This window comes from Apteryx rowi, unplaced genomic scaffold (assembly GCF_003343035.1).
Source record: "Apteryx rowi isolate R43461 unplaced genomic scaffold, aptRow1 scaffold_65, whole genome shotgun sequence".
Lineage (NCBI taxonomy): Eukaryota > Metazoa > Chordata > Aves > Apterygiformes > Apterygidae > Apteryx > Apteryx rowi.
The window spans coordinates 817006-873747 of record NW_020450927.1 but is presented as its reverse complement, the minus strand read 5'-3'; the positions used below and the strand labels follow the sequence as shown (position 1 = coordinate 873747).

At 55.0% G+C, this 56742-nt stretch overlaps 1 protein-coding gene across 1 annotated transcript; it reads right to left on the bottom strand.

Annotated features, from left to right (window-relative positions):
- Nucleotides 1-38944: 38944 nt before the first annotated feature.
- BRINP2 (BMP/retinoic acid inducible neural specific 2) lies at nt 38945-47162 on the bottom strand. Its single transcript, XM_026084748.1, has 7 exons — nt 46876-47162; nt 43532-43722; nt 43151-43350; nt 42493-42598; nt 41466-41702; nt 40453-40675; nt 38945-40061 (listed from the first exon to the last, which is right to left on the bottom strand). Exons 1-7 carry the CDS (start codon nt 47160-47162, stop codon nt 38945-38947), a joined length of 2361 nt encoding a protein of 786 aa, XP_025940533.1.
- Nucleotides 47163-56742: the final 9580 nt, after the last annotated feature.

Below are 56742 nucleotides of genomic sequence, written 5' to 3'. Positions count from 1 at the left end.
ATCCCAAGGAGGTATGAGAATTGCCTTTGGGAGCAATGCTTCCTTCTGCTCCTGTTCCGCCTTGCTGAGGTTCGGTTCTCTGCCATCCATCATCAGCTGTGTCCTCTCCTCACTCCCACATCTTAGCTGCTGACAGGAATGCCAGGGAAAGGGGTAACTATTTTGCCCCGTTTTTTCCTACCGATCTTTCCTCTCTACCTTTTGCATCTCACCTCCCCAGACCATTACAAGGCAATAGGCAGGCTGGGGTTTGAGGACGCTTGACTTCACTTGCTGCTGCCAGGTGCTTTTGGAGAGAGGTGGGAGATTGTCCAACTTTAAATACAGGGCTTAAAATACATTTCTGAATGGAAGTTTTCAGCAGTGCTGTACAGGGCTCTGGCCTGCTTGTGTGAATTTGACCATACTGGCAGGACTGGGACACCCTGGGCCTTTAATAGACATAGGCAGAGGAATGCTCACTTTTAGAAATCCAAACAGGTGTAACCTCCTGTGTGCCAAGACGTCTGTGCATATGTTCCCTCAGGACCCRCTCTGGGGCATGCCATGAGCTCCTGCGGTGAGGACTGAGCAACTCCACGCAAGATGTGCTGTGAGCACCTGAGCCCTCTTTCATGTCTAGCTCTTGGTCTTGCTGGGTCCCCTTTTGCCGCTATAGGTGGCCAGCACTGAGGACTTCTCTGAGGAGAAATGCACCCGGCTGTGAGATGCTCCAGTGGGGTAACTATGCAGGGTCACCCAAGTATCCACAGGGAGATGATAACCTACCTCGACACCACTGGTTTTGGCCACCTTCATCCTGACTGTTGATTTCCTCCAGTCTAGTACCTCAGCCACTTCCCTGGCCTCGACATACTAAAAAGCTTTAAGCCAGGTATGCTGAGAGGAGCAGGCAGGCAGAAAGTTAAATGAATCTCTTCATGCTGTTGCCACAGCTATCTGGTCAAGGAGGGGAAGTTTCTGGGAGGGTGGGCCCCTGGTTTGGCTAGAGGAGATAGCAGGCAGCTTGAGCTGAGCTGGTTTTTTGACAAGCAGATGGATGTTCAGCAGGGGCCCAAGAAAACCCTCTCGCTTCAGGCTAGTTGCGAGGCCTCCAAACCATAGCTTTGTGCTGACATGAAAAAAGCATCGCTCCATTGATGCTAAGTCTGAATTACCTCTGTTGAGCGCCTCACTCGGGTGGCAGCAACCATCGCCTCCTGCCACCRGCTCCAAGGAGGAGGCAGTTGTGTGCTTCTGACTGGGCAAAGATGCAGCAAGAGTGTGCTGAGAGGCGARCGACCGTCAGAGAAGGGAGGAAGGTGAGCGACGGCAGATTCCTCTGGCGTCTCCACACTGCAGGGCTCTTGGCGCATGAGCACTAGTCTGCTTTGAAAGCTCTTAGTGCTCCTGCAGGTGGGAGCCAATTTGTCTGCTTTCCTGCCCAGGTGCCATCTGTTGTAGGATTGCCTGTGTGTGCCTGAGCGCGACAGGGATTGCAGAGGGAAGGGGCTGCTGGGGTGGAAGAGATGAGTCTAAAACTTTCCAAGCACCCTGAGTAACCTCAGCACTTCTAACTGCTGTTGCTCCCTCTCCCCTGCATCGCAGTAGGGAAATCACAGCCTGTCATTTGCTGTTCCTAGAGCGTGATAGGGAGCTGAAGCACCGTTAATAGCAAGCTATCATTTTAATGCTAATTTCCAACCATTAGCTGAGGCCGGGGGAGGCACAGCCTCAGCGGAGGGAAGTTGTTAGCAGATGGAGAGGAGGGATGTGTGGGGATTGTTCTGCACCCCAAGAAGGGACTTTTAGAGGACAGATAGTTAACCAGAGAACTGGGAAAACTGGTAGTAGGTGCTGGGATCAGTCTCTGGTGCACATAGGAGGGATGGAGAGGGGCACTTTGTTACAAGTCTTGTTCCCCCRGTGATTTCATTTAGTGCTTTGGGCTTTGGGTTCAATGTGGTGTTTACTGTTTGTTGCCATCCTTTGGTGCCTGGTGATCCAGGGGATGCTCAGAGCCCTGACAGGCCTGCATCTGGTGGTACAGTTGTTCTTTTAATGCAGGAACCAAGTTTTACGCAGGGCTAGGTTTAGCTACTGTCTTTTAGTGAGGAAGGGCCCCAAGGTAAAACCTGTTAGCCTCTGCCAACCAGAAGGCTAGGCTCCCCCCTGAGGGTGCCTAATAATGCTCCCTAATTCAGGGGCCAGGATGTCCATGTTGGGTGGTGACCTTCAAAGCAGGGAAGTTTTGAACCCAGTGGGCTAGCTGGTAAAAAGTGGAAGTACTGCCCCGAGCCTGGTGCTATTGTCCCAGGCTACTGGTGGCCTCGTATCTGGCCCTGGGCTACAGTGAGTCACCTGGGGCTTGTTGGCTCCCAATCCCATCTCTGTTTAGTGTGACAAGAGGAAAATTTAAGCCCATGACCATTACTGCCAGCTCTCAACAGTCACCCAGTAACTCTTTACACCAAGTTGGGGAGGTCTGCTTCACTGTTCAGCGTTTGGGGGATGCTGGTGGGAAGTTCTCCTTGTGCTTCTAGGTGTCTCGGTGGGTGAGTCTGCACAAGTGAGTCTGGCTGGCTCTGCCTGAGCACAGTTGAAGGGATGGGTTGTCACTCCTTAGCTGGTGGCTGAAGAGTGACAGATAACCTCATCTCCTGGTGGATCTGCTCCACTTCCTGTCACCAGGCCATCTGCAGATTCAGTGTTGACAGCTGTGTAGCCCAATGGCTGGAGCATCTTACTGGAAGTCCCTGGCTTTGGGGATGAGCCCAGAGCTGAGTGTAAGAGGAATCACTAGCTGGACACAGATGAGGGAAACCTTGTCACTCCCCATCAAAAACAAAGGCTAAACATTCGCCTGATCATTTCAGATGCTACTTAGCGGCATAGGCATCATTGCCATAGGGCTGTTAGGGAGCCAGACAGAGGTCTTGAGGCAGTAGATCAGGTTGAATAGATCTGAGGTTTGTCTCCTGTCCCAGGCAGAATTGGCATGAAAGGGAAATGAGATCAGATGTCTTTCCTAGCTGAGAAGAAACTGGTTGCCTACTACTGACAGCATTGTTTTAAAGCAAGGGCCCAGTAGTCTCCTGGTTGTCAGCATGATAAAGCTCCCAAAGACCCACCAACCTATGCTGATATGGACCATGGGATTTATCATCTCCTGTAGCTAAGTCCTGCATTTCATGTGGAAGCATGTGTGGGTTTCTAAAGACCATATGAAGACCATTTTAAAAATATTGTGGCAGCTGGCAGAGAGGCAATGGAGGGACAGAAGCAGCCACAATAAAGGGAAAGAAAAACAGCAACTGGTTAAATGGCAAAGGGGATAGGAAGCCAGGAGGGGACTATCCTGCCAGGAGGACGTTAGCACAAGGTTACACTAGCATGGCAGCATTGCTTACTGTGGTTCCCAACTATCAGATCTACCCCAGGGTGGAGCATGACTCTYTTTTTTTAAGGGAGCTATTTGCAGCCAAAACATGGCTCCTATCTTTTCTAGAACTTCTTACCCCTTTGGGCTAGGAGAGAAAGAAAAAGAAGGGTTAATCTTCCCTAGCTGAGGGGAAATAAATAAACTTTCTCTCAAGTAGCTAAGTAATGAAATCAGTGCCTTACACCCTTCCAAGAAAAATAAGATCAAGTAGTTTAAAAAAAAAAAAAAAAAAGTAGCAGTAGTGTTGCTTTTCCCAGCTCAACACTCTGAATAATGAGTCTACAAGCTGGAGGGAGAGCTCCCGGGAGACATGCCTGTGTACAGGAGATGGACACAACTAGTGTCTCAGATGGGCCAATATCTGAAGCGATCTCTCTCTAATTTTCTACATCAGTGAGAACATAGCACAGCACCATCAATCATAGTCAGAACCACCTCGGAAAGCCACCTCCTGCCTCTTTGTAGTGCAATCCCCACCTCCACTTCTACCCCCAGCTTGGGAAAACAGGTGTCCTGGCTAACAGCTCCTGCAGACATGTTCTGTCCCGAGGGTTTCTGTTTCTTCGTGTTTAAGCCTGCTTGCACGTCTTCCTTTCTTCTTCCTCCACCCCCAGCACCAGTTTCTTGCTGCTTTATTTCCAGCCTGTGTTCAGCTGGCAGAGCAGAGTGGGCATAGGGGCTGGTGATGAAGAGGTGTAGGGAAAACTGAGTTGGATCTGAAGCACCCCAGAGCTGACTGTCTTCAGCATTTAACTCTCTCCCCTGTCTTGGAGTAAAAAGAGCTAAACATATTTTGTCCTAGTGAGGAGAGGGTGTGGAGCCGTGTGTCCTGGGATAGCAGCCCTTACCTGCTTCCTGATGGAGGGGACAGGTGGTTTTGGTGCCTGTGCTGCTGTTCTGGGGATGGGGAAGGTTGGGGTTTACAGCTCTCCTGAGGCTGGTTCTACAGTAATGGTCATCAGGGCATGCTCAGGGGATTGCTGGGGCTTAGACCTGCTCCTTTGCCACAGCTCCAGCTCTGGGAGTGAGTCTGCTCCAGCGTGACTAAGGGAAGCAATTCTTTGGTCTGGACTGGTCTTGTGATGTAGCAGCCCTTGGTGGCTTGGCTTCTTTTGTGAAGTCCCTGCTTCCTCCAGGCCTGGCTGTGCTTTCACCAGAGTCAGGGCACCTCTTACGCGTGTACCTGCACAACTCCTGCCCAGGAGTGGGTCCAGGCCAGACACATTCCTAATCTAGCAGCAAAGCTGGAGGGAAATGGAGCTGTGCTCATGGCTGTTGCTTCTGCTGCAGTGTGGACACAGCTGGTGGGTTTGATGGCTCTTGGTTCTCYGTCTCTCCTGTGCTGGGCTGAGTGCCCTTGCTTGTCTGCTGCAGGCTAACTGATGCCTGGTGTCGTAATGCAGAGTATTCCTTGCTGGGTGGTTTGCAATCCCATCTCTGGCTGCATGGGCTCAAGCACCAGCTAGAACCAAGGACCATTCTGCTTGCTTGAACATGACTCTAGACAGAAGTATCTTCTGAATAAACCACTGCAATTGCCACCTGCCTCTCAGCATCTTATAGGGCTTCTTGTGGCTCAGGCAGAGCCAAAGATCTTTGACCTCTCTTTCAGGCGTGGTTTCCTGCTTGCATCAGCCCTGCTCCAGTGTTGTGGAGCTACTGCTGGCTTCCGTAATAGCTGCTTTGTTTACTTCTCAAATGCCTGCCCTTTCAGTAATGAGCTGTAATTCATCCTGTTTTATACAGTGCTCAGAGATACCTGGAGCAAGAAAAGTGTGCCATTAAAACCACCTTCTAGTCTGCTCTCTAGATCAGGGGTTGCTGCTCTCCTGGAGATGTAAAACGGGGGGGATGAGGGGGAGGAGATAATTCAGGGGAGAGCACTGAGATGGGGAATCACTGCCTAGCGGGGTAAAAGGGGCTGACTGGGTTGGAGTCTGCTGGGAGCTGCCACGCAGGTGCAGAGGAAAGGCTGCGACAGGCAGACAGGGTGGAGTGACAAGGTATTTCTGTTTTTTAAGCATTTGCTTTCCTCTCTTCTCCTGCTTTATAACCAGTTTTTATAGAGACTGCACAAGGAACACATTTTTTTATTATCAGCTTGGGAATGGAGAGTAATAAAGATTAATTTTTTAAATAATTCCTTGCATTATCTTTTAATTTCCTGTGGCAGGGTTTGACTTTTAAATCTGCAAGCGGAGTTAACCACTAATGTGCTTGTGAGTTTGGAAGCGGCAGCCAAAGGGACTGCAGGTCTGAATGAAGTTAGGAGAGGCATCAAAGGCCATAGGAATCAGTTCAGGTTTGCAGCTCTGGGCTGTGTCACTGCCCCAGGAAAACTCCAAGGGACTCTAATATGTGCTGTGGCTCACAGTGTCCATTTTGCTTTCTTCCATTAGCAGTAATGACAAAGCTTCCCTTGGTGATGAGGACGGAGTGAAACCCAGTGACCCTGCTCTGCTGCTGTGCATGTTGCATGCTTGCTGGCCCCCATCCAAGACAGCACACACCTCTGGGACCTGTGCTGACTGGCATGGGATGGTAGGTACTTGTGTTGTCCAGACCAGCTGGGCTGCCTTTACTAGCCCAGATGAGCTCACGTGCCATGTAAGTGTGCCCACAGCAAGGGGACACTAAACCTGGGCAGAAGTGACGCCCAGCATGCAGTCACCCTGGCCCCAACCTGCCTTGGTCACTGGATCCTCTTTTTGTAGCCTTGTCCTTCATCATATGGCCATGCCGACTGCTTGACTTTGCTCTGGACTTCTGATCTCTCTGTAGAGCTAGCAGTGGAGGCAGAGAGCAGTCATTACAGGGAACCAGTCAGTGGGGACGGGAGCATTTTGGCTCACGCTGGTATGAAAGCAGCTGTAGCACAAGTGCCTGGTGTGGGCTTTGGGAAGGCAGAAGGGAAGCTGAGCAAAGCAGGGAGCACAGCACGTGACTGTCACGAAAGGGCATTTTAATGGATTGCATCACTGTGGTGGAACATGGACCAGGATAAGGGTTTTGGAGATGCTTGGTAGTGGGGAAGAGCTGAATCATGCATCAGTAGTGCTCTGACCCAGACAGCTCCCAGCTACCTCTGACAGATACCGTCTGGAGCAGGCTTTGTGTGCACTGGGGCTTCTCTGCACTTTGGCAGCACTCTGGCGGCCTGCTTTGCTGACTGAGTGTGAAAGGACTGTGCTCTCCCTTGTCAGAGCACGACTGCCCAGGGCATTCATGCTCCCATTAGTAGAAGTCTCCTGTTGCTTAACTTGCACTGGGGAAGGGGACAGGGGAACGGAACAATCCTCAGCCCTTCTCTGACCACAGCATTGCCCCACAAGCTGCTCCTGATCGAGCTGAACAAAGACTAGAGTTTTGGTGGGAGTATTTTTGTTTTGTTGCAGTTCCCTGGCTGAGAGCTGGCCGGCTGCAAGGTGTTATGCTAGTGCTGGGAGAGGCATGGAGAGTGAGGGCTTTGGGAGGCCCTGGGAGAGGGCTGGGCTCACTCTTTCTGATTCCCCTTCTCTGGGTGGTTTGAAGATTGGCTCTGCAGCATGGCAGAATGGCTCCTGCATCTTCCCTCACTCCTGGAAAAAGAGAAGTGTAACCCAGCCCATTCCCAGGTGCCAAGTTGGCCCATGCCAGGACGCTTCTGTTTGTTGGCATTTTGCAGGGCAAAGCTGTCTGTGATGCAGGTCTGGGTTTGCAGGCACAGTGCAGGGGAATGTGAATTGCTCTGCTTTTGAGGCTGTGACTGCCTGTCACCAGCCATCCACTCACAGCAATAAATGCGGTTTGGGTTTTGGTTTTGTACTCTGGCAACGAGCTGAGGTCTCTTCCTGCTGATCAGGCTTCATCTGACGGGGTCCTGTGAGCTCCAAGGGAGCAACAGAAAGCTTTGGTACGTGTGATGCCTGCATGTGTTTGGTGGGAAAACACATTCCTCATCCCTATTCTTGGATTCTCTGTTTATTCAAATCTTTCTTGCACAAAACAGGACCCTGTGCTCTGCCAGCAAGAAGACAGCATTCACATGCCTTATGAATGCTGCTGATGCCAGTCCCCTTCCCAAGTGCACTGACCAAGCCCCGTGCAGCTGCAGGGAGGAGTTGAGGGCCTGCCCCTTGGGAAGAGGTGGCCTTAAAAATTCTTGTGACGCTTTTCCAGACCTGATGTTTATTGTCAAAGTCACCTGCCTTGGAGCTCTGTGTTGCCAGGCCTCCAGTTTGTCACTGGGAGCTCTTGAGTGCTTGTGGGGCACCACCGATGGCATTGCCTTAGTGAAAACTGGGGATTTGGTTATGAGCGAGAGCTCTCAAGGGCAAAAGTGTTTCTGAGCCCCTGAATGACTGGTGTCCTCACTGTCCAATGAGGCATGTGCCCACACAAAAAGCTCTTGTCAGGGCCCTGAGGGGCTAACAGACCTTAATTGCCCTGACTGGCCTCCTGTGGGACCATGGGCATGCTGCCCTGCTCTGATGTGGGGTGTCACCACCAGTGCTGATCCCAGCACAGGCTCAAGGTTGCTTTCCTGGGAGGGCTGTTTTGTTCTTGCTAGTTTATGCCCTGAGCATAGGCTGTAAAGGAATCATTTCTGATTTAAGCTAGCATAAGTGGGAGGAGGGTTGAATACAAACCTGCGTCTAACTCCTTTGTGAAATATATTAGACTCAAGTGGCTGTTGCCATGAGTGGTTTACTGCTTGGAGGCTGTAAGAATGGTGCTTACAGTCTCCTAGTGAATACCTTCTCTCTCTAACGCCCTCAGCTGCCTTACCCTCTTCTATTGCATTTGGGGTTGCTGCATGCTTATGCAGGGCACTAGCATCTCAGTCAGGCGGGCATCCTTCCCTCTATGTAAGGCTGCTAGTCCCTATGTCCTGACATCCTATGAGAGCTCCCATGTTGGAGAGGTATAACCATCCCAAATAGCCGCAGCTTTGTGTTGGACTTACCGTGTGGAAGAGGAATGAATCATTTGATAAAGTTGTCGGGTGTCAGGAAAACTGAAGGGCAGTCCCCAGTTGTCAACATCTGTCCGAAAGCAGAAAGCTCTTCTGTTGTTGTTTTTTYCTTTTCTTTTCTTTGAAATCACATAGAGAAAAATGGAAATAAAGAGCAGCAGGGAGAGAGCTGTTAAAAAGCTTAAAGCTGTCACAAGGCATTGGTTAGTTTATGTGCAGTGAAGTATACGAACAAGTTTTCAGCTTGTTGGTTGGGGCTGAGGAGTTTTTTCGTGATAAATATGTTTTATAGGTCTTTTATGGGATTTTTTTAAATGGCTGTCCCCATAAATTATTTACCAGGATAATAAAAGATCAATGAAATTGTTCCAACCATATCACAGAGCAGCTAAATCCCAAAGTTTTACTGGGGTATAAGGAACCCCTGAATTCCCATGGCCTTATAAAACATGGTTCGGGCATGCTGTTTTTCTATTGCATTCTTCTGGAGGCCAGATCCCCAGCTGACCCTGTCACTAAGCATATCTCCAGGAGGTCCTGGGGGCCTGACACCAATTTTCAGCCCCTTGGCATCTACTCCTGGAGATTGATAGCATTTCCCTCCGCCATTGGCTCTCACGGCTGCAAATCTCTTGACACTCTCTGACTCCTTATTTAAGTTTCCAAAAGGATGTAGAAACACAGTGGTCCTTTCTGGTAGAAAAGTGGGAGGTAGAAATCACTTGCAGCTGGTAAGGATTTTGACAAACAGCTTTAGCCCCACCGGTACAGGCTGGAAGGACTGGCACATAGGTCCTGCTGTATAGATAATGGGGACCTCCTTCTAGCCTGGATAGCTGGGTGAACTTGTTTCTCCTTCCTTGGTGTCAACCGCTATATAAGGGAAGGGCCAGGTTCTGCTCTCAGCTGACCTGAACTCCATGGCAGGCAAGCCCAAAATACCCTTTGCGTAGGCGATATAAACATTTTATGGCATTCCAGCCATGGAGCTTATATACATCTTTTTGACTTGTGTGGGCTTTGGGTCAGGCCTTAAGAAGCTCAGTCACTCTCCCTCCCTGTTTCACCCGGGGGTGTGCAGGAAGGAGAAGTTCTGCTGAGGGTCCCTGTGCAAAGACAAGGCATACGCTTTGGCTGCATCCCAGGTTTTTATATTAAATGGAATCAGTGTTAACCAGCTGGTAGGGTTTAAAAGACAACCAGTTGTCAATGCTGCGAGCTTTGTAAGGATTCTGTTAGAGAAAGATCCCTTTGTTGTAAGCTGGTCATAAATAAATTTAGTCTGGATTTTAGGAGCAATCCCTGAGGCTTGAAGGATGCAATTCTGGAATGGCCTTCAGAGGGGGTTGTGAGTGGGAAGGGACATCCACTGTTTGAAGGTAGTTCTCAAAAGTCATTATTCATTCAGAATCTTACCAGAGAGGAGAGTCCTTGGGTATCTGTTGTGTTGTAGTGAGACTGGACTGATCTTTTCTGGTGCCATTTTTTCTTATATTAATCCCATGTTTCAGGGCCTCAGCTGTCTTCTGTGTGGGGACAGAAGGGAATTCTCTTCTCCACTAATGCCTAATTTTGCTTCTGGGGTTGGTGTTGCTCCTGTCTCTCTCTGAGGTGCTGGAGAGTGGTCACAGCTGGAGATCCATCTGGGGGCAGGAAGAAATTTCCCCAATCAACTGATAGAGAGCCCTGGGCTTTATTGTCTTCCTTCTGGTGCCTGGGATCCTTCCTCAGATCTCAGAGTTTTCTGAAACAGTTTCCCTGCTGTTGCAAGGCCCTAGGAAATTTGTAGGGCCACTACTGTTCCTTGTTTGTGTCCGTGCCACATTATAATGGTGACTTTTGGACTTGTATTTTGTTGCAGGGTGTTGGGCTGGTTCTTCAGCGCGTGGGGGCATAGCTGTGTCTCCAGTTCCTTTGGTCTACCAGAAATCCTGGCATGGAGGGAGAGGCTGACCATGCAGCAGATCCTGCCAGCCCTGGGCTGCTGTTCTGAGCTGCCCTAAGCCTGGGAAGAGGGCGGGCAGTGAAAAGGGCTTGCTGCCCTGATCTGGGAGCTGGATCAGAAACAGCCCCGTAGAGTCCTTTCCCTTGGCTAATAGCTGCCAAAGTCTTGGGGTCTGGCTGCACCCCAAAGGATTTCAGCCCTGGTGATACAGGTGTCTGCTTCTGTGGTGCATTACTGGTGAGAGACTGAGCAGGGCTGAGAGTTCAAAGTGCACATATCATTAAGGTTCTAGCTTTGCAGAGGTTTAAACTGAGGCTACTACATTTAATGAACAATCTTTGTTGGGTTCGAGGCTGTGTGGTTTGGCTTTTGTGGTGGCATCTGGGGACTAGATCTCAGAGCAGCTTTCCACTGAGGGGGCAGTGGCCAGTACAAGCTGTTACATTTGTGGTGAGATGTGTCTTTTTTTCTTTTCTTTAAAGACATCCTTCTTCTTAGTTATAAACATGGCCTGCCAGTTTGGCAATGGATGGATCCTGCCATAAATCTAAGTAAAGATTGAGCCAGCATGGGGCAGGCACCAGAAGCCCTGCCCAGATGATGTGTGCAGGCCAAGGTTTGTGACTCCTCCTGCTTGCTCCAGAGACTCTGCAGCATGACTCCACTGACTTCAGTGGCATTTTCTCCTGGCTCGCCTCCTCGCGATGGGAGCTGGCCCACACCTAATTGAAAAGTGCGAGGCACTTGCCAACAAGCTGCAAGCCACGTTCGCCCAGAAGCTCAAGCTTGTTCATGGAGGGCAGGGGAGCCAGACTGGGACAGATACCTGCATCGGGGAGAGGAGAGCAGCTGCAGCATCTACTGGGAGGCCACCAGCCCCAGGACCTTGGGGGAGAGTGGGGGAAAGTGCTGTGAGCTACTGCCTGCTGGGCTGCTGCAGAGACCACGAAGGAACTCATGGGCTGGAAAAGCAGGGTGATGTTTTGGGAAGGCTGTGACTAGGGCAGCAGGTCGGACCATGATCTCTCCAGGCTTGGGACTCCCTCTGTAAAGTGGGAGTATCATTCAGCTGCTGTGCTGAGGGGCACTGAGAACTCTTCACTATGGCCCCATGCAGTCCTGTAGCCCCAAGCAGCTCAGGGCATAGGTGATCCCAAATTCATATCCATCCAAAACTCTCTGGAGGTGGCTGCCTGTTGCCAAGCAGATGCCCATGCCCAGAGGGATGCTGATTTCCCCAGCTGCTGGTTTCCGAACAGGAATTTGCTCTCCGTCATGATCTCCCCATTGCTGGCTGCAGGACTAACCTCTCCCCAGAGCAGCTTTCTGAACCAAGGACTGATCTCAAAAAGCACCCTGCAGTCTGCCTGCCTGCTGCTGACCTTGGGCTTTGCATCATGATGTCTCCCTGCCTGAGTGTCATTCAGGAGAGGCTCAGGGAGGTAAAGGGCTCCTGTGGTTCGCACAGTCCTGAAAGCTAACGAGAGCTTAATATACACGGATGGTGCAGCAGGCCTCGGTGTAAGGCCAGCGATCGACGCGAGGGCATTGTAAATCTGGCACCTACAAAGATGCGGGGAACAAAGCGGCAAAGGATCTGCATTTCAAAGAGTGTTGTTTCTATAACCACAGAAAGAGGAGGAACGTGACTCCCAGCTGGCCTGTCGCCAAGGCGAAAAGATGAAGCCGTTTGATGCAGGTTCTCTGGGAACCTGTAATAACCACAGACTCCACGTTTAGGGCACGTTTAAAGAAAAGCTTTATAACCCTGGTCTAATTGCAACATGCGAGTCCGAACTTTCCCTTGAACATGAAAACCAACCCCCAGCTTCCAGTGATGAGACTGGACGGTGGTATCAGTTGGACACAGCTCTGTTTAACACCAAAAAGCTTTATCAGATGAAGATGCGACTTGAAACCAGACAGTGCTTTTAAAAGTACATGGTCCCTTACAGTGCCAGTACTGGCAGAAGTGTCCCTAGTGCTGAAGCAGGGCTGATGTATAGTGCTAGTAGCTGTACATCCACTTAGTGAGGACCAGGTCTTACTTTAAAACGCCTGCAGTCCAGGTAGACTGGGTGGCCCTAGAGGTAGGAGGTGAAAGAAAACACCACAGCAATGAAATTTTTTGGTTTTGTCTTCCAGTTATACCACGGATTGAACCAGGAATGACTGGAAACCACTGGAGATCCAGCCTGGCGCACAGTCACTGGACAAGGTGGCCTCTTTCTTGCTGCGTTGCTTTAAAAAAAAAAAAGGGGGGGGGGGTTACTTGAGGGCAGTGGATTATGGCTTTTTTGTCATTTTCTGAAAAGAGGAGCTCCAGAGGGTGAATGATTTGAGGCTGCACATCACAGTTTTCATTTCTCTATGCTGACCGGCTCTATTGGAGAAGGAGCAGTGATTTCCCAGCTTTTCTGACTGTGGTCCCCCTCCTCAGAGAAACTTCTTTTGTGGGGAAGAGGTGAGGAGAGGGGAAACCAGATTCCCAAGTGACTCCAGACTGCTGTGCCTGGTTTGGGGTCAGACAGCCTCGTTTCAGAGTGGCCGTGAAGGTCCCTGCTTGACTGGCGAACAGATCTCTGCGTGTCTTTGCACCGCTGCTGACATCCAGACCCTCCGGGCTGAGACTGTGGGAGCTGGATCCCGACTCCTGGCTTGTGTTGAAGAGGCATTGCATGTTTCGAAGGGACAGAAAGTAGTGCCGGATCTAGGGAGAGATGCTTCATCTGGGAAAAAAAATAAAATAAAGCAAGTCAGTGGCTGGAAATAGAAAATAAGACAGTCTAATGTCCTCCCAGTCACCAGACTGAGTGGGGAGCAAGGATAATTCTTGTGAAGCAAACTGTTCTCCCATGTCTGTATAGGTCAATCCTTAATTCAGGTCATCAATGTGCAGTTATTTACATTTAAGAGGGCGCTTTYGGGGCAAAAACAAAGAGAAGGAAGAAAAATCCCATCTGTGCCATTCAAAACACCTCAGTTCATTTGGGCCCTGGTCCAGAAAAGCACTTAAGCATGCATGAACACCTCGCTGGGAGGCAGCGTGTGACATCCTTGCCTGGGGGGGAGGCAGCAGGGGTTTTTTGTCGACTTCAGTGGAGCCAGGTGTCATGGCCAGGAGCCAAAAAGGACCTTGCTCTTGACCCCAGCCTTTGCACCATCCTTGTGAGATGCTCTTCAAGGTAGCCCCTTTTAACGATTTYTCGTGTTCGCTGCTGAGTTCAGGCTTGGAAGGATTTTTCCTTAATCAAGTGACCCTGTCTGCGAGATGTGTAAAGCTCCCTGGAAATGAGGACTTATTCCTTCCTAATGGGATGACTGGAGGCCAGCAGGATGTCACCTTGAGGCAGGACAGCTTTTCTCAGACGAACAGGTACTTTGGGGTCACTGGGATGTAAAAACAAAGTCCTTTGGTGCTGCCCACTGTTCAGGCCAGAGCCGGACTGAACGTGATCGCTGGAGCTGCAGGTTGAGTCCAGGATTGCCTGAGCTGCTTCTGCGTGGGTCTTCCAGTGACAGTGTGCGGAGCTGGGGAAACTCAGTGCCACTCCACTCCGACCACCACCAGCACAGTAAAATATGCAATGTGAGCTCCCACCTTGAGCCAGCTGCTAGTGCGCAGGGTGCCACATCATCAACATGCAATTGTGCATTTGCTGTTTTACAAACCTTGGCTGTGTCATTAACAGAGGAAGGAAATAAAAAAGCAAGGGCTCCAAATGGATCCCAGAGGGATTCCCTGTAGCAATTAGGTTTATACTTGAAAACATATTTCCAATCTTTACTGCCTGCTCTCTGTATTTGAAATAATTTTCTACCCAATAAACCTTAGTAGCCCCCAAACATAATTTCAGCGGTGCATTAATTAACAGCAGGCGACCTGCTGGTTCAAAAGCTGAGCAAAAACCAATGCATATGTTAGGCAGAGGAGAGGTATTTCTAAGACACTCACCACGGTAGTGYGTGGACGCAAGTGTGCTTTATATTGGACATTACATAAAGATAGACTGGCTGGCTGGGGGCACAGGGCAGTCTGGTTTCTGTTGCTGACTGGTACCTTCTGCGCTGGATAACTGTGCTGGAATTTGAGAGTAGATGCTCTTGTCCTTTTTTTCAGTCCTTCACTAAGAATAACTTTGGCTATTAATAGGCTTATAAAGGTCTAACCCTTCTACAAACCTGGAAGACCACTTGACCTTCCCAGTACCTTGTGGCAGTGAGTTCCAGTGGTTAACAATGTGCCAGATACTCTTTGAGCTGTCTTTTGATTGTCTGCTTTCCCTTTTCCTTAATTTATGTCCCTGTTAATGCACTAACCTACAGAGCTAGTTGAAAATCCCTGTTGCCTCCTTACCCTTACTTCCTTCAACAGTAATTCTTTCCGGAGGGAAGCACAAGCCTTGAGATGCATGATTGCTTCTGGGAGTTTGAGCCCTTCAGTCAGAGCTTCTAGGCTCAGGCAGGACATGTGGCGGTGGGGGAATATAGACTCACCTGGCCGTGCCAAGCGGGGAGCTGAGGCCTAGTAGAGCTGGGCTCCCCAGAGTCCAATTAACACGATCCCAGGGCCATCTGCCTGCTTCTGCTTCCTTTCCAGCTTCTGCAGTGAGTGTGTAGAGATGGGGGGAGTTTTGCCAAGGAGGTTGGATCTGGTCCCTGCGGGGCTTTACAGAAACAGCTCTGCAGCTGGAGCCCATCGTGGGCAGAGGATGACACACTGGTATGATGCCTTCATCAGGGCATAGCTGGCCACCTGGGAATTATCAGCTATTATCTGGAAGTGGCTGTGAGGTTCGGGATCCTGCTGCTGCCAGGCCTTYGTGGAAGCAACCAGAGCACAGATCTGGTGTAGCCAGGTCTCTGTGTGAGGTAAGCTTATAATCTCCTACTTAACATGAGATGGGAGATAGTTTTACAGGCTGCTGCCACTGTCTGAGTTTTCAGCTATCTCAGGCTCATCCTGCTTTATCTGTTGCATGTAAAATATCCCATGTAAAGCTAAGCAAAGCTGCAAAGCTACTGTAATCCTTCCTAAAGCCACACTGCCCCTCAGTGCGAATATTGCATTTGATGATATGCTTATTAAACATGTCCAACAGAAGTTTTACTTCCAGCGAAAGCTGATAGTCTTGAAATGCTGTTAAGGTAATAATTACAGTACATTGTCCTTGATCCAGATTTCAGATGGTAATTTTTCACACCTGCTTCCATGCCRTTTAAGTGATAGCAGATGCAAGTGAAGGGCTATAGCGTTTCTTGTTAGGGGCAGTGTGGCCCTGGCTGGATAATGTGCTGGGCCTKGGAGACCTCTGTTGGCTCCTTGGGGATGTTTAGTCACCTGTGTTTGCCTTTATGCCATCAGAGTGCTGTTCCCAGGCTACCCCACAGCTCTCTTCTAGTTCTCCAGAAGGATGGTCTGAAAACAGAGAAGAAGGTACAGGGCTGCGCGGGGGTAGGACCTGGGGTGCCTSTCCGGCCCCCAGAACCCACTCTCTGCTGGTGCTCCTGCCCACATGTGAATCAGTGCCTCTGTCTGGGGCCAGATGAAGGGTGGGAGGTTCCCATCCCTCCCTTGCATGTCAGGGTTGTCCCCACGCCTTCCTCCCCAGCTTACCTGTTTGTAAATGGTGATGGTGTCATTTAACTCCTTCATAAGTGCCTTTAGTTCTGCTGGCAAGCTGAGAGATGGAAACTTCATGGTCAGAAGAGGAGAAAGGGAAGGGAAATCTYTGAATTGAGACCACCATGGCTCATTTTTCATATGTATGCCACTGGTTGTTCTGGGTTGCTCCATGTTTGCGTGTTCTACAAAGAGCAGGTCATTGGCCAAACCCCTGYGCTGGAGGTAAGGGACAGAGTCATGGACTTCGCTTTGCCCCTGCGAAGGCCATGGCCCTTCCACTCACAAACAGGTGGATTTTCAGTGAGATTTTTTCAGAGTCTTCAGGCCAGTGTGAAGTCCTTTTGGAGTGAGGCTGGCTGCCTGTGCACAATCCTCACCATTGCTGTTTGGGACSTCTGGATCCATTTCTCCCCATGACCTCAGGGATCCATCTCAGTGTAGTACATCAGGACCACATTTCTTCCCCATGAGCTTGACAGGAGAGGAAATGCTGTATTTGTACATCATGAGTGTATAGAGTGGGGTGGGACATGAGATGCATGCTGATGTTTGCTAAATTGCAGTGCTTCTGTTTGCCATCCTTGTGCTGTTTCTCTGCAGGAATCCCTTCTCCTCCTCCTGAGCAAAGCAGGGCTGCTTTGTCTGTCCCCAGAATGCTGCTTTTCTGGGGGGATAGCACACTTATTTCTCTAGCATCATTTCTCTAGCATCCAGTATCACAGGGTGGGACAGGATTTTTGCATATATTCAGAGCAAGCCTGGACTTTCCTTTTTATCTCCTCCATGGCTTGCCAGTGCAGCCAATGACCTGGGACATGTGGGATGGAGGGAACCGAGTAGCTTAGCAGCATGATGGTGATGGGTAATATACTTGGAATAAATGGCATCGTCTCTAGGGCAGAACAGTGACTGGATGCCAGATTAGGACTCTCTCAGGGCAGCACCAATGGACAGATGAGAGTAGTGAGGACAATCTCACCCTGAGGAAGAGTAGTATAAATAGTGTTGATAATGCCTTCTAGAGTGGAGACTGTTCCACACCCCACTGAATCTGCAGGACAGGCCCAGGACAACAATCTCATATTTCAATTAGTTGTGTCAAATTCGCATATACCTACGGGGGAGCACTTCTGTCCCATGGCAGAAGTTGCATGCACAAATCAATCAAATTCAGCATTTAATGGAAGATCATTTAACTGTCCCTTTCATTGCTGGAACGTGTAAGAATTTATCACAGATTTCTGTAAATGTTTGCATAAGGAAATGTAAAGCTGAATTAACTTCAGTCAAGTTATAAAGCTCACTCCAATCAATGCCACTTACATCTCTGGGGGGAAGAAAAAAATGCAAATTTAAATTTAGTGATATTTCAATAGGTGATTATTTTATGAGTCAAGTGAACTCTATTTATCCTCCAGTCAGATGTAAACCTACTGCCTATCACTCATCCCACYACACTCTACTACAGCCTTACTGACATGATCTGTTTATTTGTAAGCCCTGTGAGTCTAGAATATATTGCTTCCCTGGGTTATAATTTGATTTGGCAGAGACAAAAGCTTCCACTCACTTCATTGGTATCAAGTAAGAGCAGACCAGAACTTGATATCTTGGCCCACAAGAGATTATTAATGCTGAAGACCCCAAAGGCACGTTGAAGTAAGTGTCTCCTGGGTTGCAATGACCCTTTGCTTCTAGTGAAGAAATCTGTTCTGATTTTGCATGAAATAGGATTGCTCTGAGTGACTTTGCTTGACAGCCCTGGCTGGAGCAGGAGGCATCCTCCTTGTACTTCAGCCTCAGTGCAGTGGTTGGTGAGGTACCAGGGAGCCTGTTGGCTGTCTCAGTAACTTGGAGAGGGACCCCACCTCTCCTGAACACACACGGAGGGGAGGAAGCTGTGAGGTTGCAGTGGTGCTACTCGGAGGAGGTGGGACTTCTGTGCCATAAAAGGGAGTCCCAGGAGGACATGGCAACCCAACCTGGCTGTACTTCCCTGGCAAAGAAGGGCTTATAGTCTTCTCCCACAAGCCCTCATGAGCTTGTTCAGACCAACTTTCTTCACCAACACTGACTCTTGCTACTGTGCTATCTTGGAATTAATCTAGGTTTGCGGACACAATCCCATGAAATCAGTAAGAATCTTGTCTTCATCCCTCCCTGCTGGGAGCTGGATCAGGAAATAAGGCACTGGTTGGGGCATCTTATTGCGTTCCCTTGGGTGGGTAAATTGGGACTAACAGCAAGCTAGGGGAGTTTCTTATAGCTGTGGGATGAGGTAGCAGTTCTTAGCAGAGGTTGATGTGAAATGCTGCATGCCAATTAGCTAGTGTGAGTGTCTTCAGTTTGAGTCTGTGGCATAAAGAATGTGAAGTAGTAATTGATCCCTGAATGAAGCCTGCTGGATGGTCATACTGTCCACAGAGATCACTTAGGTGGTAGTCAAACCACCTACCAGATGGTCAAACCTCTCTAGTGCTGGTGTCTGTATAGCAGGTAAGGGTTTCTAATCCCATCGTTAATGCCAGAGCACATGCTCTAGGAACCTGGTGGGCCCCAGCTCAGCAGAATTAGGTTACTGGGCTTCATGCTTTGCCTTTGCTGCTGTGTTCTGCTGCCTTGAGGGCAGAARCATTGGGTTGAAGGTAATTTACATACACTGACATAGAGCTAGACAGATAGACATGCCAGGGACCTGGGCTCCAGTGCTGGGCATCCCATCCTCTGCCTGCAGCTTCCCACTTCTCTGAATCTCCAAAGAAGAAACTGCTGGCAGAGGTCTATCATCATTCATGGGTGGGTAGTGATCAGCTGTGTTAGTGTGACACTGATTTAATTTAAATCCTTCCTTTGCCCTCTCCAGTAGCAGCTCTGTATTTTCAGGAAGAAAGAGAATGGGAAACAACTTTTTTAATGAAGTACAGCATTTAAATTCTCTTTATATTTAGTCCTATCTGGAGCTCTTTACCCAAATGAAGCAGAAAGCATTTACAGTTGTATTTTCCGTCACACCAACCAAGGAATATATTCATTTGCAGTAACATGGCGCTCAATGAAGTGGAAAATAAGCTCCAAAAATTGCTACCACTATGAAACTGTCTCAATAACTAGGAAAAGCCTGTTTGGATTCTACTGACCAGTCACTTGGTTATGATAAAAATTAATTTGGTCAAGCGCCTGAACTGTGGCAGAGTAGACACTTGGCCCTGAGATAGTTCTGCTCGGGGTCCAGCTCAGAACAGGGCTTGGGACTGCCTCCCCGCCTCTGCTCTCCCACCCTCCGGCTTCTCAGCTTCATTTGCCCAGGAAACCTGGCTGAGAACCCAGCACGCTCACCCTGTCCCTTTCTCTATTGGCTGTTGATCAGGCCTCTTCCTGCAGTATCCACTGCTGGCTTCTGGCAATGCAGGAGTCACCAAAATTGCTGCTTCTACTGATAGCGTAAGGCAAAGTAGCTGTGGGGTAGACACCATGCCTGCATGGGAAAGCAGTGCCCAAGGGGTGGACTCCAAAGGGCCATTTGGGGTGGCACATGGTGGGGGGATTCAGGGAGCCCCTCTGCCCTTCTGTCTTGGGGTGAAGGCTCTCCTTGAAGCCCACAGAGCTGTGACCTCCCCTCATACATCGTGTGACCAGTGCATGACTCTAACCATGCCTTGTGTGGATAGTGGATATGCCTGCCATTCTGGAGGTGATGCTAGATCTGGCTTTGCTGTCAAAGATGCCCTTCATCCTTATCAGAGCATTTACAGCTAACGTGAGCCTGAGGGATGGCCTTCCTTCCACCCCATGGTCTGGGGTGGGCACAGCTGGTTGGTGCATCTCAGACGAGGCCAAGCAACTGCCTCCCCCCAGCCCAGGTACAATGCGATAATATGGTTGCAACTGGTTTGTGACAGTGGCAGTGGCTATGTGGTACTTTTCCTGTCCAGTAGGCTGCTGCTTACTGGGGGCACTGGCTAACTCCCCTCTGGGGACATTCTGCAGCCTTTTAGGAAGGCAAAAGACTGGGTTGTTGTGGGTCGCATAGTATTTCCAGCGCTGTTTAAAAACCTCAGCATCCCCTCTGCCCAAATTGGCAGTGCTGTGCATAATGCCACATGCATCCTGCTCCTTCTGTCCTTTTGATGTCTGTCACGTGGCTGCAGGAGGGGACAATGCCAGTGCCATGCCAGGTCCAGCCCACGGTCCTTGGCAGTGGAGCTCCCCAGGCACAGGCTGGACGTGGCAGGCTATGAGCAGAGGAAATGTAAGCGGGTTCCTCCTTCCTACTGCAGTGACCYGAGGAGGACGTGAGTGGAGCATTAAGCGGGTGCAAACTAAACACCAGTGGAGGATTTTGCTAATTGCTTGCGATGTCTAGTCCAACTCCATTGGCACAAGCAACAATTGCTACTGGAAATGCAATTAATAATTTAGCACCCAGCCCTGGCAGGTGTCAGAAGGAATCCAAGGGGCCTGGTATCTCCCGCTTCTGCACCTCCCACTCCCTGCATGGGAGCTTTCAGCACCAAGCAGGATGGGGCCTTTCACTGCCTTGATCAATACTCTGTAGGATGCAGATTCACACCTTGAAGAAACAGACCGCTGGTGGTATTTTCAGAGAGCAAATGACAGCTGCCCCCTGTTGATGGTATGGGCAGTGGGATTGGGGCTGAAAGCTGTTTGTACGGTTGCCTTGACCTGTACGAACTCGCCAATTAGCATTGCAGTCGCTGCATGGTGCTTTCTGGCTGGGTCAATCCCTACTGAGGATGTTTTGCTGACTTGTTCTATCCTGTCTCTAGAAACAGAATGATTTGGGGTCAAAACAGCTCGGCAGTGCTTCTCTGCACTGTTGAAGACCATTAGTGTCCTACCCCAGGGCTGGCATATCCACCACAGGGGTAAACCAGTGTAGCTCTACTGCAGGCAGTTGTGCATTGCTGATCCTCACCAACTGACGTTTCCCAATTTGTGTAGCAGTGAGTAAAGGAGGGGGCTCTGTCTCTGTTCCCAGACAACATGCGTTTCCCAACCAGGTGGAAATGTGCTAGGGAGGATGGCATGCAACGGAGCAGTTCCTGTCCTGGCTGGCAGAAAGCAGCAGTACACCTTGATGCATTGAAACTTCTTGCTGGGTTCTCATTTAGATCCCCCCAAATAGATCTTCTGGCTTATTGCGGTCTCAGGACCCCTCTGCTTTTACACTTGCAGGCTCAGACAAGATCCCTCTCGCTTGCAGCTTTCACTGCTGCTTGTGATGAGTTGCAGCATTCTTCAAGCTGGCTTTCATTTTTAATACATTTCTCCTTTAAAGATGTGTTGGTTTGTTGTTCCCCCCTCCCCCTCTTTTTTTTTTTTTTTTTTCCCTTTTAAAGGCCATCCAGATTCTAGTCGTCTTGAGAAATAGCATCAGCTTTTAGGAGGGTGCAGAGCCTTTTCCCTGTGTAGCAAAGTGCTGATTTCCTACCACAGGGCTGAGTGATAGTGATTCCCTTATTAAATTGCACTTAGAGGCAGTGACTGTCAGGCAGGAATGGAGAGCTTCTCCGATAAGTTGGAGCTATTCATTATTAAATTATCTTCATTCACTTGAACATCTCGTTTTCATTGAATTAGATGAAAAGTGCTCAAAGCCAGCTGGTGCGGCTGCTTGGAGGCTGCCAGAAGTATCATGCAAATGTCACTCCTGGCCTTTCCTCCCGCCCCAGCAGCATCTGACCCTTTCCATGGGATAGGCACCTTCTGGGCCAGGCCTTGAAGCTGGTGTAGATCTCTTGGGTGTAGCTGGGGAGTTGTACAAGCAGATGGCCTGGCCCTCCGAGATCGTGAATCACCAGCTTTGAGAGCTGGGGCTAGTGGGGATGGACTCGACTGGGGAATTAGGCAGCACGGGAAGCTGATCTCTGCCAACTGCAGGGTAAGGCAGGGATGACCAAGCTCAGTGTCCCCGTTAGGGGAAAGTGAACGGTGTGTGATCCCTGCAGAGGCCTGACAGTATTTCAAAGGCTGTATCTGCTGCTGGGGGAAAGAGGGGCAGCTCCTCCTGCTTTGGTGGGCTGCAGCTGGCCTTGGCCAAGTTGCACCAGATGAAGGTCTTCTCCTGCCTTCTCCCCACCTTCACCCCATGTCCCTGCTTTTTCTTTTTCCCTTTCTCAGGCCCCTGAACTGGGGCATCAGTCAGCTAGGTATAGGGGGCATGGCTGTCACTAAATGTGATGCCAGCCAGACTCTGGATGCTCTTGAGAAGGACTAGTGATAGTCCCTCCCTTTCTGCTTTGTGCACCCGCAAATCCTTGTGGATGGTTTTACCCCTGCTTCTGCCTCTGCTGCCCCCTCCCGGTCTGGGGATCAGCGTGTCCCACCTCGGGGCACCCACCAGCTCGAACAGGCTTGAGCTTTGGCCCTTGTGTCCGGATGAACTGTTCTGAATCCTAGTGGTTTTTTTTTTTTGTGAGAGGATGCCATCTGGCTGCCTGATATCTTGTCTCCACTTTCACCTTGGCATGAATAGCTGGCAGCAAGCCCTGTTGCTCAGCACGGATCCAGGGGGCTGCTGTCTGGGCTAGCAGGTCTGCAGCTCTTCCAGAGGCTTTGTTGGAGCTGGGCTGATTGAGAGCTGCCCTCTAGGACTGGGAGGGTTTGTCTCAAGGCAATAGACCTTGGACATGTCACACTATGCCCGAGCACCATTGATCTCTGTCGTGCTCATATGTAGAGCTGGATCCTTCCCTAGGAGCTCAAAAGTAGGACACCTGACTGCTAATCAATCCCAAACTTTTCAGGAGAAGACAGGATTCCTCTTGCCTGTCACAGTCTACAGCCTCACAGATCAGTGAAAATCCCTTTGGTTTACTGCTCTGCCCACTGCAAAGTCCTTCACACCTCCTACCTGTGCAGCAGTGGAGCAGCAGCTCTTGTTTTTCACGCAAACATCTACCATGTTGTTCCCAGGGAGGACCTCCAGGCCCCTGGAACAGCTCCACAACAACTGTTGCTTTTCCTTGCCAGTAAATCTCACCCAAAGAAACTGCTTTGATCAATGCACTTGGATTTCAGGCTTCAGCCTTGATCAAGGCGGGGGGAGGGAAGAGCACATACACACAGGCTCTTCCCAGACGGTCTAGAAAAAGAAGCTCACTCTCCAAGAAAAACTTGCTTCAAAGTAAGAGGCGGTGGTGTCAGAATAAGAGTGAAACAGGCCTGGGGAGGAGGAGGAGGAAGAGGAAGGCAGCTGTGGGGTTTCCTGGAGCCCTAGATGGTCAGGGACAGTGGTGCTGGCATTGCCATGGGGCTGGAGCCACTGCTGGGCAAGGGACGGAGAGCGTCACTTGGGAGCAGCCCTTGGCTGATGGTGGTGGGGAGCCTATGCATCCTCCCTACACTTGCTCTGTCTGCAAACCTGCTTCTCTTTGAGCATTAGCTTTTTGACTCTCCCTGCTTCTCCCAGCCTTAGGGACCTGGGGTCAAGAAGGTTTTCTAAGCTGGGAAGTGATTGTATTTACTTCTTGGGTCAGTGGTTTCTTCCCTGCTTTTCATTCTCTGGGACTGTGCTGCAGGTCTGATGTTAAGGAACCAAACACAGCTCTGGGACTAGGGGAGAGGTGTTTTCCACCTGGGTGAAATAATATTTTCTCCTTTCCAGCCATGATCTGTTTTGACTGTTTTAGCTGTGAGCTTTCTGTGCTGGATGAAGGGAGGGGGATGTATATGCACAGCTCTAGTTTTGATCAGATCAGAGCTTCTGGTTAATAACAATTAATTGTCGGGCCGGCTGTCCAGGAGGAGACCTCCAGGGGCTTGGCTGCTTTTTTTTCTCCACTTCTGCCTGTTTCCTTTCTAGCGGTTCTTCTCGTCTGTCTCCTGCTCGCTCTGCCTTTTCTCACGCTCGTGTACGCTGCTGTTGTCCCTCTCAGGTGTGTGCACACGCGCACACGCTTCCTCCTGTCCTTTAAGCTACAGATGGTAGGCAGAAAAAAGAGCCAGACAGATGTGTTTTTCATAGCTCCCAAGCCAGGCATAACTAAACATTTACATTTATTACCAATTAGAGGGGAAACAGACTGTAGTTTTATGTACTGAATGTGTGTGGATATATTTCTTTTTGTGACCTTACTTACCACCCCCCCCCCCGCCCAGGAACTCAATGTCTTTTATGTAGGGGCGACCCCCCCCCGCAGCYGCCTTCAAAGCGTGCGGAGTAGCGAAGGGCAAATCTCCCTTTCGTGGGGGCAGGCCCGTGGGCAGAGCAGGGCCGAGGGGGGCGTACAGCCGCTCCTTCCCACCTACCCCACGATACGGGGGCGCCGACGCTGCCCCGGCCTTCGCGATGCTCAGCAGCCAGCTTGTAAGCAGAGGTGCCGGGGCGGCCGCAGGAAGCCTCCGCGGAGCTTCGCTCCGGGACGGCGGCAGGCGGGAAGGCCGTGCAAGCAGCCCCGAAGCCCGGGAGAGGTGGTGGTTCCCAGAGGGGCTGAGCGCCCGGGGGCCGCTCCCCGGGCCTGCCGCGGGCCGTGCCGTGCAGGACCGCTGGGTTGTTGCCCTGCTGGTCCCTGGCGCTGATGCAAAGCGGCGATTTCAGCGCTGCGTGGGTGGGAGCTGCGTTGTCCTGGGAGCCCTCTTTGCGGGGTCCCTCACCCCAGTGCCGTTGCCTCCCGAGGCAGGGATTGCCATGGTGCCTGGCCCCCGGCAGCAGCCCCCGTGAGCCACGTGCATTAACCCCATGTATGTATTTGCACAAGGTGGGGCTGTCAAGTTATGGCTTCTGAGCACCCCAGTCCAGAGGATCCTGAGGGAACATCACAGCAGCTCCCAGTGACATTCAAACAAGCAGTAAAAGGCTGAGAAAAATTCATATCTGAAGTTTGGGCCTCTCCGAGAATGGGAGAAGAGAGGAAATAAAAACAAGCTGTAGTGGATGTGATGCCCCATACTGAGTTATCAGAGAGCTGGTCACTGAAGGATCGATGTCCTAATAAAGACGGATCCTGTCTAGCAATGGTTTGACACCAAGGTGAGCTCCACCGTGCAACACCACTACCCTGCTTCTTGCTTATCTGTGCAAGGCCAATGGTTTTAATGAGAGAGCTGGTCAGATCAGCAGGAAATCAGGACAGAGTTTGCTTGTGGCCACCTAGTCTTGGACAGACTCTTGACTCTGGGGGGATGAGTTGTTTCTGGTTATATGGGGACACTGAGTTTGCTAGGCTGGATTGCTGGGCCATTGGCCCTCATATTTTGCCTTGGGGAATCAGTTAATAAACTGCAAAGAAAAAAAGTCCCCTTCTTTACCATGCCTTCGGGCAAACTGCACCTCTAGCCAGGATGCATTTGACAAGAGTTTTTTTTAAATGAGGTTGTCCCATGTCCACCTTGATAGTGGGAGCGTGGCCAGGCCCYGCAGTGCCAACCCCCCTATCAGCCCAGCTGGGCTGCAGGCCCCCAGGGCCACCGACCCYGCGTGCTGGCTGCCTGCGTCTCCTCCTGCCTCATCCGGGCAGGCAACACCACCGTCGACTGGAGCTGTAGCATCCYCATTTCTTCAGCACTCCTGCCTTTTCCCCAACGGGGTCCGTAACCCTCCAGCAATCTTCTGGCGGAAGCTCGCCTCGCGCTGCGCTGGCCAGATCCAGGCACCCATCTCCTCGGTTGCCAAGGCAACAACCTCTGGTTTTGATGTGGGATTTTATTTTCCTCCTTTCCCAACACTGCTTGGAAAGGTTTGCAAGGGCCCTCGTGCGTCCCGGTCAGAGGCGCAGGGCGGGAGGAGGGGGATGCAGGAGGAAGGCCACAGGGCAGGTGGCMCAGCAGTTGCGCGCATCTCTCCACCGCTGCTGGAGACAGCGGAGGGGTTTGTTCCCACGCCTTCGTGCAACCGCTGGCACACCCGAGGGGGCTTTAGAAATACAATATTTTATTAGAAGCCTATTAAACTGCTCAAACAGCCTATCAGAGGTGATTAGGAGAGCGAAGATGCTGGCTTGTGAGGAAGGATGGGGAGTGCTGCGCGCGAGCCGGAGCGGCAGTGGGAGTGTGGTGTGCAGGTGTGCGCCGGGCAGCCTTCGCCCTCGGCTCCCGGCGGGGCTGCCGCTGATGCAAATCGAAGCGAAGCGTGGGCGGATTTTAAACCTGAGCAGGGAGAGAGATGACCTGGGTTGGTTGGAGGGCCAAGTAATACTCTGCGAGGGGATGGCAAGAAATAAATAACCCAAAGAGCAGAAGATGGATGGGAGGGGAGGAAAGGGAAGGGCTGCAGAGTTTTGGCAGGGAGAGCTGTTAGAGGCRGAAAGGGATGTGGATGCAATACCCCTCCGGGCTGTCTGAGAGCGGAGTACCTGCGATTTGAAGCCTGTTCGATGGTCTTTGTGAGCTGTGCCACAGCAAGGCACTTGCTCTTAAAGCTCTGCTATTTCAGGTAAAGTGGTTCCTGGGAGCAAAGTGTCTGCAGTGCTTTGGAGAGGGCTGGGGAGGTGGCAGCGTGGGATGAGCCTGGCGAGGTGTAGCCCCCAGGGCCTTCCCCTAGCAGAAGGAGGTGGGGTGCCAGCCTTGGCCACCAGCCGTTGGGCCCTTCCGGACACAGCACGAGCGCAGTGACCCCAAGCGACAGCCGGGCAAACAGCCAGCCGGCAGGACAGAGATCCCAGGGCCTGGTCTGGCAGCCGTGACGGCGCCGTTCACCCGTGCGCTGGGAAGGAGGCCCAGGCTCCCCAGAGCAGAAGGGAAGGAGCTGGCTGGAGACCTGGCTGCACGGGAAACCTCCCTTCGCTTCATCCGGCACCGCGGAGCCTGGGCTATAGAGGAGCTGCTCCTGCTGGGAGCCCGCTGTAGAGGTGGGAGATGGCTTAATGCATGAATTTGGCCTATCAACATTTCTGCTAATCAACGAACACCCCAGTGGCAGTTAGCTGGAGAGCTGGGTTTAAGATTAAAAAAAAAAAGTTCTTTTTCCCTTCCCCTCAACTTTGCTAGAATGTGACAGGGGTGGGAGCTCTTGGCAGCTGGGATGTTAAATGTTTTTCCACATGGTCTCTTGATTATTAATGGATTTTAGCACTTGACAAAGTAGAAATTAGGAGATAAAAGCTATTAGAAACTAATTTGGATAATCACTGATTCTGTTCCCCCAGGAACATTTCTGAGAGCGCTGCTCCTAACACCACTACCAATTCTTAGAAGAGAAGGAAATCTCTTTTTAACTGAGTTTCATGAGCTTCAGGGGAGCCCCTAATTTATGGGAAATGAGGGTATGGCCTGGATAGGGCAGGCACAATCCAAGCATCTCTGTTTTCCCAGCAGCCTCCTGGGATTTATAGTATTTCACATGCTTTCCTGGACACTGCCTACTTGGGGTGTTTTATATGCCATATTTTTGTACTGTTATGTCAGTAAAACAACCACAGAAACTAGTTTGGAAAAACAATGTGTGTGTGCGCAGAGRACAGGGGAGATAAATCCTCTGCTGTGCAGGCTTTTTCCTCTCACTGTCCCGGAGATAAAATGGGCTACAGATGGGAAATAGATCCCTGAAACCCTTTGCTCCTTCAGCTCCTATCTCATCCAACCGATCTCCAACGCGAGAGGCACAGCTGGATGAGGAATGTGCGCCTGTCTCAGGAGCCGCAGCGGCGGGTGGTATTAAGGGAAAAGCTAGAAGTTGTCAGCTGAGCTGCTCTGCCAAAATGTGTGCTGGGCCRAATTATTTTTTGGTGCAGAAATGTCATACCTCATGAATTTTGGTGGTGTGACCTTCGTAGGCTTAAATGCCAAGTGTAAGTGCTCTTGTGGAYCTCCTGCCTTAAATCTCCGGGCTCAGAGGAGGGCACAGCAGCTGTCCCCTCTGGCGATCTTCCGTGGACGCCTGTGCCCAGGAGGTGACATAAATTAAGTGCCCTCTGGGGTTTTTACCGGTCACTTGGAGGCTGTGTGTGGTGGAGACTCCGAGTCTCCAGTGTTCGCTCAACCAGGCAGCGTTTCCTCCTATTTAGGAGATAGGAAAAGYGAGGGGAAGAAACGAGGAGAGGAAGGAAAGGGGGAAAAGCGGTTTAAGAGAGCAAGAGGGGCATGCAGAGGGAAGAGGGTTGGGGAAGAGAAGCAATTTGGCGGTGGAGAGGGCCCCTGCACGGCTGCTGTGCAACCACCGCTGATTCTGAGGCAGATTGGCTTTGAGGGTTTGCGTATACCTCATGCATAATAGAGGCTGCCTGTGGGCTGGGGAGAGCAGTTTTAAAAATAATTTGCTGTAAAGAAAAGGGGGGAAAAGGAGCCTAGCCCTGTGAGCAGATGGACTAATCTCGCTCCCCTTCTTTTTTTCATCGACTCAGACTCTGCTTGCAGCAATCATATCAAGAGCAAAAGGTCTGGCTTGTAGCTTCGGCTGGCCTGGGCAGAGCCGGGAAATAATTCCTGAGGCCCTTGAGAAGTTTGTGCTGCCGGCATGAACCACCGCTTCTGACATGGGCTGCGTGTAGCGGTGTCAAGCCAGGGCACGCAGAGCCCCTGCTCTGGGAAAGGGCTGCTCTAGCAAAGCGCCGTTCCAAGAGAAAAGGGTTATTTTTCGGGTAAATGACCTCTTCTTTTTTCTGAAAGGAAATAACCACAGATTTTTTTTTTTTTTTTTACCAAGATGTTAGGGTTATATTTTATTAAAAGGAAAAAAAGGATTATATTGCACAGAGACCACTGCGGGAGGGAGACTCTCAGCAGTGAAGAGAAGACCCTGATGAGTGGGTGGTTAAAATGGAGGTGCCAAACCTTGTGATTTCCGCAGGGGACCAGCACGCTGCCGCGCCGGATGCCTGGAGCGTCCCTTCCAGTGCGGTCTCCCGCGAGSCGCCTCCTCGAGCACCCACCCCCAGGCGGGTAGCGGGTCGGGAGGGTTTGCTCTCAGCGAGCTGCCCGTCGCCCCTGCAAGGACGGGGTGGGCCAGGAGCCGGGTCCGGCCCTGCTGGGAGCTTGCTGCACCTCCCTGCCCTTGCCGTGTTCTCCCTTTAATTGGGTTTCGGTGCAACTCAACCATTATTATTTCATTCTGGCAGCTTCTCCGCCTTCAAAGCAACCGGATGAATCCTCTGCCCCCCACAAGGAGCCTGTTATGTAATCAAAAGGAAGTAAATTTTTCAGATCGGAGAGCGGCCGGGCCGGTAGAGAAGCCTGGGAGCGCGTCGGCAGGGCTGGGGAGGGCCGGAGGCGTGGGGCAGTGGTGGAGCGTGCGTGACGGATGGATGGCATCCGTGCGCGAGGGAGCGGGAGCCACCTGCGCGCCTGAAAGCGCCGAGCAAGAAACGCAGCGTGCGCGAGGGACCGTGCCGCCTTGCCTGCCGCAGGGACCAGCGTCCACCCTTTGGGCTGGCTGCACCGGGACACCGCGTTTGGCCAGGCAAGGAGAGCAGGGCTCGGCACGAGTCTCGCTTCAGGTCTGCTCTGAAGGACATGCAGCCTTTGGTTAAATAGCTTAATATGTGTATGTGTATATGGCTGGTACACGGAGTAGGGTTGGGTGGGCAGTGAAGGGGGGGGGYGCGTAGCTGGAGAGATGATGGGGAATCAGGATTGAAGGGAAGGAAAGTYGCCTCCCCCATGCCCGTCTCGCTGCGAACGTGGCTTCAGCCGCCGGGTCTGGCAGTGGGGCACGGTGGCAAGGCGCAAGCTGCCTGTCAAGAGTGACAATATATATGCCGACAGGCCTGGGGCTCTGCTCTCCCTGTCCTGCCCGTTGTGCCGGAGTTAAAGAGTGAATTGTTTGGACAAGCTTGTTAAGTGAATGTTTTTCCAATGCTAGTGGGGAAATCTTCATGAGCTCCTTCTGGACTGAACCGACATGCGACTGCCAGGGCCTTTACCTTGGAGGGGGAGCTGGCCCCGTGCCCTGACRCTGCCTCGTCCCTCGTCTTCCTCTCCCGCTGCTCTGTGCTTGGCGAAGAGAGGTTGGAGGGGCTCGGGGCAGGGGTACGATTTTCCATCTTTGCTCATGGAGAAGTGGGGGAGCTGGTGGGGAGAAAACAGGAGAGCCAGGGAGCCCAAATGCAAAGCCCTGCCCWGGGAAGCAGAGCCTCGGGACSGATACCAGCCAGGGAGCAGCTCCGCGGGGAAGGCTGGCAGCAGCGAGGGCCRGCAGTGTCCTGGGCAGCATGAATGGGGCCAGGAGATCAGTGGGGGGACCGTCCCTGGCCTGCGAGGAGACGGAGCTGGTCCCCTCACAGCGGTGCATGTGGGAAAATGAGAGACTGGGCATAAATTGCAAAAAAGGGATGTTTACCCTGGATACGAGGAGAAACTTTTTGAGATGCTCAAGCAGTGGCACAGGCTGCCCAGAGGGGTTGTGCCSTCTCTGTCCTTGGAGGTTTTCAAGACCCRACTGGGTAAAGCCCTGAGCAATATGGTCTGAGCCTGGAGCTGCTTTGGGCAGGAGGCTGGACTGGRGACYCCCCCAAGGTCCTCACTAGCTTGGATGATCCTGCGTTTATCCCATGGCTCCGGTCTGCACTGGGCTCCTGGAGGGGGACGGGAGGGATGGCTAGGACCTTTCCTGCATACCTCGATTTGCCATAAGCTCTTCCTGTTTGAGACGGTTGCCTGCTCCCCTCCTGCCATCTCCTGCTCTCCCACCTGCCCTTTGCAATCTCTCCTCTCTTCTTGAGAGCTGCCAGCATGAACTGGTGGTGGAGGAGGAGGGAGGAAGAGGCAGAGGTCATCATCATTTCAAGATCCTGTTAATTGTCCCCCCATGCTCCCTAAGAAGTGGCCATTTACTGCAAGCCCTGTAAATCCTCTCCGGAGAGGGAACCCCAGGGAGCAAGGCGTGGGTAGATGAGAGCCCTCAATAGCTTTGAAAGAGATGGCAGAAAGACGGATCGGGGAGGAAAAACCCAGCCCACTGTCGGAAAAGGGAGAAAACAGAACGAAACAGAGAGAAACTGAAAATGTGCTGAAGCAGCTGATGACAACCCAAACAGCAGGGGAAGGCTCCTGCCTGCCAATTAACRTGGCTCTGGTGCTAATTTGCCACCTTGACTGAGCTTCTGAGCTTGTCAGGAGAAGGGAAAAAAGACAAGGCTAAAAAAGAAATGGTGAGGTTTCATCTTGCCTCCTGGCTATGCAGATGTTGCTGGGCTTTGGAGAGAAACGGGAGAGAAGTCACCCYGGGGAAGTGAGTGACTGTCCACAGGAGACCGGGTGCCTGTAGCAAACCGGCCCCGGGCCCAGCCTACCCTGAGAGCTGCCCTTCAGGCACAGGGGGGCCACCAGGAACAGGARGGCTGTAGCCACACACAAGCTGGGGCTGGCCAGGCTCAGTGGTGGCCCAAGACTCAGGTCCACCCATCTGCAGGTCCTGTCCATCCACAGCCCCACTGAGTTCACCCAACCATTGGGAACATTGGCCCATAGGCTAGGACTGCCACAAAAAAAGTTGCATTTGCCGTGGCCTAAAGAGGAGGAGGAGGCTGGCGGGGCAGTGAGTGAAACCCGAGAGGCAAGCATTTCTATTTCCACCCCACCGTTTGCTTAGATCCAGCTGGAGATCCCCAAATTGCTAGYGAGTCTTCAGTGTAGAGGTTGGGTCACTCCCTGGTTTTCTGCAGGCAGAGGAATTCAGCCATGCCCCTGTACTTACACGCACACACACTTGCAAGCACAGCTCAGATATACCTCTGCATTCGATCCTTTGCATTTGCCTGCTTGCCGGAAAACACAACAGAGGGGGTCGGAGCCGATATGGGACCATTGCCTGGGTAACTTGAGCGCTGAGTTCATTTTTCCAGGTGGGGAAACCAAAGCACACTGTGACTACAGGACTGGCCAGAGGAGTCAGAAGAGGCTGATGACAGATCTCCCTAGGCCTATGTCAGCAGAGCAGCTCAAGGCTGAGACACTTTACAGGCTGTGAGATCTGGGATCCTGGTTTGGTAGGGGTTGGAGCCCATATTTTGCTTTGCAAGTTCAAAGAAGATGAATAAAYGGAGACCTTGTGGGTGCCCAGGAGTAGCTATGGTAGCGCAACCTGAGGTTGGTTTCTGCMGCAAAACCAAGACGAGAGGAAGAAGGTGGAGCAGCCCCATGCCAGCACAGAGAGATCTGCAAGTAGCTTGCCATTGCCTGCCTCCACCAGAAACACCAGTCAAATGCTGAGAGAGCTGTCAAACAGCAAAACAGCTCTATTTATCGGGGGTGCCTGATGGTTAAGGAGCTAATGCGGTGTGTCTAACGCAGTCAAAGAAGCCCTGAACAAAACCTTCAGCAGGAAGCTTCCGGCCAAGCAAAATGCTGTGATCTCCACTTCTTCCCCACCTTGCAGTCCAAACCAAGAAGGCAAAATCCACACTGAAGGTTTCCAGACTTTCCAGGCAGATTCAGGAGGGATTTCAGGGTAAACCTGCACCAGTGTGCTGTTTGCATACAGAGTAAAATAGGATGCATCCCAGAAAAGCATGCTGTCTGGGGATCCCTAGCCCTCCCTCGCCTCCTGAGGGCTGTAACACCTCCTGTGTTGCCCTTGCTGTTCTCCCAGGCTGGCACGGCATCGTCCTTGGTTTATAGATGGGGAAACAGGGGCAGGGTGGAGCAAAGACTCGCAGGCAGGAGTGCAAGCTCAGCCTCACGGCCTCTCGCTTCTGCCTCTTGATGGCAAAACTTTCCTTGCTGCTTTTAGTACAGCTTGACCTGGAGGTGTTCTTGGCTGGGGACACCCAGCACTGCTGTCCCAGCTCTTGCGGGGTGCAGGTAACCCAGGGGGTGAAACCCTCTGGATCACAGAGATTGGGAAGGGTTGAAGCCACCATGCCGCTAGCTCTAAGGTGTAACTGATGAAACCCAACACRGGGCCAAAGGCACCACCTCGTGAGCTTGGGACCTTTGGGGTTAATATTCAATTGGTGCTGCATAAAAGGCTTAAAAATACAGAAGGAAAAAAGAGGGGGCAGGTGAAATAGAGGGAGCGAGTAGTGCAGGGATTGGCTTTGCGCTGCAGCGAGGGCCGTTGGACGCAGGTGTAGCTGAGAACTGCAGATTGCAGGGTGCCCCTGGCTGGGAACAACCTGCACCTGGGAGAAGGGAGAAGTGATCCTGGAGGGGAAAGGCTCGCTCCTGGGAATCCTGTCCTGCTGCCAGGACTGAGGGAGAAACAGCAAAGCCTTTTCCTTTTCCCTGGTGGAGCTGATAAATAAACCCGTCTGGGGGAAGCTCCTATAGAAGAGTGCAGGGGACTTAGCTGGGGCTGGGGAAAGGCTTTCTCTGAGTTTATGCACACGTGTGTGTGCCCAGGGATTTGTCAGGCTGGATGGAGCGGCACGGCGAGGGTGCTGGGGGCTGTGACCAGCTGCCGTCAGGTCCCAGCTGCTGCGGTCCAGCAATCGAGGGGCTCAGCTCTTATTTAAGAGGCACCTTCCCAGCTCTCCCGAATGCAGTGARGGGTTTTGCAGAGGTGTGTAAATGCAGAGGCTTGCACCTGCAGGCAGGTAAGAGGGCCCCAAGTGTGCTGTTTTTTTAAAACCTAACAGATTTAAAACTGAATTCCTGCTTTTGCATGGCCTGCTGCAGGTGGTGCTGGGTGGCAGCGCTGGAGCYGCCCAGCTGAGCTTGGTTTTGACTGTGTCTTTTTGCACCTGGAGGCTGGATCCTGCCAGCGCTGCGTGCACTGAGCAGTGTCTGACCTCCCAGCTAGCCCCGCTGGCGCCTGTGTTATTATTTGCAGGGGAAAGTGCTACAAGGTAATCAAATGCTGCCCTCCAGTTATTAACCTTGTCTTCTTAATCACCTCCTTTGAACGCCTTAATCACTGAACAAGAATCTGAGGATACGCTCGTTTACGCCCCAGATTAATATGCAGACTGTCAGCTCCCTCGGTTTCCTCCCCCGGGGGAGGCGCGCTGCGTTGGCTCTTGCTGTAACTCAATCACTTACCCCGTTCCTAGCAGCGAAAAGTGTGAAAGTGCTCCTCTTCCAAAATGCAGCAATTTATCAGCAAAATTCAGGGAGCTGCCCCCACCTTTTCCCTGCTCGGTCGCGGAGCTGGTTCAGCCCTGCACGTGATGAGGGGCCGGTAGCCGGGGGTTGTTTTCGGTGTTATCGAGCCTGTGTTCTTTCCTCCGCCGCAATTATCTGGATCAATGGTCTGCCTGTCCGCGTGTTGCGTGGGGAAGCCCCGTGCCCACCGCAGGGCTCGGCGAGCTGCAGCGAGCGGGGGAAGCAGGGGCGGACGTGGCTACGGTCCTCGGCGAGAAGGTGCCGGCGGTGCGGGCACGGGCCGCCGAGCCCTCTGCAGGCACCAGTGTGAGGAGCTGCCAGCTTTTCCCTCCAGCTGCCTGCCAGATCCTTCTTTTCCTTCCCCCCTGCCATTAAATTAAAAGGAAACAGCCTCCTTTTGCCTCTATCCCTGCACACAAGACAGTCACTCTTGTGGCATCACCTGTCTGTCATATCTACAGCGGCAGCCGGCTCGGAGCCGACTACGAGCTGGATAAGCCTGGGGTCGGCCGCCTACCGGGGGGATCGGCTGTGAGCCAAAGGGAGCAGCACGCGTCTCCCACCTGTGCCCCAGACGCTTTCCCCCGCAGGGTTTGGGCTGTTGTGAAACCTTTGCTGCCGATAGYGTGAGATGCTGCTTTTGCATACTCTGAATAGCAATGAAGAGTTCAAACAGAAACAGCAATTTCAAGGCTTTTCCTCGCAGGGGAGACGAGCGCATCTGTGCCGTTCCGTGGCGGGAGTTCACCTGCGGAGAGCCCCTGTTAGATGGGGGGCGTCTGCCTGCTGTCTGATGCACGTTGGAGCACCGGCGTCTTCGAGATGCCGGCTAATATCCCAACTGCGCGTTGCATTTGTGTTCGAGTGCCTTTAGGATATGTAACTGAGCCGCTAGGTTAAGTACGGAGAAAAACATGACAAGAAATGCTCTGCCTAGAGGAGACAAAGGATGGGAGAAGAGGGACGTTACAGCCCTATGCTTTGGGACTGTGGGGAGATGAAGGCATCTGCTCAAGGCACTCTAGGAGTGCATGTGGCAAAAGCAAGAAATTCAGTCTCTCTAACTGGGACAGCCTCAAGTGGCCAAGCCTTCCCAGGGGCTGGCAGCAGCCATCCGGGCAAGGCTGAATCCAGTCTCTCTTTGTGCTCCAGGCAACCATGACCATCACTGCGGGAAAGGCGAGTTACCCAAGAAGCATCTGAAACCAAGCCAGAAGCTCTACCAAATTCTTGAGGTGAAGCAAGTTGAGCCTTTACTAAAAAGCCCCCAAGTTCTTGGAGTTCTCCTTTAGCGGGAGTTTGTCACCCAGACCACCTCTTCCCACGCCAGTGGGCAATTCCCTTTGGCCTGGTCCTGCAGCTGGGACGGCAGGGAGCCAGGAGGAAAGTCCTAAGCTGGGCTTTCACACTGGGAGTGCTGGAAAGCGAGCCGCTCCGAAGGGTGAAGCGGGGCTGGTCGTGAGACAGGGGGTCTGCAGCCAGGAGCTGGCTCTCCCTCCTCCTCCCCAGGACAGGTTTCCGCTGGCTCCCCCACGGAGCTGCCTTGATCTGAACCGGCGCGGGAGCATGGAGACGGTGGCGCTGACTCCCCGCTCCCTCCCGGCGTTTAATTGACTGATTTCCCTTTTAGGGCTGAGAGACGAGGGAGAAGACGCGGGCAAAGGGAGGCAGATGTAGGGGGGAGCAGAAGCCCAGGTGACAGATTGAGGGATGCTATAAACACAATCGACTGCCTGATGGATTGATAGATTAKACAGGGAATATAAATAGCAAGCATAGTTTCTCTCTCCCGGTTTTATTTTCCTCCTGCTTATCTCTTTATCTGTCTAACCCGAGGATGGAGGGGGGAGCACAGCCAGCTGACAGAAGCGGGGTAGGTGGGTTCGGGTTGCCACGGCTTTTGCAGTATTCAAGCAGGCGAGTTTTCCCAGGTGGGGAGGATGCACACTGGTATACTTTTTCTTTTTGCTTCCCTCCACCCTGACCGGCCTCTCTGCCCACGCCGCTGCTTTAACGGTGCTGCGGCTTAGGAGGGCCAGCTTCCTCCTCTGGCCAGCCCGTCCTCTGCTAATAAACATCTCCTTCGCCAAGAAACGAGGCCGGGCGCCAGCGCCGAGAGAGAGGAGCGAGGGCGCAGCTCCGCTTGTGTTTATACGCGCAGCTGTGATGGGAAAGCCGGGGAGCGCTGCCGCTCGCGATGCCTCTCAGGTGGCAGCAGTGCCGGCGAGGGAAGGGGGACCGGGCCCGGCGGCTCGGGGGAGCGGGCAGCTCTCGGGCCGCCCTTGCTGACAGCCCGTCTCCCGCGCCGGCAGAGCCCGCCCGGGAAGGGGGAGCGCGGCCGCGCTGCCTCGCTGAGCTTTGGCGCGAGGGGGGCAGGCGGCGGGGGCCGTGCCCTGCACCTTAGGGTGCACCTTTAATGCACCCTGGGGGCTCTCCTCGCTCCAGTGGCATGCAAGGGGCCGGTCCCCTTCCCGGTCCAGGAGAGGCACCCGACTCCCGGCTGGCAGCAGCGTGCTGGGTCCGGTGGCCATTGGTCCCGCTGCGAAGCACAAGGACGGTCCCGAGCCCGGAGGTGCAACCAGCCCAGGGCTGGGGGTGTCCTCCAGGGATCGGGGGGTGCCGAGCCGGGCCGCTCGGGAATATCCCCGCTGTGTTGAGCCTTTCACACGCGGAGCGTGATAAGATGCAAACCAGCAAATAGTGCCGTTAGCAAGCGGCACTTCTCTTTTTCACCCGAAGGGGGGTGTTTGCGTGTGGAGCTGCTGCGGGTACGCGAGGAGGGAGGTGGTGTGGAGCCCTCCTTCCTCCGTGCAAGGAAGCAAGGGGCCCGGTGGGCCGCGGGTCCCTGCGACGGGGTGTTCTCCGGAAAATGGAAACGTCCTCCCTCCCCATCGCCTCTCTTCACCGACTCTTTTGCCCCTGAGCAGTGGTAGGACTTGTAAGGTGCCCCCGGATGAGCGCTCGAAGCCTTGTTTTGGCCACCCCCTTGCTGTGCCCTTGGTTAGTCCCAGGGTCAACCAGAGCCAGGTTCTCACTCCTTCATGGTCCTTCTGGTATCTGCAGGGGCCCTCGGCCAAGGCCCCCAGCCCAATGAGTGGCATGTGCCACCCTGCCTCCCTGTTCCCACCTGCTGCCTAATTGCACTGCTGGCTCTTGTTCCTCCGCCAAGAGAGGCTGAGGGCTGGCTGCATCCCCGCTGCCCCCCATTCGCAGGGCCATCGGCTGCCCCTAATCCTGGCTGAGACCATTCGTTCCCCGAGCCCGTAAGGGCAACATACGGGGGAAGGTGTCGCTGTGCTGCCCGCAGGCAAGGCGCGCGGCCGCAGCGATGCTGAGAGGAGCTCTAAATTGCAAGCTGGGGCTTGCAGATGCTCTGACTGCAGGTGCCGTTCCCGAGGTGTGATCGCGCGGGCCTGCCTTGCACGGGGCAGGTGCAACCTGCCTCATGGGTCGAGCTGAAGAGGGCCAAATTCTCCGCGTCACACAGCAATAGCTGGCATGACCTGGGGCACGACATTCCCAGCTGAAGGGCTTCTTTGGTGGCTTCTATTTCTCTCCTTACGTGCTAGAGAAGACCCCGAGAAGGGCAACAAGGATACCAAAAGTATGGAGCAGACCAAGTCAGGGAGCTAAGGCACTTCAGTGTGACAGAGATGGCTGATGGGGGATGTCATAACTGGCTATAAAATAAAAAAATGACCTAGAAAGGGTGGATGAGGGTCAGTTATTCAGCATCTTTTCTAGTACTAGAGCTAAGGGTTGTCTTATCTCTGTGTTTTCAGTATGCACCTGCAGTGGGGACGGAGGAGTCACGTGGAGCGAGGTGCTGGAAGTAAGACATTAGCTCTCCTCTCTCCAATGGATTTGCAGGCAAATGTTAACGGCACCAGAACCGGGAGCAAACGCGAGGGCAAGAGGGAGAGAGCAGGAGCATCTGGCTGCCTCCTCCCCGCTGCCTGCACGGAGCTGTGCTCAAGCATGCTCCATGGCCTCCTCGCTGTCTCCTCCCAAACACAGCAACGAAAAAGCCAGGGCCAGAGATTACAGTAACTTCCTTTTTTTTTTCCTGTTTGTTTTTGGTTGCTCTTTTGCTCAAAAAGGCATTTTTTAAAAAATATATTAAACAGAGAACATTTTACTAAGATGTTTCTTGGCTGGAGCCACTGACAAGGAATGACCCTCCCCAAATATATAGGTTAGAAAAAAAAAAAAGCCCTCCAAAACAAAACAACCAAATAAATACATAAATAAAACTTTTTTTCCTTTTTCTTTCTTTTTTTTTTGCCGTCATAAGGAAAAACAGCCCAGAGATGTCCACCTCCATCCATAACAGCAACATCCATAGGCAGATGCCAAGTCCTTGCCCGCATGAGCAGTGACGCCGCCTCGGCTTGGCGTACCGTGGTGCGGGTCGAGCGCGGCGGATGAGGAACGCTTGCCAAGATGCCTGCCCTTACCATGGCCGGGCAAAGAGGTCCCAGGGAGGTCCCCAGCCCCGTGCCACGGGCGTATGTGCAAGGGCACAGCTGTAGGAAGGAGCGTGGGGATGTAAAGCAAAGGCGGGGGTAGAAACCTCTTAAAAAGAATACAAAAGTGAGGGTGCTGAGGACACGCCGCTGGTTTCTCCACGCGATGGGGTGCGGAGGGCCCTCGACGCGCCGGGCCAGCGGCATCTTGGCGTTTGCTCCTTGCCCGCCTGTGGCTGCCTCCTGCGGAGCCACTTCCCCCCCAGCCCCACATCAGCCGTGGGAGCCATGCGTCCTCCCTGGCGCGACAGCGGGAAGGTGCATTAAAACCAAAGCGCCACAGGCTGGGCTTACTGGCAACGTCCCCATGCTTGAAGCCAGTCTGAGCTGCACGAGCCACCCTGCGTACTCCTGCCAGCTTCCTGCATCCTCACGAGCCCTGCCATCTCTTTGGCCAGTCGCTGGGGCTACCATGGAGGCACACAGTTGGCACCAAGGTAAGGCCTTGCTTTAACTTTTTTTAGGGTGTTTTTTTTTTTTTTTTGGAGTCCTTTTTCCCGGCCCCCTTGCTCTGAGATCTGCGCAGCCCTGGCTGTTAGCTGCACAGCTTACCTGTCTCCTGCTCTACTGTGTTCGGCAGTTTGGCATTGAAGGCCCTCAAGGAGGACTGGATCCTCGCCACCTCGTTGTTGGCCAGCTTGAGTCTGTGGCGGAGCAAGCACGTGAAGAGGTCAAGGCGGGTTTTGCCAGGGGGTGACAGCCTGTTCACCCGGTCCCTGATCTCTAAAAGCTGTAGCATGGCCGAGTCCTGGGAGCCCTGCGTGTAGGGGTAGTCCAGCTGAAGGATCAGGTCGCGAATAGCGTCCGGTTCAAAGGGCAGGCTGTAGCCAAAGACTTGCAAGCTGTTAATTTTCATGTACCCCAGGTTCTTGGAGGGGTCTGCCATCTCCAAGGGTTCATAGTAGATTGTCTCATTGGAGCTGTCATCCAGAGACTTGATGCGGCTTCGCAAGTAGACATGGACCGTTTCAAAGAAGGCCTTCCACTTGTTCCCTAAAGTGAGTGTCCAGTTTTGGCACTGGGCAGAGGCATCTACGTTAGTCCTTTCCCAGTCTGGGAAGCTGCCCTCGTTGATGGGCATGAACCAGCTCTCCGAGTGGCTTCCCCCGAAGGGGTTGACATAGATGGCCATTACAGGCTCCAAGGTGCTGTTCTTGGTGAGGCAGATCTGCAGGGAGAGGGCCAACATCACGTGAACCAGCCCTGGCTTGTACTTGTTGCTCTTCAGGGTCAAGAGCATGCGCTTCCTCCAGGAGGGGTCAAACCAGCTCCCCAAGCGCATGTCATTGCTGATGAAGATAGAGTGCACCTCGATGCGGCTGTCCCGTTTCTGGAGGAGGTACTTGAGCTCCAAGTCCTGCAGGTCCGTCTCAAGACCCAGGTACTGCTCCAGGGAGTCGGCCACCTCGGGACGGCAGAAGCCCTGGGTGAGCACGTAGCCATGGTTGCAGGCCCCGCAGCGGGTGCTGTTGTCCTCAGCACAGCTGGCGCAGGCTGGCCCTTCGCCCAAGGCACATGGTATGGGCCCCTGGCAGGAGGCTTGGTCAGAGGGGCAGKTGCAGCTGTGGCTTTCTTCCAGGAAAGTCCCAGGCACGGTGGTCTCGCTGCAGTACAGSAGCGACTGAGCGCGGCTCCACCAGTAAGGCAGAGACCTAGTGGAGGAGAAGGAGGCAAGGGAGGAGGGATGCTTACATGGGACCTTTGTGGGTGAGTGACTGACTTTCTCTGGGGAAGGAGGACCTTGTGGGCGTTTTTCTGGGACCACTCTGTACTTCTGGTGACCCCGTCTATGCTGAGCCCGATTTTCCACCTCCAGGCCTTAACCCAACCTGTCAGGGCCACATCCCAGGGTGGCAAAGTTGCCTCCACTGACTTCTCACCACCAGGCTTCCCTCAGTTACAGTGGGGGTTCTTCTAGTTCCCACGCAGGGAGATGGGCAATGGGTCTGAACCCCGCTCAGGGATTTGGCCTGTGCCCCCAGCCTGGGGACAGGGCCAAGCCAGCAGGGCTGGCTCGTTGTGGCTGGTGAGGAGATACCCTACCTCTCCTTTGGCAGTTTGAACTGAGGTTGCCTGTGGCAGCGTTTGCTGAGGTTGAAGAGCCGCCGGATGATTCGGTGGATTTTCCTGGAGAGCAGCTTCAAGCTGGTGCCCAGCTGCTGGTAGCGATGCTGGACATCCAGGTCCATGGCCCAGTAGTGGGAGATGGCTGTCCTGTTCAGGAAACGGTCCCCCGGGAGCCTCTTCACCAGGGCCTGAAACTCCTCTGTGGGAAGAGGGACTGCGTTAGTATAGCTGGGGAGGCAAGCAGCAAGGGAAGACAGCAAAGGTAACACTGGAACTGCCTCCATGCAACCTTCCTCCAGGTGAAAATTCGTCCTGCTCTGCCCCTCAGTCCGAATGCCCAACACTTGGCCTCTAGTCAGTGTATAGCCAAAAAGTATTGGTGGTGAGGGTCGTTGCGTGGTCTGGGGGAAGGTCCTCTCCGTCCGTGTTGCACCAGCTCTCGGTTTGGTCCCCGGGAGCTTTAAGGTTTGCTAGAGCAGTAATAGCACGCTCTGCAGGGCTTGCAGTGATTCCTGCAGTGCTCAAGGCTGGATGCCGGGCAAGCCAAGAGGTGAGCATGCCCTGTTCCCACCCGTAGTGCGCCCTGCAGTCCCTGGAGGTTGCCACTCTCAATGAAAAATGCCTGTAGGCTCTAAGGTCTTTGCAGCAAGACCTGTCTACATGAGACTGGGAGAACACAGAGAGGTGGTACTTCTTGGATTCACTCTGTACCTTGCCCAGATGGCTCCCTTTGGAGCTGCATGGGAACTGAGATGACCAGTGAAACCTGGTCCTACCACGGAGGACCTGGATCCTGCCCCGGGGCCTGTGCTGCACCCGCTGCCTTTCCCTGACAAGCAGGATTTCGATTTTCTCTTTAGACACAAGGACAGCAATGGAAAGTTTACCAGGGGGCTGTCCCCCCCCGTGGGAGCCCCAGTCCGACCCTGTGGTCCCCGTGCTGGTTTCAGGGCTGGCCCCAGGTCCTGGGTGGTTCGCCCTGCCCTCACCTGACTCCTCGAACTGGCCGTGGTGGTTCTCCCAGGCATGCTGGAGCTGGACCAGGGTGCCCTCCATGGCCTGGATGTCCGCCTCGGGGCAGTTGCACTGGGGGAAGGCAGGGCGGCATTGGCAGCAGCAGTCGTTGCTCCGGCACACGAGCTCGCCCTCGGAGCTGCAGGCGATGTAGCTGAGGGCGGCCGCCACGAAGCGCTCCCGCAGGTAGTAGGGCAGCACCGTCTGCAGCCCTGGGGGTGAGAGGGATCCCCGGGGGGGGGGTCAGCGCGCACCAGGCYGGCCCTGGCCTCCTGCCCTGCAGCCTCTCCGCACCCGGCCCCCGCAGCCCCCGGGCGACGACAGCACAGCGCCTCGCAGCCCTGGCTGCCTCCGGCCGCTGCGCGGGGTCTCACCGCCGGCTCAATCCCGTATTCMTATCAGTTTGCTGTGGAGCCACTTGTCTGGGCTCTTTATTGATCTCGGCTCCTCTTGGCAGATGAGCAGCAGTCCCTTCCTGCCCAGCTTTGATTCCCCCCCTCCTCCCAGCCCTTAAATTAAAAGCAACAGCTTAATTGCAGCATGCCCCATCCTCTCTTACGGCTCCTGCACGCCCGCGAGCATCCTACGGTGGCACTTAACTGCGTCCCCAGAGCAGTGCTGTCCCCGCACGTCCCTGCCTCCTGGCTGAGCGGGTGGCAGCGCCTGCTCTCACCAGTGGGTTATCAATAAGCTAATGCAGGCGGTGAGGCTTGAGCAGGCGTCCGGCTCACGTTAGGCATCCTGCCCGGCGCGTGCCTTCCTGCCGGCGGCTCCATCTCTGCCGCCCCGAGCCTCGCAGCGCGGGGGCCGTGTGGGTATGACACCAAAGCAGCTTTTCAGCTTCACCACGTGGGGCTGGATCATGATGCCAAAGGGCCTTCGTTTCCCAGGATTTTTATGGCTCCTAAGGGCCCCCTTAAGTATTTGCTACAGGATAATGTGCTTTTTCCGGCTGTGACTCCTTCCCTCCCTCTCCCCTCTGCGTCCATCCCCGGCCCTTACCGAGGAGCTGCACTTTGTTCTCGGGGCTCTGCACCAGGACGGAGCTGACCGAGTCCAGGTTGTCGTAGTTGCTGCAGCCGAGCGGCCCCGTCCGCGTTTCTGTTACCTAGGCAGGACCAGAGGCCATCAGGGGCTCGGGAAGGACGTATGGATGCAGGATGGGTGCAATTCTGCCAGCGGGGCTAAAACGCTCCCTTGGGGGGACACCGATGCGTGCAGAGGGACTGCGGACAGCTCCCGACGGAGCTGGCCACGCCACCCGAAGCGAGGGGATGCCGCGGCAGCTTGGAGAGATGTAATTGCCTGCTAATTGGCCTGTTGGCAGCCAGCAGCCCTGCCTCCAGCCCGCTGAAAAATGTGCCTTCATTAGCATGCCCAATTTCCCATAAATAACGCAAATGTGCTAACCTTGCCGGGGCTTGCTCTCTCCCTGCTCCCGCTGCCCAGGGCGCTGCTTGCTTAGCAGAGAGGGGGGTTTGCGGTCGTGGGCTGTGGGAGGTGGGTCTGCTCTACCCCGGCGCGAGGGGCTGCAGCAGCAGTCATTGCCCACAGCCAGGCAGACCCGCGCTTTACAACCCCGACCAGCTTTAAACAGCTGCTGGTGAGGCCCGGGGTGCTGTCTCCCCGCGCAGCCCTCTCCCTCGCGCTCCTCATCTACCTTGATGGCCGCTGTGGCGATCTGGATGTGGTGGAGCCGGCGCAGGGTGCTCTCCCGGTCGATGAAGTAGGAGGCGGCCAGCTGGTGCAGGGTCTCCAGCGAGACCACGGAGCTGTTCCCGGCCCCTCCTGCGGCGCCAAYGGGCTCTGCTCGCCGGCTCAGCTTGCGTTTGTCCACAAAAATGGTCAGGGACTCCTCTCCTGCAGGGACACGCCACGCGTTTCAGGGGCAGCCAGGTTTCTTGCCTCCCCTCCCTTGGCCCTATTGCTCCAAAAACATCTACAGCGTTTATTTTCCAAGCCATCCACGTGGCTGGAAAACGGAGCGAGTGGCGTTTGCAGCCCCGCGGCCTCGGCGAGGGGCCCGGCGGGCAGCGCTCACCTCCCAGCGTGGCGGTGAGCAGGAAGTGCGTCCCATACTTTTTGATGAGGTTGTCGGTGATCTGCTGCAGGCTGGGCCTGCGTCCCAGCAGGCGGATGTTGCGGATGAATTCGGGGGCGAGGGGCAGTGGCAAGCTGAAGAAGTCTTTCCTCTCCAGGGCCAAGTTATTCACCTTCCAGCGCGCAAACTCTCTGCAGAAAAAAAGCCAAGGAGAGCAGCCGTGAGCTGCAGGAGCCGGGTGAGCTGGGGAAATGGAGGTGTGACAGAGAAGCAAGTGCGCTATGACAGGCAGAAAGCTGGCGAGGCTTTCCTTGTACAGTGTGTACTAGGGCAGGTGCAACCCCAGGACCACCTTTGGAGGTCTGAGGGACACACGAGAAGCTCAGAGAGAACGAATTGGACTTTGGCAGGGCAAGGCAAGTAGCTGTGGCGCTACAGAGGATTAATAGTTGCAGAAACTTCTAAAGGGACCATCCCGGCCTCCCTACCTCCTTGGTGGAGCTGGAGCTGAAGGACCTGCCCCTACTCCAGCTCCTCAGTGCGGGATCACTGGGAGATGGCCAGGGCTCACAGCAGGGCTGCGGCCAGAGGACCCGGGTGTCCTGCTCTCTCTGGCCTCAGGATCGCATGTGCTGATGCCGCCAGCTATGGATCGAGCCCAGATGAAAACCTAGACCCTCCCTAAGCCATCAATGGTAATAATGAGCTGCAAGTATTGAAGATGTCCGTTAGCATTGATGAATTGGTCACCTCCGCTTGGCATTAATCACCGCCGGGCACGGCTTCGTCGCCTGCGTGCCTGGATGGGCCTAATCCATCTTTGATTCCCCTCTCAGACATCACATCCTTATGGATCTGGGTGAAAATCCAATAGCTGGGTGTTTATTGCATTTAAATATTGATARTGTTGTGTACAAGACCAGAGATACTGGGATGAGCTGGGCTGYGGCTGCTGCGAAGCAGCTGCTGCAGAGAGGGTGAGGGGCGCTGGGGTGCTCTCCCGGGCGAGCGCAGGGCTAATTTTTTTAATGCACATTTTCYGTCCTCTCGGGCTGCGAGGCCCTGGCCGGAGGGGAGGACACGTGGGTGTTTGGTGGCTGCGTCCGTACATCCTCTCTTAGCCCCAGCCGCAGTCGTGCCGGCGCCAGCCCCCCACAGCGCCTGGCATCACCCAGCACGGAGGCAACCCGCCAGCCCGCTGCCGTCTCGAACAACGGCCCCGTAAACAATGATCGGCCAATTTCTGCCTAATCGTCACCATTTTGCTCTAATTAAAATCAGGCTGCGGCTTTCAGACAGTTTAATTAGGGCTGATTGGGAAAGACGGAGGAGGAGGAGGAGGAGAGCGAGGAAAGCAAAGCAAAGCCAAGCTAAGCCAAGCCAGGGGAGCAGCCCGGGGACTTGCAGGGTGCTGGGCTGGCTCCCAGGGTGACCTGTGGGTCCCAAAAGTCTAATATCAGGGCCAGGGACTGGTGCTGGGTGGCAGGGAGCGGAGGAAACCATGCTCACAGAGGGAGGGGAAGGGGCTGCCCGGAGGGCGGGAGGCTGAAGAGCCTGGGACAGAAAGGGAGGATGCATTGGGGTGATGGCGATGCAAGGTGGAAATAAGGTTTTGCACGCCTGTCCTGCTGCCCTCCGGGCTCTTCCAGCCCTGCTGTGCCGCCCCCAGCGCCAGCGCACCCGGGGCAGGCTGCTTACGGCCCCAAGGGCTGAGCCCTTCCTAAACTTTTTGGCAGGGAAATGCTCGATTGCAAACCACAAACCGTGGTCCTGAGTATTCAGGGTCCCCAGCAAGGCCCCCGCAACACCAGCCCCCTGGAGACACCGCGCCACCTCTCCCAGCGCTCCGAGCTGGCTGCTCCAAGGCGCTTAATCCTCCTGCTCCGATTTCTGCCTCCTACGCGTGGCGATGGATGAGCGCTGCTCGGCGGAGCGGCATGCAGCTGCCCGCAGCGACGGCCCCGCATCCCTGCCTTTGCCCGTCCTGCCGGCAAAACAAGCTGCCGGCTGATTATCCGCCTCGGAGGAGGTGCGTGCGCGCAAGCGAGCCGGCTGCGTTCCCCCCGGGGGGCTCCTTCCCGTCCCGCCAGCGTCACCAGCAGCCTCTGGGGGTCGCGGGCGCCCCGGCAGAGGAGCGGCGGCGCGTCGGAAAGGCCGCGGGAGCAGCGGGCTCCCGGGGGTGCCGGGCACCGCAGTGACGCTGAGCCCAGCGCTGGTGCCCGCTCCCCCGGCAGGAAGCACCAGGGCCCTGCTCTGGTGCGAGAAACCCCCTCCCCGGCTGATTTTGCACCGGAGGTGGGGAGAAAAGCAAAAGGGCTGTTCTTTTAGGGACAATTAGATGGCTTCCGCTGCTCATTAGCGGCAGGGCTGGCAGCCCCAATTAGCGCCCGGAGTGGCGGAGCGGGCTTCCCGCGCAGGCTGGCTGCAGGCAGCCCTTCGCTGAGGTCCGTGGACCCYGCTGCTGCTCAAGCCTCCTTTTTCGCTTGCAAGAAGCTCCCCCGGCGTCAGCCTCGGTGTGCGTAGCATCCTTCTGTGTGCCAGAGGGACCGGGGTGCTCCGCTGGGCCGGCCGGCCACGTCGCTCCTGGGCGGTCGTGCACCACGCTCGGCCGAGGCGCTGGGGTGGCTGCTTCGCACGCAGCGCGGGAGCGCAGGCGCCGGGCGGGAAGAGYGAGGAAAAGCAGTACAGTGGAAAATGTTGCGTCATTCCTAGTCCGCCGCCAGCAGCTACAGCCGGATACCGGCCGAGCCACGAGGCGTCCCAGCCTGCTCGGCCCACTGCTGGTCCCAGTCCCGGTGGACCTGTCTGTGCCGCCTCCTCCAGCCTCTCCGTCATCGCAGGTCTCCTCCTGGAGAGCCCAGGGGCCATCGAAGCACCGTCCGGCGGGGCTGTGCTGGTGTCCGACCCCGGGGCTCTGCATCCCAACCCGCCCTGCGAGGGGCTGAGCGAGGGGCTCTGCCCCCCCGGCGCCTCCTGCTCCAACGTGGCGCGCGAGCTCTGCTGCCCAGCTGAGCCTCGCTTCTCCTCCCCGCTCCTCTGACCCAGCGCCGACGTAYGTGCGTCGTTAGCGCTCGGCGCGTGACGAGGCATGGTCCTCACGCAGCCGAGCCTGCAGCCTGGGGGCCCAATTAGCGAGCCCAGAAATTCAAAAGAGCGAAAGCCAGATCGGCAAAACCCGCCTGGGGACCCATCCTGGCCAGTCCGGCTCACTCTTATATTGAGATTAGGTCCACTCCAATCCGTGCCCCGCGACACGAACCCCCCTGCCCTCGAGCTGCCCCGCGCGGCTCAGCGCCCTCCCCGGGCCCCCCCACCGAAGGGCCAGCCCCAGCGCTGCCGCTCACCTGTAGATCCTGTACCTGGTGGTGAAACCCTGCCGGTAGCGCTCCATGAAGTCCACGTACTCCTGGGCTCGGTAGAAGGGGCCACGGTCGGTGAGGAGCCAGTCAAGGGGCACCGCGTTGGAGGAGGAGGAGGAGGAGGAGGAGGAGGAAGCCGCGGCGGAGGCATGTTGGTCGGGCGCCGGGCTGCCCGCCCCGCGGCGGCAGCACGTGCTCAGGGCCAGGAGGGCCAGCGGCCACGCGAGCATCCGCCGGGGCCCTTCAGAGCGAGAGCCGTCCCGCCGCCTCATGCTTCTGCTGCCCAGCCGGCTCCGTCATTCTCGCCCCGCGCCGTCCTCGGGGACACCAACCGCCCTGCAACGGCACCGAGAGGGCAGCCCGTCAGGCGGAGACCTCACAGAGCACCCCAAAACCTTAAATCCCAAGGCAGGGAGRTGCTGGGAAAGCGAAGGCCTCCTGCTAGCTTGTGCACGCACGTATGTCTTGCACACATGCAACATCTCGACCAAGCGGCTCAGCCCTGGGGTGTCCCCAGGGGCTCATCCCCTCTGCCAGCCGCAGTGATGGCAGCCCCGCAATGGGGACATGGACGAAGGGATGGGGCACCAAACTCCATGGAAAAGAGAATTAACAGCGGATCAAACCACCTGCATCGCAGGCTAATTCCCTTCGTATGCCTGTGATGACCCAAAGCACTGACCCTGCTGGTAACCCAACACCTGAGCATTTAGGCAACACAGGGTTTCAGGTGAAGCCAATTCACCACCCATCGAGAGGCTGCAGGGAACCGGGACCTATATATAAGCCAAATGCAGCCCTAGAGCAAAGGGAATTGAGGTCAGCATGGGGGTGGGCTCTTGGGTGCTATTAAGTGCAAGCCCTGCTCTGGGGGGAGCTAGTTGAGCAGTGCTGGAAGAGAGCTGGGCCCACCCTGGTGGTACTGCAGAAGGTAGGACTTTATGTGGTTACAGGTGCTTGCTATTGAAGGAGCTAAATGAAATCCTGATTAATGCCTGTTAAAGGAACCTCTGGCCTTTGCTTTATGTCTTCTCCTGTCTGAATCAGCTTGGTGTGCCAAGCTATGCAGTGCCTGCAACTACAGGTAGCTGGTGAGGACTGTGCCTCTGTGAGATGAGTTGGGGAGCAAATCTCTGCCAGAGCACTGGCAACAGGTCGGAGCTCTGCTGCAATGCCTTGCTGCTTCCCTGGGGTTCAGGCTCTGGCTGCTGGGGAAAGAAAATCAGCTGTGACAGTGATGGGAGCAGTCTGTGGGAATTGCAGTGTCAGATGTCAACTCGGATCAGTTGGAGAAAGAGGGGAAAAAATCAAAATCCGCTGCTGTAGGAATGGGGCTGGGCTCTTGGCAGGGTATGTGCCGAGAAGATGCAGCTTGTGCAAGGTGCTTGAGGCATTGAGCTCCTGTGAAGCACTGAATGTGGCAGGAAACCCTCCCTAGAGGGTGCAGATAGGAGCTAGCGTCGGTAGAGCGTTTTTGGGATGTCCATCATGAGCACGTGAAGTTCCTCTCAGGTCTGTTTCATCCAGGTTTAAAAAAAAAAAAAAAATCCTCCAAATGAACTGGGAAAATGAGCTGATCCGGCTGTGGGTGCAGGCTCATCCATGTGCGGATGAGGTTTGGCTCCCGCGTTCGCAGGGAGATGTTGGACGGCTGGGTGGGCTTCCTGGCCGCCTTGTGGCCGGCAGGGCCAACTGCATTGGCACTTTGAAGGCGATGGGCACTTATCTCAGGCGAGACCCAGCTGGTCTGATGTCCCAGCTGCGCTAGCGCCCGGCTCGGAGGATCTGTGCTGAGCACCTGAAACGGGGGTGCCTCGGCTGAGGGCAGCGAACTGCAGGTGGGCTTTCGGGGCTGGCGCGGGGCCGGAGCACGAGCTGGCGAGTCAACCCCACCGTGTGCTGGAGGGGGGCGAACGGAGACRGGGCGTTACGGGGGTCAGGGCTCCCGCTCGGCGGAGCGGGGAGAAGACCGCTCTCTGCCTTGTTGGCTTTCCTCGGGCGGCGAGCGCGCTTTGGCTGAACGTCCTCCCAAACCAAGGTGCAGCTCCAAGTCGGCATAACTCCAGAACTGACTGTTTTATTAGCCGATGTAAATGCTGGGTATAAAAATATGGGAGCRGGCCATGACTGAGAACCCTGCTGCCGAGACAGGGACGGAGGGAGGGAGGCAGGGCAGGCTCCTGCCTTCTCTCTGGAACCCTGCAAAGGCTCCCGGCTTCAAACCGCTGAATCCAAGGGCTTATTCCACCTGTACGGTGGCTTCATGCTTTATCTCTAGGCTCTCTTGYGAGGCAAAAACCGCTGTAAGCAGCAGGAGGTGAGGAAGGGGCTGGCAGGATCTGGGCTACGGGAGCGGTGGGGACCTGCGGGCTGGGACAGCGTGTCCCCAAGTGAGCCTTGGGGACGGGAGCCATTGCGGAGCAGGGTGCACCGGGGAGACCTTGAGCCTCCCAGCGTGTAGGGATTCACTTCTATTGCCGATAACAAGTGATGGGCCAAGGGGAAGGTGGGCCGGGAGCCCCAAYGCTCGCGCCTGGTGAGCAGGCACCAGTACCAGCCCCACGTTCTCCTGAACCGGGGTTTGGCAAATGATTCATCAGGCTTAAACATGTAAATTTTTTTTTTCCCCCCCTCCTCTTCTATTTTTAAACCCTTAAGGGTGCACTCTGATTACGCTTTTTCAGCTTCTCGCTTCCTCAGCCGTCGGGGCCGGGTCCTTGCGAATTTGGAACAAAAGCTGAGACTCTCGCATCACAAGACTCGGGGTGCTGGGGCTTTGGGGGAGGCAGGTGGCGGCGGCGGAGCTGGCAGCGCTGCAGCTATCTGCAGGCTGTCTCGCCGGTGCGGAGCTGGGTAGCCGTGCGGCGGCGCGAGGCTGGCGAGCTCACCTTGCTAGCCCGGGCAGAGGCCGCGGTCGCGACAAGCACGCTCGCTCCCTCGCGCACCGGAGAGCTGATGGTCACCGCGAGGCAGCAGCAAGGGACCGAGGCGCCCRATTCTGCAGCCCTTCGAGTGCTGTCAAACCATACCGAAATGGTTTTGTCCGTTCTGCCCCAACGCTATTTTTTCGTGCTTTGCCCTGGTTTTCCCAGTTACCTGACCAGCTCTCTGGGGTCAACCTAAATCGCTTTGGACAAACCTCAGTGGAAGGAAAATCCCCTCCCAGCATTTTGGGGTGGGATGAGGGGGGTAAGTTTAAAGGCATTTTCCTCTCTCTGCCCTTCATGTGTTAGGCTGGAGGTTAGGCCTCCCCTGAAACGCAGCAGGACCCAAACGAGGTTGCTCCCGGACCTGCGCTGCCGCCTGCGGGTGACTAGCAAGTAGCCGATGCGCTTTGGCTGCTGCAAAATCCTCTGTGGCGCTTCCCTGCTGCAAAAGCTGTGACTTGGTCCCTCTCCCCCGTAGCAGAAAGCAAAGCAGGGCTTCAGCCCCTTAGCGCTGCCGTAAGCGCGCCAGCTTCTCCTGTGGCCGCGCGCGAGTCTCGGCCTGGAGGGAGCAGCAGAGATGCCAGGGCAAGGCCGGGTCGGCCTCGCTCTGCAGGAATCCAATTCCCGAGCGGGTCTGCCCGGGGCAAAGCGCTGGCTCAACAGCCCGCCCAGCTGGGAAAACCTGGCGATGCCGCAGCGTGAACGTCCTGTCGCAGCCTTTGACTAACCTCAGGCTCAGGAACTGGGAGTGACCCCCTCTTTGGAGGGGGCAAATGTAGAGAATTTCTCCCTTGCGTCTCCGGCTAGGAAACTGAGGCAAATATGCTCCTGGAGCAGCACGTTCACGAACCCCGTATGTGAAACGTGCTCCCTGTAGGGTTAAACACGGCTGCGCCAGCAGCAAAGCGTCTTGCTGAAATAGTTCACATGTTACGTAGCGTGTCTGTCGCCCCAAGAGCAGGCTTGGCACGGAGGGGTTTGCTCCTGCATCCTGCTGTCTGCCCCATGCGTGTGCTACCTGCCGCCTCTCATCATCTTTTAGGTGGCTCCTGACCTTGCTTTTGGCTGTTGCAGCAGTGTCCTGGCTGCTCCAAGGGCGTTGCTGCCTGTCTTGGCTGTTTGTGTCTCGGGTGGAAATGCCGTGCCCTGACTGTGTCCTGCCCTAGCGCATGCCGGTTGCCCGGAGGTGTCCTGTCGCAGCGCGTGCCTGTTGCTGTGGCAGGTTTTCTGTGCCCCAGYGGCTGGTTTCTTGTGCACGGAGTCCCTGTGGGTTGGTCATGGGGTGGGGGGCAGGATGGTCCTGCCACCAGCTGCCCATTGCCCTGACTGTACACGTAGCTCAAGCCAGCAGAGCTGCTGAGGGAGAGAGATTGGGGATGGAGGAAACCTTGGGCCACTTCTTCGTGCTGTAGTCCCCAGCCCAGCTAGAAACCTCTCTGGAGGTACAGTTCTGCCTCCTTTCCTGGGGGGTTTATTCTGGGATTCAAGGCTGAACGCATGATGTGTCCTCATGGACACCTTGTGCTCTACTGCTCAACAACAGGAGTATGAATAGTTGCATATTTCTGGATTGTGGCTGGTGTAAATGAGTGCAGATCTGCCCGGTGAGGGTCCACCTCCTCTGCTGTTGTGTGGATGCCTTATAGTGAATTAGCAGGTGACTGTCCTGCTGCAGCCCAAGCCTGTGGTCCAGCCTCCTGCTGTACATAGGTTGGGACCACATCTGCCTCTTTTTTTAATTCTCTGAGCCAGGCTCTTGCTGAGGGGTGGTCGCTGATGCACACGTGCCTCCTTGCCAAAAGAAACTAGAACTCCTGAGCCAGACAGGAGYGGAGGGACCAGCAAGCAGCCACGGGCTGGAGAGCATCCGTGTGGGCTGCGCTTCGGTTACGGGCTGAATCACCTAGGACCAGCTCTGCCACCCTACACAGCTGTTTGTGAGCTGTTCTAACTTGATGGCTCTTACGGCTCATGGCATAAATAAAATGGCTTACATGTAAAAATTCTGATAGCTCCRTGTATTCCTTAGTCCACATAGCTACGAATTATTGTCCGTATGCTTCCGCCYGGTGCTGGCATCGCAGACCTGCCCTCGACCACTAGGTGAGCGTTGCTTTGGCTATCGGTGCTGGCTCTGCGCCAAAGCCACCAAGAGCGGGAGAAGAGCCCACGTTAGGCAGGGAGGGAGTGGGGCAGGGCTAGCCCAGAGCAGCTTGCTGGGATTGCTTCCTTCAGGCATCAGCCTCCTCCCTGCTGCTATTCATAGCAAATGTGGGCAGAGCGCAGGGAGCCTTAAATGGTGGGGGGGGGAATCAGACACGCGAGGCCCTGGTCTGCCCGGCACTGCTACGCCAACCCCTCTGCCATGCCGGGAAGGCACCAGCTGACTCGGTGCAAAGGTTTCGCCTCTCTTGGCTTCATCGTGTCTGACCGGTGGCGAGCGGCTATCTCTCAACCCCCGGGGACGCGCGTCCCCAGGAGCGCTGTTGAGCAAGGCAAGAGCCTTGCTGGATGTAACCTGGATCTCAAACCACGTGGCTCCGGGTGCAACCTCGCGCTTGTGGGTGGCTCCGTCTTTGCATGCGGGTCGCTGCCGTGCTCTGTAGGACTGTGAGCAAAGCTTATTTCTGTGGGGYGTACCTCTGCCTGCTGACACGAGTGTCTTCCTGGGAAATCGGGGCCAGCAAAGCTCCTTGGTAACAAGTAACCTCATTGACCCTACTACTAGAGCTGGAAATAACTTTCTAATCACTTTTCCTTGATCCAAAAGAATGGAGATTTGATGAGAAGCATCTGACTACTCATTTTTTTTTTTGATTTAGGGTTTGCATCACACAAGCTGGAAAGCATCCAGCTTGTTAATTTTTTTTTTTTCCTTTCCCCTTCTATAAAAACTTTAAAACCAAGGAAGAGGAGTGCCAATGCAAATGTTCTTGGCAAACTTTCCCAGGACCACAGGCTGCTTCCTGGCCAGTTCTGCCCGACTGTCTCGCAGCCCCTCTCTGACCCTGAAAGCCTGGGGTCCCTCCAGTAACTGCCAATGCGTGTCCCATATTGTCAGTCATCATGAGCGGAGTTTGCTTTTGCACTGGGTGCCTTCACCCCAAAAAGGCTCAACTTCACCGTACAGCTAGCAGCATGGATAAACTGCAGCAGCATCCCTCTACTTCCCTCGCCAGGGAAGGGCCTGAGCTTGCTGGGAGCTGACGGCAACAGCAGCAATATCCTGCAGTTATGCCAAGGTCCTGCTTGCTTTGATGCCGAAGGCAAAGCATCTCTGGAGCCGTGCACTCCACCACTAATCAGGTGAAGTTGGATAATTAAGACATTAGCTAATTGTCAGGGACATTAACATTGATTTCTGCCCTTTCATGCTGCAGCAATATACATATTTTTATATATATACACACACTGTAAAGTGGGCATGGGGGAGAGGCTCTGTGTTGGTACGGTGTGGCTCTCCCCCATCTAGTGCTGCTCTTGCTGGGTGCTGCAGCGAAGCATGGGACTCCTGACACTCGGGGGCTACCCCCCAGGATTTGCTTAGTCAAAGCCTGTAGTAAAAGCAGTGATGCTGTTCCCCAGGTGTTTCTGGGCCAGGCAGGCTGATACCTGTTGCTGGTAGACCTAGAAACACTTGAGAGCTGCAGGACAGGGGATGAGGATGGGTTGCCTGGTTTGGRGGACATTTGGGACCCAGCCCCTGCAAAGCCTCTCTGGTCTAGCTAGCCAAGAGGCTGCAGAGCACACGCGTGGAGGTGACAAGCCCCAGGGAGCCAGACCTTGTGCCCGGGGCAGGACCAGCGCCCAGGCCCTGGACCCCTGCCCTTCTGCCCCTGTCAGCGTCCCAGGGCAGAGCCCAGCTCCAAACTGGGTGAGAAGTATCTGCTCCAGCCCTGGCAAGCGCTTTGCAGGAGCGGGGAGCTGAGGACTGCACCCTGCCTTGTTCACCCCAGCCCCAAAGCCTCTCTTGGACCCTCCACCTACTGCTTCCAGGGTCCCTGGGGCTTGGYGCCTTGCTGGCTGTGCCACCAGGCATGTCCACATCTTGGGTGGATGTCCTCTCTAGTACAGGAGCACCTTGTCCCCGTTCCTGCTCTGAGAATGGCAGGGGCTGGCATGGCCCCATGGGGCTATGGATGAAGGAGTGAAGGTGCATCTGCAGGGTGGCACATGGAGCAGGGACTGTGCAGGGACAGGTCAAGCCAGGCTCGCCCCGAGCTCCCTGCACAGGCCCTTTTAGTGGGAATGAAAGTCAGGCTTATGTGCCTGAGTCACCTTCTCATTACATGTGGGAAAGATTTATCAAATTAAGGCCACTTAAAAGAGCCTGGGCAGAGGCTAAGTGCAGTTTAGCTTCTGAAGTGGATTGACTCGGGTGATCTCGCTGACATGAATTCAYGCAGGCAGCCAGGGGAAGCGCTGACAGGGTTAGCCCCAAAAGGCTGGTGCTCCCACCCTCGCACCACCAGAGCTCGATGCACCTCCTGGGCTAGATGAATGCGAAGGGCTCAATCCTGCAGGGTGCCGAAACTCACTCCTGAGCCTCCAGTACAACGAGCCGTGATGAGCGGGCTGCRAATCTCCCTGTGCAGGGTCCTTGGGGACCCTCTGGGTGCTGCTCCTATGCACCCAGCTGTGCCCATGAGCCTGCAGCACGCTGTGGGGCACCGGCTGGGACACGGCCTGGCCTCTCCCTGCCTGCTCGCACACGGCTGCCTCCTCATCCCCAGCTCCCCCTCCCCTGCCGCGCTTCGTAATGAGCTGCTCTCTGCACGGATCCGTCGGCTCCCGCGGGAGTGCCGGGGACTCATTGATCTGCCTGGCTGGCAGGATCGGGGAGCGGGGTAATTATGAGAGCGAGCCAGGCACCGCTGGAGCGACGGCAGCACRGAGGTACTGGCAAGCCGGTGTGGCAGGGGTGCTGCCAGCCCGCCTGGCACCCGCCCTGGGCAGGGGCACGGCTCTGGGCACCACAGCCCCGAGCAAGGGGGCAGGCGCTGTTAAAGGATCCCTGCTGGACTCCTGGAAACGATCCCCTGGAGCCTGTTGGGTTGCTCTTGCTAAATGACTTAAATAAGTCATTCTCTTTGCCCATGAGAATGCTTTGAAAACTTGCACGACTTTATGAATCGGGTTCCTTTTATTAACTTTTCATTCCATCCTTAGGAGTAAGGAACTTTAAAATAAGAGTAAAGGAAAATGTCAGAAAATTCCCAGACTCGGGGAAGCTACGGATTTGCATAAAACATCAAATGAGAGGAAGCCTGGGCTGCAGTCGAGGGAGGCAGCGGCTGCGTGCAGCGCTGCACCAGTGCCATGTGTTCTGCCCTCCGGCTTCATTCGCAGCAGGCTTTCACGCCCAGAGGCACAAACCCTCTTAGAAGAGGAGGGTGCAAAATGCAGCTCCCCCAGCACCGAGGCGGCAGCAGCAGCAGGGATGGCTTCCCCTGCCTCGTGCTAAGCGGCTGAGCTTTTGGCCCGGAGCATCCCTGCAGATGGGTCCCTGGGGCAGGGAACAGCATCCCTGGAGCCAGGAACAGCCTCCCTGGAGCCAGCTGCCCTCAGGGGAGAGGATGGTGCTTCCTGCTGTGGGAGCTCGCTCGGCGCCAGCCTCGCGCAGGACCTACTCTGCGCGCTGCGGAGGCGATGCGAGGATGCATCCCTCCTGCTCCTTTCCATCCCTCGCTGTCACGCAGGCGGGTGCAGGCCCAGGCCCCCCAGCCTTGCCCGTGGGGCAGTTATTATACACGGTGGCAGCTCAGCATGCAACAGCACAAGGAAAATAAGGTGGCGGGTGCCTGGCACTGAGTGAGAGCTGGGAGGGATCCAGGGCACCAGCGTGGAGTGATCTCCCTTCCCACCCTTGTGTCCTCGTGTGCCGGCAGCCCGCTCCCCCCCAGTGCTGCCCGTCTGGAGGCCAGGTGGGAACCTGGAGCTCCGAAAGTGCCATCAAATCCCCACCGAAACCAGCTCYGCTCGGAAAGCGCGCGGGGGCTCCTTGCAACGTCTGCGGGGCTCACGTGGACCCTCTCGGCTGTCAACGGAGAGGGGACACTGACATCTGCCGGCAGGTCCCACCGGCCCCGCAGCACCCAGCCCTTCCCGGCGCCCTGCTCACGCCAGGCCAGGCCGGTGGCACCGCGGGGACACGGCACGAGTGGCGGTGTCACAGGCCAGCCCACGCGCCGGCGCATCCTTGGGGGCAACAGCGCGTGGGTCTCTCCGAGGGAGGGCACAAGGGGATGCTCTCAAGCCTGCAGCTTTAAGGACCCGGAGTTGTTTCCTTCCAAAAATTACTGCTCGCTGAGGGGAATCGGCCCCGCAGCCAGGGACCTATTGAGCGTTTGCAGCCGCGATATCGGCTCCGCAGCGATAACCGAACGCGGCACGGAGGCGACGGAGCAGGGGCCTGGGGCAAGGCCGCCCCGCTGGGTCGCCTCGCCTCGGCCGAGCGCTCCCGGCGGCAGGGAAGCCGCGGGCAGAGGGGCCCCGTGCTGTGCCGGGGGTGGGGGGCTTGGTGCCGCTCCGAGGGGCTGCCTCGTGATTTAGGCTTGCCCCGCAGCGAGGTGCGTTTTAGAGGGCAGCTGCCCGGGGCTCCCCTCGGGCCAGCGTCTCCGCCGGAGCGACGCGCTCCGCGCGGGCACCGAGCAGCCGAGCTGGGCAGGTTTTCCTCTGCCTCCGGGCAATCCCTGTTGGTCCCAGGACCTGCGCGTCCCCCCGGCGTCCAGCCCCCTCCGCCCGGTCTCGGCTCCCCAGGGGAGCGGGGTGGATCCCGCGTCCCCCCCCCCGCGGAATGAACCCCGAGCAGCGGGGCAGCTTCCCCAAGGTCACTCCGGGGGGCGGCGGCGGAGGGGCCGCATCTCGCCCCCCGACCGCGGGGCTGCACCCGCGCCGCGCCGGAGCGTGTCACAACGGCGCCGGG